Source organism: Ruditapes philippinarum, unplaced genomic scaffold (assembly GCF_026571515.1).
Source record: "Ruditapes philippinarum isolate M1 unplaced genomic scaffold, ASM2657151v2 ctg4769_1_1_1_1, whole genome shotgun sequence".
Lineage (NCBI taxonomy): Eukaryota > Metazoa > Mollusca > Bivalvia > Venerida > Veneridae > Ruditapes > Ruditapes philippinarum.
Window position 1 is genome coordinate 1 of NW_026866029.1, and position 72,089 is coordinate 72,089.

General features: G+C 34.8%; 2 protein-coding genes and 1 pseudogene across 2 annotated transcripts; 2 read left to right on the top strand and 1 right to left on the bottom strand.

Moving 5' to 3' along the window:
* Nucleotides 1-982: 982 nt before the first annotated feature.
* Nucleotides 983-2,723, top strand: LOC132731040 (insoluble matrix shell protein 3-like). The gene is made up of 3 exons (XM_060717139.1): nucleotides 983-1,139; nucleotides 1,642-1,778; nucleotides 2,248-2,723. Exons 1-3 carry the CDS (start codon nucleotides 1,107-1,109, stop codon nucleotides 2,495-2,497), a joined length of 420 nt encoding a protein of 139 aa, XP_060573122.1. The 5' UTR covers nucleotides 983-1,106; the 3' UTR covers nucleotides 2,498-2,723.
* Nucleotides 2,724-8,140: 5,417 nt separating this feature from the next.
* Nucleotides 8,141-16,049, top strand: LOC132731041 (uncharacterized). Its single transcript, XM_060717140.1, has 2 exons — nucleotides 8,141-8,392; nucleotides 9,081-16,049. The coding sequence occupies exons 1-2, from the start codon at nucleotides 8,141-8,143 to the stop codon at nucleotides 16,047-16,049; spliced, it is 7,221 nt and encodes a 2,406-aa protein (XP_060573123.1).
* A 1,085-nt stretch (nucleotides 16,050-17,134) lies between these two features.
* Nucleotides 17,135-50,768, bottom strand: LOC132731039 (putative amine oxidase [copper-containing]; annotated as a pseudogene).
* Nucleotides 50,769-72,089: the final 21,321 nt, after the last annotated feature.

A 72,089-nucleotide genomic window follows, 5' to 3' on the forward strand; every position in this document is an offset into this window, starting at 1 on the left:
AAAAATATTTTTTATCTATCTTGCATGATTTATATGGCATCGTGATATTGATAAAAGCATAAATCTTTTAAGTGTACGTGTTCATAGTGTGTTGTTTTCCTTAAACGTGCGGAGGCATTTTATCTGTTAGGTTCATAAATTGCTTACAAATGCATTTGTGTTGCCTAGTATTTTGTTTTACAGGAATATTAATGTTCTTACTATTTATTTAAATACCAGTCTTACTTTGACGTAAATATCGTGCAGACTGTTACATGTTGTTTAAGATTTTTTGTACGTAAACTGAATGGCTGTGATTTGTTTTGCTGTGCAAAAACAGCAATTTCATCTAATTTATAGTTAGTATTCTGTAATGTAACACAATATTTTTGTTTTATTTTTACACTTCATTTTAGATTTCAAATGTTAAAATTTTATGTTGATAATAAATAATTGATTACCTGTTAAATGTGATTATCTTTACATTTGAAAATTGACCTGTGCATGGATTATCAAACTTTGTTATTATTTCATTCTTTGCACTTTCGTGTACCTACGAGACCATTTTTGAAATATTGTTATCATTATATAGTGGTATATTGCTTCATATTTTATAATTATATAGGTCATGAAAAACTATCAGTTGTTTAGCCTTTACTTAAAATATTCCCACCAACTTCTGCATTAAAGCCATGTGATATTGAGCAGTATTCCTTTGGAGTATGCCGGTTTATAAAGATGACCACACTTATACTATAAACATGCAGTGGTGTGTTTAGCATTAGTGATTGTTAGTCATGCTGAAAGTGTAGTGATACATTGAAAGCTAGTGCGCGTAAACAGACCTTAAATCTGAATTTCAACACAATGATGACGGTTATTAATTGCTACGCTGGAAACAAACCAAACTTCATTTATAATTTACTTTCGTAATACCTAGTAAGATAATGTGAGACTTTAATCAAATCATGGCGTAAATGAACTTTTTCGTGTCGTTAGATTTTTTGGCCTTTTTATTATACAATGAAAAGGTTTACGCATTAAATTGTCACTCTTTGTCTTATATTTATGAAGCCTTTTATATAATATGATGCAAAACAGCGTTTACATCGGAAGCAGCAGGTTGTATGCGTCAACATTTTGGAATTATCTTATATAAGGTAAGACATAGGACATTTAAGTTTTCTATTAAAGAAAAAACAAAATGTTAATCAATATAATAAGTATACCACATTTACGCAACCATGTGTATACAATAAGTAGTGAAGTTGTTCTTTTTTTCCAGTTAGTTCAATATAATAAGAAGTTAAGAACATTTTCAATTTTGCCGTTTACGCGGAGTCGCGTACTGTAAACTTGCCCTTGGTTAATATGTTTTACGGTATAACTTAATTTTATTTCACCGGAACATACACGTTCGTAAGTTGGTACATTTAAAAAAGGCAATTATATCATGCATTTTTTTAAATATACTGGAAAACCTGGTTAGAATTAAAATGCATCATAACAAGAATTATTTCCTTGAAGTGAAGAGAGAATAACCTTATTAATCATCATCATAATTCATATCATTTTTTTATTTATTTAATGTTTGTGTCACATACTTTTGTATAACTATTGGAAGGCACTATGTGATTCACTTCTTTAAATACAATACTTCAGACAAGAGACCTAGATCCTCAGCCATTCAAAATGATCAAGATACTCGTCATGTTAGGAACAGTTATTCCATTTTGTCTTGTAGAAGGGAGAACAGGCTGCTGGGCTGGGCCGCCTGGAAGCCAGGGGAATATCTGCATGTAAGTTGGTTTAAAGAGTTAATTGCAGAAGTATTAAATCGAATGGAAAGCAATTTATTTACGCAAAAAACAATTGCAACGCAATACAAATTCTGAATTCTGTATTATTTATCAGTTCCTTTGTAACAAATATTGAAGCACTGAGAACCAATTATTATTATTATTATTATTATTATTATTATTATTATTATTATTATTATTATTATTGTTATTATATTTATTTAGTTAGTAAAAAATCAATCTGATAAAATCTGCATCTGCACGTACTTGTATGTAGTGGGTGGAGGTATTTTTATAATAAAAGAGTAAGATTAATACTGTGTAAGCCGGTGATAGGGGGCATGAGAGAATTAAACCATTAATATTCCCTTATACGTTTCTATTTTCTTATTGTTGCTGTTGAGAGATATTCTCTACTTCAGAGTTATCTTTCTGTCATTTGCTGTCACTAAATTTATTATATTTTCAGACAAAATACCACTGTGCCGGGACATATATCTAATGACATAAGGTATTCGTTCATTTCGAGGTATACACACATATGCTGTGACGTTTTAGCATGCACTGACTTCCGTGGATGCCGTTTAAAGGCAGTGGGATGTTTCCAGGGCATGGTGTTATCACAACGATTGCCGTGGGAGTTGAGAGATATTCATCCTCTCGTCAGATGTTCTTCGATCAACCAACCTGGCTATTATCAGTTTGAAATACACGCGTAGATTGTCTTACATTTTTGCTAAATTGGCTTTGACTGAATATATACACGGAAAAATGATTAAGTTTGTAAAATTATTTCATGAAAAGTTAAAATTATCTTTATTTGGTATATTTCCATGAACAGTAATTATCGTTAAAACAAGTTAAGTTTATTGTTGAATGTCAAATCCAGATCCTAGTAAAATGGTGTACAAATATATCAATGCATATTGTATTCTCAAATATGCCTTTTTCGTCTGTTTTACTTCTTTTGACAAAGTTTGTCTTTCCAGTTGTACATGTATTTTAGAATACTCAGTAAGGCTTCAAATAAATGATAAAAAATAAAATTAGATCAATAGCGTTGGGCCACGTATACGAAACGCAGACCAACAGCATCCATAAGCAACAGCACCAAAATTGGCACAAAATGAGCAACGCTAACCAAACGGTGCGAGCAGGGATGAGGGGGTAGGGAAAATGACCGAGGGGCGGGGCAAAATTTGAAGAAAAAAAGCCTGGGGAATGGGACTACATTTGACGACTTAAATACGAAGAGGGACACAACAAATGTCACCATACATAACACACATCTAGCAGTAAACAAGACATACATCTTGTGTAACACAAAGGGGGACGTCTGGCAACGGTCAGTTTTAGATCGAAATTTCGTAATATATTTAATAGGCATTGGGCATCAGTAATCCTTTAGGCTATTCTACCCTTTTCTTGGATTGAATATTAAGACCAGAGTGACATTTACTCAGCCAAGGCTTTATAGTGAGGGAACAGGTTAAAATCAAAATAAGTTTACATTTTGCCATAATAACATCGATATTATTTATTCACATTGCGTAAAGATAAAAATAGATAACAAGGAACTTGATATAAATGTTCATCGGAATTTATTTTTAATATTCGATTTATAAAAAAGAATGCAGCAATCGTTTTCTATTTTAGGAAGATTCATATTCTATGATTTCCATTTTTCAATATCAAATGTTGGTCAATCACCATTATAACAGATATATTGGTAATTTAGCTCAACTTACCAATGGAGATATGAGTATTATGTCACTTAAATTATCAACTTTACAGTGCGTTATAAGTTCTGCTGTTTCAGTAAAGAACGTCTTTAGCTTATATGAATCTCTCACGAGTTTATTTCTTACTAAACATCACTTTAGGGGAAAAAATACTGAGCATGATACCAGCAGGGCCCGAACCTGCGATGCCTTGATCAAGTGGAAGACACCATAACAACAAGGCAACTGCTAATTACTGCAACAGTTCGGACAAGAGCAGTTACCTGAATTAATACCGTATTTAATTTGTAAATAGATTTATTTAAACTGTTACGCCCTATATTCTAAATCATATTATAAGCTGAGGGATTGTCGGGAGTTGAGATATCAGGATCTCAGCCACCATTTATCCTAGCGTTATCTAAAAGGCGGCTAAATGGGTTTAAATAAATGGATTCTATGCATCTCTTTGCTACAGCATTTGAGATGGTTTTGTCCCTTGATGTTGCCTTAAGTTTGTAACACCCGAAGATAGCCATAATCATCTGTCCTGTTCGGCGCAATATGACGTACCGAAATTGTGTTGATGCGCCGTAAAAAACCACAGGAGCCTGAAATTATATCAAAAACAAAAAAATAACGATTTAAAAAAATTTCCCATATATATACTATAAAAAACACAAGGAAGGCAACAACATTTCCACACCCACCACTACATTTACCAGGAATATTTATAAAAACGCCTGGGATTTACTTCCGAGCACTTTTAATCAATAAAGCACATTAAAATCTATCAGAAACACTGATTACTCTTATCAACTATCCAACTTTTACGCCAATTGAATGAATTGATCACTGCATTTCTTCCCATCGTCCGGTTCCATTGCCAGTTCTGCGCTAAATTCCGTCATACCGTCATTGACTGGTTTTTTTGTAGATCCCGAAACTCTATCAAAAACGAAAAGAAGGATTTAAATAAAAATCCCATATTATAAATACTATTATAATATATAGGATTTTTATTTAAAGCGTTCTTATTTTTTTTGTTTTGGGAAAGAATTTCGGTACATCTACAAAAACCGGTCAATAACGGTATGACGGAATTTAGCGCAGAACTGGCAATGGAACCGACGATGGGAGAAATGCAGTGATGAAAATTCATTCAATTGGCGTAATAGTTGGAATAGTTGATAAGAGTAATCAGTGTTTCTGAAAGATTTTAATGTGCTTTATTGATTAAAAGTGCTCGAAGTAAATCCCAGGCGTTTTTATAATTATTCCTGGTAAATGTAGCGGTGGGTTTTTTAGCTCACCTGTCACAAAGTGACAGGGTGAGCTTTTGTGATCGCTTTTCGTCCGGCGTCCCGTCCGTCCGTCCGTCCGTCGTCCGTCCGTCGTCCGTCCGTCCGTCCGTAAACTTTTACTTTAAATGACATCTCCTCATAAACCACTAAGCCAATTTCATCCAAACTTCACAGGAATGTTCCTTTGGTGGTCACCTTTAAAAATTGTTCAAAGAATTTAATTCCATGCAGAACTCTGGTTGCCATGGCAACCAAAAGAAAAAACTTTAAATATCTTCTTTTAAAAAACCCAAAGAGCTAGAGCTTAGATATTTGGCATGGAACATCTTCTAGTGAGTGTCTACCAAGTTTGTTCAAATAAAAGCCCTGGGGTCAAAATTGGCCCCGCCCCAGGGGATCATTGATTTTCCCTATATGCATATAGTAAAAACTTAAAAAATCTTCTTTTAAAGAACCCATAGAGCTAGAGCTAAGATATTTAGCATGAAACATCTTCTAATGGGTGTCTACCAAGTTTGTTCAAATAAAAGCCCTGGGGTCAAAATTGGCCCCGCCCCAGGGGGTCATTGATTTTCCCTATATGCATATAGTAAAAACTTAAAAAATCTTCTTTTAAAGAACCCATAGAGCTAGAGCTAAGATATTTAGCATGAAACATGTTCTAATGGGTGTCTACAAAGTTTGTTCAAATAAAAGCCCTGGGGTCAAAATTGGCCCTGCCCCGGGGGTCATTGATTTTCCTTATATGTGTATAGCAAAAACTTAAAAAAATCTTCTATGTAAAAAACCCATATAGCTAGAGTTTAGATATTAAGCATGAAACATCTTCTAGTGAGTGTCTACAAAGTTTGTTCAAATAAAAGCCCTGGGGTCAAAATTGGCCCCGCCCCAGGGGGTCATTGATTTCCCCAATATGCATATAGTAAAATCTTAAAAAATCTTCTTTTAAAGAACCCAAAGAGCTAGAGCTAAGATATTTAGCATGATACATGTTCTAATGGGTGTCTACAAAGTTTGTTCAAATAAAAGCTCTGGGGTCAAAATTGGCCCCACCCCGGGGGTCATTGATTTTCCTTATATGTGTATAGCAAAAACTTAAAAAATCTTCTTTGAAAAAACCCAAATAGCTAGAGTTTAGATATTAAGCATGAAACATCTTCTAGAGAGTGTCTACCAAGTTTGTTCAAATAAAAGCCCTGGGGGTCAAAATTGGCCCCGCCCCAGGGGGTCATTGATTTTCTCTTTATGCATATACATGTGGTAAAAACTTAAAAAATCTTCTTTTAAAGAACCCAAAGAGCTAGAGCTAAGATATTTAGCATGAAACATGTTCTAATGGGTGTCTACAAAGTTTGTTCAAATAAAAGCCCTGGGGTCAAAATTGGCCCCGCCCTGGGGTCATTGATTTTCCTTATATGTGTATGGCAAAAACTTAAAAATCTTCTTTGAAAAAACCCAAATAGCTAGAGTTTAGATATTAAGAATGAAACATCTTCTAGTAAGTGTCTACAAAGTTTGTTCAAATAAAAGCCCTGGGGTTAAAACTGGCCCGCCCCAGAGGTGTCATTGTTTTTAACTATATGCATATAGCAAAAACTTAAAAAATCTTCTTTTAAAAAACCCAATGAGCTAGAGGTTAGATTTTAAGCAGGAAACATCTTTTTGTTGGTGTTTACTTTTTTTAAGTTGTAAATATCCAAAACTTTTTTCTTAAGACAGTACATATGACATCAAAACATGACTAAAATATTTCCGAATCAGACTGAGATGACTTTGAAAGCAGACATGCAATTATGACCGGGTTTAGACTGTTCCTAACCATTGGTAGATGGCAACAACATTTAGTTGATAAGCAAATTAGGCTATCCCAAACATTCATTCCGACGATTTCACTTTGCGTGCATGTACCCCCTACTTAAAATTTTTATGCGTGCATCTAGAATTTTGTGCGTGAATTATGCACTGTAGTGCGTGAATGGGCATGCTGATCCCTTTAGGGGCTGCCATAGCTAAAAATAGTAAATGAAAATTATTCTTGTAAATTTCTAGATAGATATTCACTAAATGATATATATGTTATTTGCTCTCTTTTGTTTCCATATTTGCATATTGATGGGACAGTACAGAGATACTGAGAGGCTTACATATTAGTGCATAATCCAATTAACGAAATGAAAAGAAGTGACCAACCTCACCAAAAATGTGCCATTGATGAAAACCAGTTTTCATAGTTATAAATTTCATTTAAATAATCATAAAATCATTCTTACATGATAAGATAATATTTACTCATTTCATGCTTAGTTGATCAGATTTGATCCTAAAATATTCATCAGTGAGTTAAGAGGGTCTCTTACAATGGAAATGTAACCACCTGGCTGATCAGTGATGCTTGTGCTTATATTGTCTTTGTTACACCATTTACTTTTTGATTCAATTGAAAATGTAAAATAAAAGAAATATTCATTATTTTTGCACATATTTTAGTATTAAATGAGTTTTACAAACATGTATGAAGGTGATTGAAAGAACAATTGTGATAGATATTATTTAAATAAAGTTTAACAGAACATAAATTGTATATCTAAAATAAGTATCTTGTGTGTCTTCTGTACCAGGTAGGTATAATATATTATATTTTTCATAGTATCGTCCCATTGGACACAAACATTTATAGAAGAGACTATTTGAAAGATAACCATAGATAAACAATATTTATTGACAAGACTTTTTGTGAAATAACATTGTGATATATAACAGAGACAACATATTTGTGATTGTGCATTGTGCTTGTGATATGTGATACATTGTGACACTTATAGTGCTAGTGACATTTAATACCTTGTAACATAAGGTTGTGACACTCTAGTGTTTCTGAAATTACAAAGTGCTTCTGCCACATCGTTGTTTCATTGGAAACTGTTAGAACTGCTCCAGTGGTAGCTTTCCAGCATAGGAAAGGTATGTCTTTGCTAAAATTAATGGGTAAACCAGTAGTAATGAGTTTCAAGGCTTAGTTTGCTTGTTCTTAAAAAGAAAAAAAGTCAAGATAAAATTAGCTTTAGACTATTTTATTGATCCTGTTAATTAATTCCAATTTTATTAATATCAGCTTAAATGTGAATTAAAGCAGCTTAAATCGGGATTTTTAAGCAAATGCCAAATTTTGACAATATCTTTGTAAACTCATTCTGTTAACATGAAAATATGGTTTTTGTGCCTGAACTTTTCTTTTTGCAAAACAAAAAATTTCATGACCTAAACATGTTTTTATGTTGTAAAATCTGTAACAAAGAGCTGTATCTCATCCCTTGCTTATTTATCATTTCAGTTAGACATGCCACTCAGTAAAGCATGGAAAAAGGCAAAGGCCAGGAGGGCAATATTGGTAACGAGGGAGCAGACGTTGGCAGAAGATCCTGATGTAGTCCCTGTCATAAGTCCCGTCATTATTCCGGCAGACAGGGCCCCATCAGCACCTGTCATAGGTCCGGTCATCGTGCCGGCAGACATGGTTGCTGGGGCAACTGATGTAGGTCCAGTCAATTTGACGGCATTCAGAGCCCAAAAAGCACCTGATATAAGTCTGGTCAGTGCACGAGCTTTCAGGGCGCTTGCAAGTCCGTCCATCAGTACGGCAAACACAAAACAAAACTCAAACAAAACAAATGCTATATATTCCGAAATGGAACAAATATTATCTCAAAACTCAAATTTGAATCAAAGAATATGCAATACATCTTCTGCAATGGAAAAAGAACAAAGCAAACTTGTGAATAAGTCTTACGAGTCATATTGCACTGGTATGCCCTTCAGCTGCTTGTCGTTAGTATTTGGTTCTTTCAGTCAAGCAAATAATAGATTTTCTATTCAAACTAGAGGTAGTCAATGTACTATTAACTCATTATGTGCTTTAATATATTCAAAATATTCTGATTTGATAACAACAGAAAATATTGATGAGGTCTTAAACATTGGAGACGAGCTGTACAGGAATGTTGTTAATAATTTAAAACAACTTGGTAGATTTAAGCATCGATTGTTAAGTCTTGATGAAATGCCTGATCAAGTGAATGTTTTGCCCGTACTCTGCCTTGTGCCCTGTCCTGTTTTTCTTTGGGGTCCTCCTGGGCTCCTTGCCGCTGGCGCTTGTTGCTGGGTCGGGTGGGGGCTGCGTTCATTGAAGGCCGCCTTTCCTTGTCGATCTTGTTTATCATATTTTGTCCAAAGTTGTACAAATAAGAAAAGGAAACATTGTATCAGGATTGACTATTCAGCATTTCGGAGATACAGACTTGCCAACTTTACATCAAGCCTTGTATGCAACATTTCAAAGAGCAAAGCATGCATTGGTCATGATTGGATCAATTTGTTCTGCGGTGTTTCTTAAAGATGAAGAGTTTTGGCTGTTTGATTCACATTCACATGGAGAATATGGACTGTCAGATGTTGATGGAAAGTCTGTATTGATGTCATTTCATAAACTTGAAAACCTTGTCACATTTATGTATGCTATGTATGAAAGTGCAAATATTGATATAATGAGCCAATATGAAATATTGCCTTTAAACTTTAATGTAGTTCAATGCACTTCACAATACCATAATATGTACATTAACAATCAGCAGAAAATAACTGATATCAGCAAAACTGATGCTGATGATGTTTGGCAAACAGTTTCTTACAAAAAGCAAAAGAAATCCACTAACTTTTCTGTCATGCCAAAAGATGAACAATTATGTGAAGTAGTTAAAAAAACCATTAAGCAACAGTCTATTGACCATAAAGTAAAAGAAAGGACATATAGTTATCCTGCAGTTGGGCTTAAGACAAAAGTAAAAAATGATACAATATTGATTGGGAAGTACTTTAAACACCAATACCAAAAACAGCAACAGAAAAATAAAGAAGGAGAAAGTGATAGAAAAGCCTACATGAGACTGTACATGCAAAAGCGAAGGCAAAGTGATCAATTCAAAGTAAAAGATAAAGAATTCACTTTCAAGTCAAAGCGAAAAGCAAGGTCAGACGAAGCATTCAAACAAAAAGAAATTCAGATACAAAATAAATCCAAACAAAAGGCACGGTCAGATGAAGCATTTAAACAAAAAGAAATACAGGTTCAAAATAAGTCCAAAAAAAAGGCAAGGTCAGATGAAGCATTTAAACAAAAAGAAATACAGGTTCAAAATAAGTCCAAAAAAAAGGCAAGGTCAGATGAAGCATTTAAACAAAAAGAAATACAGGTTCAAAATAAGTCCAAAAAAAAGGCACGGTCAGATCCACTTATTTTAGAGCAAGAGAAAATAGCTAAACAGGAATCTCGAAAATGTCCAGAATACAAGCATAAAGAAATGCAAATACAAAATAAATCCAAACAAAAGGCACGGACAGATGAAGCATTTAAACAAAAAGAAATACAGGTTCAAAATAAGTCCAAAAAAAAGGCACGGTCAGATCCACTTATTTTAGAGCAAGAGAAAATAGCTAAACAGGAATCTCGAAAATGTCCAGAATACAAGCATAAAGAAATGCAAATACAAAATAAATCCAAACAAAAGGCACGGACAGATGAAGCATTTAAACAAAAAGAAATACAGGTTCAAAATAAGTCCAAACGAAAGGCACGGACAGATGAAACATTTAAACAAAAAGAAACTGATGTACAGAATAAATCAAAACGAAAGGCAAGATTAAATCCATATACATTAGAAAAAGAAAGAGTTGCTAAGCAACAGCGGAGATTAGATGAAAGAAACAAAAGCAAAGAAAAAATACTAGATTGTAAAAGAAAATCTGAAAAACGTAAAAATCCATTATTTTCAGAAGCAGAAAAGGTAACTGCAAAACGAAAAAAAAGTGGTAATGATATAGAAGAGTGTATTGCGAAATTTCATCAAAACATACAAGAAGGTCCCATCTATGTTTGTAGTTCATGCCACCAGACGTGGTTTAAGGAATCTGTATCAGAGGTCCTTACTTTTACTTGTAAAGACAAAAATAAGTACATAACTGGTCTAAAGTCAGTAGCTGAAAAAGAATGGATATGTGTTACATGTAAGCATAATATTAAAAAGGGGACATTACCTAAATTGTCAGTTTTGAATGGAATGGAATGGCCAACAAAACCAAAAGAATTGGAACTGTTTCCTCTTGGAGAACGCTTAATAGCATTACGTATTCCATTTATGCAAATTAGAGAACTACCAAGGGGGCGTCAGTTATCTATAAAAGGGAATGTTGTGAATGTTCCAGTTGATATCCAACCAGTTGTTAACACTCTACCAAGACCCATGAATGAAAACATTACTGTAGCTGTGAAATTAAAAAAAAAGATGTCTTTCCAGTCATGTGCATTTTCTGAAAATGTTCGGCCACTTCGAGTACTTATTGCTTTACATTGGTTGATGAACAAAAGCAATCTTTATAAAAATGCAAATATTGACATTGATGAGCAGTGGATAAAGGATGTTACAGAAAACAGTAATGAAGTCATAAATGAATTTTTCGAGTCAAAAGTAACATCTGAAATCATGCCAGAGTGTGACACTGATAACTATGTAGATGCATTGAATAATTCTCGTTGTTCGAGTGATAATGCCTCACATGTATTGCACAAATATTTTGAGGAAAATATTAAGCTATGTAAAACACTTGGCACTGTTGACTTTGAAGACTGTGTTGGTGAAGTTATTGACTGTGCAAAAGTAAAGAATGCTGAAAATAAAAGTTCTCATTCAGCACTAGAAGATTTGTATGACTCTGATTCTGAAGAAGTTACTAATGAAAATGTTGGAAATATTGACACTCTTTTAGATGATGCAGATATTGAAAACAGACATGCTACTTTTACATTTGCACCTGGTGAGGGTCAGCGACCACTTAGTATTTTTCAAGATAAAGATTCAGAGTATCTGTGTTTCCCTAGCATATTTTGCGGTAAAAGGCGAATTGATAATGAACACAGAAAAGTACCAGTTAATTATAGTGACATTGCTAAGTGGGAACTTCGCAGTCAAGATAGACGTGCAGCAAACAGTGTGCCTAACATATTTTTTAAGTTAAAAAAAATACAGATGAAGCAATTAAATGACAAGTCAAATTTAGCTGTTAGAAGAATTCAGACTGGTACAAACAAATTAACTGCTGCCCAGGCAAGAAATGGGGAATGCATGGATACAATTGTAAAGAATGATCAAGGTTACTATTTGTTCAAACAGCTGAGAAACAGTCCAGCTTACTTAGAATCCAGAAAGAAAGATGTTTATGCAATGCTAAGACAGTTAGGTATACCAACTTGGTTTATGTCCTTGTCTTCTGCTGATACCAGATGGACAGATCTTCTTAAAATCCTTGCAAATCTAAATCAAAAAGATAAGTACAGCGATGAACAAATAGAAAACCTAACTTGGGAGCAAAAGATAAAAATGATTCAGTCAGATCCAGTTACTTGTTCAAGGTTTTTTGACCATAGAGTTCAAGAGTTTATAAATACTGTTCTTAAAAGTGATCATAATCCATTAGGTAAAGTGACAGATTATTTTTATAGAGTTGAATTCCAACAACATGGATCTCCGCATATTCATATGATTGTGTGGGTTGAAAATGCTCCAAAATTAAATGTAGACTCAATTGAAGAGATAGCAGCATATGTGGACCAGTACTTAAAATGTTCAATTAACAATGAATTTGTTGGGGCTTTGGTAGACATCCAAATCCACAAACATTCAAGAACGTGTAGAAAAAAACAAGATCAAATATGCCGATTTGGTTATCCATTACCACCTCTGCAAAAAACAATGGTGTTATTTCCTCTTGAAAATGACAAGGATAAATATCTCAAACAGTATGCAAAAATCCAGAAAAGAATGAATGATCAGAAACATGGATACAATATGTCTTTTGAGAAATTTTTGTCAGATATTGCACAGATGAATGAGGATGATTATATCAAATGCATTAGAAGTTCATTAAACTCTCCCAAGGTGTTTTTGAAAAGAAATCCAAGTGAGATACGTGTAAATTTATACAATGATGTAGTATTGAAAGCATGGAAAGCAAATACTGACATACAATTTGTCTTGGATCCATATGCTTGTGCCATGTATATTGTTTCATATATAAGTAAATCCCAACGTGGTATGAGTAATCTTATGTATGCTGCTGCAAAGGAAGCAAGAAATGGCAACCTAGATATAAAAAGGCAAGTAAGACACATTGGAAATGTGTTTTCAAACAGTGTTGAAGTGAGTGCACAGGAAGCAGTCTATCTAGTTTTGCAAATGCCCTTGACCAGAAGTACAAGAGACGTTGTATTTATAAATACTTCTGTACCAAACCAAAGAGTACAATTGTTAAAGTCAAAGTCTGCTCTTGATGAGTTGCCTGCAGACTCAACTGATATCATGTCAGATAACATCATAAAAAGATATTCAAAACGTCCAAAGGCTTTAGATAACTATTGCTTAGCTGATTATGTGTCACAGTTAGAAGTGATTTACCCAGATGATAAGGAAGATATAAGTAATTCAGAGCAAAATGATGATGAAAAACATGATGAAATGTCAGGAGATGAATATTTTGATGATTGCCAAAACATTTGCGTACTGAAAAGTGGTATAAAAATCAGAAGACGCCGTAATTCAAAAATCATAAGGTATGTAAGATTTAATTGTAAAACAGATGAAGAAAACTATTATAGAGAAAAACTACTTCTCTTTTATCCCTGGAGAAATGAAGAGAGAGATTTACTTGGACACTTTGCAACACACAAAGAAAAGTATGAATCAGTCCAAAATGCTGTAAATGAAAAATGTGCATGTTATGAACATCATGTTGATGAGTTAGAATTAGCAAGAAATATGGCTGAAGAAGAATACAATGCATATGATGAAATTGCTCCTGGAACTCAGCAAGAAGAAGCAGAAACTGCTGAAGAAGAACCAGTAGAGTCAGAAACATTTATCTATTTCAATCCAGATAGAGTAAGTGAACAAAGAGAATATGACATTGGCATAGAAATTGGTTGTTCCGTTTCATCTGCACAAATAAGTTCTAATGAAAATATTTTATCAGATGAAGAGTACAGAGCTCTTCTGCGTTCGTTGAACTCAAAACAGAAAGAGTTTTACAATCATGTTGTTCACTGGATAAAAACAAAAGATGCACCTTTATATACATTTCTTTCTGGTGGTGCTGGTGTTGGTAAAAGTGTTGTTATAAGAGCATTGTATCAAACACTATATAGAATGCTTAATTTGAAAGAAGGAGAAAACTCTGATGATGTAAGGGTGCTCTTGTGTGCATATACTGGAAAAGCGGCTTTCAATATAAATGGCTCTACTATTTCGTCCGCATTTAAGCAGAAGTACAAACAGTCTGATCAAACATTAACATGTGACAGCTTGAACACATTCAGATCCAAATATCGAGATTTATCTGTTGTCATAATTGATGAAATTTCAATGGTTAGTAATACTATGATGAGCTTCATAAATCAGAGACTGCAAGAATTAAAAGGCACTCGCAAACCATTTGGAGGTGTAAGCATTATCGCAGTGGGAGATTTATTCCAGTTAAAACCTGTAAATGGTGATTGGATATTTAATGATTTAAGTCGTGATGTTGCATCTTTGTCCATGAACTTATGGAAAGAACTGTTTCTTATATACGAGTTATCAGAAGTAATGAGACAAAAGGATGATTTACCATTTGCAGACTTATTAAACAGGCTCAGAATTAACTCACTGACAACAGAAGATAAAATGGTTCTTAAAGGTTGTGAAGTTGAATCCAGTGCTAAGAATTATCAAGTAAACTCCCCACATCTATTTGCTGAAAACTATTACATGCATATTTTCAATGATACACTGCTAAACAGTTCAAACAATCAAAAAGTGTCCATTCTTTGTCATGATTCTGTTGTTTCACCAAAATTATCAAAGGATAAACAAGAAGAGGCTATCAAAAGATTGCCCACTGATCCAAACAGAACTGCTAATCTTCATTGTTCATTGGATATTGTTATAGGGATGTTGTATGATTTAACTGTCAATACAAATACTGAAGATGGCCTTGCAAATGGTGCGTCATGTGTTGTAAAGTTCATAGAGTATAAACTGAAGGAAACACAACGTCCTAGTATCATATGGGTTCAATTTGTGGATTTGAAAGCTGGTTGTGGAACTAGATTAAAATATAAAAGTCGAGGCTTTTATCATGAACAAATAAATGAAAATTGGACACCAACATTTGATATCACAAGAACCTTTACATATAACAAAAAAACTTTTGAAAGGATCCAGTTTCCATTACAACCTTCTGCTGGGAGATCAGTTCATAGAGCACAAGGAACAACACTTGATAGTGTCGTGATTGACTTATCCCAAAGAAAAACACGAAAAGTTCCTCACCTTCATTACGTTGCATTAAGTAGAGTACGGTCTTTAGAAAAGCTTCAAATTCTCAATTTTAATGAGCAGGCTTTACAAGTTGATGACAAAGTTAAAACAGAAATGGAGAGATTGCTTAAAGATGCTTCTCTAGAATTGTGTTATGTTCCCTTGGAATCTATACATTTATTTTCAAAAATGGATTTTAAAATCGCATTCAACAATTGTAGGTCATTAAACAAGCATTTCATTGATGTGAAACATGATCAAGGATTGTTGTCTTGTGATATTATTGGATTGGCAGAAACTAGATTACATGAAAATGATAATGATACTTCTTATCAGATACAGGGATACCATTTAATACGCAATGACCAGTGTACTGCATCAACATCTGAAAGACCTCCACATGGGTTACTTATTTATGTCAAAGCTGATGTATTAGTAAAATCTGCAGACTGCTTTAGCTCCCAGAATTTTGAATTTGTTCTTCTGAATGTTGCAAGAGAATTAAGTGAAATGCAAGTTGTAGTATTGTATAAATCACCAAAAATGTCAGATTCTGCTTTTCGCACTATGCTGACAGAGAAACTCTTTCCACATTTGGTACCCCATAAGCCTTTAGTTATTCTGGGTGATTTTAATATTGATGTTTTAAATTATCATAGGGGTGTTTTGCAGTATTTGTATGATAAGCTTAACTGTAAATTACATCTTAATGAACCTACAACTGATAATCTATCAGCATTAGACTTGATAATAACAAATATTGATGCCACTGTGGGTACAGTAGAAACTTACTGGTCAGATCACAAAATTATCTACTGTTGTACAGAAAGAATCTCTACACAATAAAATATGATGCTAACCCAAAAAACAGCCATTGCTTTACTTACCAGCTCTTCTTAAAAATGTCACCATTTTACAGATTTCTCTTTCAGATATCTTTGTCACTGTATTCAACCTAACACTGTAATGTCAAGTCTTCGTATAAATAAAAAAAAAAAATGTTGATTTACTTGTAGTCTTTGTCATTGTCTTACACTTGTACACAGTGACATTGGTCACAAAGTATTGTGACATAGATTTTTATGATGTTATTGACGCATTTAACCATTTGTCAACATATTATGTCAACAAAAACTAGTGCAGATTTCAAACTAAGTTAAATAGTTTCAGAAACTAAGTCACCCCATCAGAGCTTTGGGAAACCTTTGTAAAACTGAGATCACTTTTTACCCAGTTTAATTGAAACTAGAATGTTTGCCTTCACAAACTCTAAATACAGGCATTCACCCATGCCTCAGGTGAGCGACCCAGGGCCCAAGGGCCCTCTTGTTATAGTATATATATGGGAATTTTTTTTAAATCGTTATTTTTTTGTTTTTGATATAATTTCAGGCTCCTGTGAAAAAACAAACAAAAAATCGATATACATGTTTCAAATTAGACATTTTGATAACGTTAATAAATTCGCTAAAGTAAAAACGTTGTCAGTACTAAAATTCCTTTTCTGTCATCGAACATTATCTATATTTTTAATTAAATATTTACTCAAATAAACAAAGCACCCTTCCTAGATACTATATCCCAAATATCTTTGTTACAATACACGTCTAATATAAATAATCTGACTAAAACTGTTTTAAGTTTACGTTCTATCTTCTTAGACGTATTATAACCCTCTTGAAGACGAGGTATTGCCTATAAGGGTTGAGGTATCAGAATTGTGACCACTTTAAAACCCTGCGTGATCGTAAGAGGCGACTTACTGGAGTCTAAACATCTCTTAGCTCCAGCATGTGAAATGGTCTTTACCCCTGTTGTTACTTAAAGTTTGTAACACTCGATGGTAACTAAAATCATCTTTATTGTTTCGATGCCATAAATTATGTTGGATGTGCCTTTAAACTAAACAAAACAAAAACAAACAAAAAACATATTTTAAATAATTGATATTACAGACACATTATTATTCTTAGCTATTCCTTACCTTTTCCTTACACACCTCCAGAATATGAATATCATTTATTTACTATTCAAAATGAATCTGAAATACTCAAGAGAACAGAAAAAAATATATTAAGAAAGCATAACCCAATGAAATTGAATTCTTTGTCTATATTGTCTGAAGATATGCAAATATAGTCCTGACTAGTATTGCGATAAACATAGTTATTTCAGAAAACGTTTGTAAATGTTGCAACGTACTGGAAAGTGAAATTCGCCATATAATCTATACTGTGTTTGTGCGGTGTAAAATCCAACAACAACAATAACATTTTTTCCAGAATAAATGCTGCTGCTGAATAACGCCTCCATTTGGCATAGCTTTGTTTGGTATGTCTTGCTATTCAAGGGGTGTATAAAAAATTTGATATCACTTTCGTTTATAAACAACGTTCTGTAACATTTGACAAGTCATAATAAGGGTTATTTCCGTGAATATTCTAGGAAATGCTTTGATAGTCTTGTAACTCCTCATGTTTGCTTTTCATACATTGTACATTTTTTGGTGCACGAAACAGAAATCGCATTTAGGGCAAGTAAATATTATTGAACCAGATATTGGAAACCAATTAGTTAAGATATCCTTTATTTGTACAAAACCCTTTAAATATGCATTATATTGCAACTTTTATATTTTTCTGGTCCCTTGATAAATATAATAGTGTTTGAAATAAAATATTCTGAAACTGCTAAAGGAAGAATGACACGGTAGTTATGTGATGAATCATAATTTGTATTTTACTACAAAACGTGGAGAAGTTTGAACATATTTCAAATGAGAAAAAAAAACAATTTAAAAATAGATATATGACTGTCAATTTAATTAAGTGCAATTTTAACAAGCTTACCTTGGACAGTCATCTGTAGCTATTTTACTCAGATAATTACTGTGTTAATTACGTAGTAGATTGATATTGATATTGATATTAGTGTAAGATAATAGATTTTATTAGTATTTAAAATGTACATTTAGATAAACTTTATATATTATATATTTGGAAAAAAAATAAGATTACGAATGCTATTCGAAAATCAGAGTAGTTTTTGATTTTATTTTGTTTTCAAAATTTGTCTTTCTGGGGACGCAGGTATTCTTTGATTCATCAGGAATTCCATATCGTTCTATATAAACTCCTGAATCTTTCGGCTCTATTCGTACAGCGTTCGGTGAAGCCATAGCTGGGTCTTCAGGAAAGTAGTTATAAGGTTGTAATATGAAGCTAGGTGAGAGGCCCGTTGTAGTTGTAAGTGGCAAATCTTCCTTGTGAGGGATATGATGAACACCTAGTGTCACCCACAGAACAAGATCCTGAAAATAGTATTAAAAGTAGACAATTTCTGCATTAAATATATCTCTTTCATGTGTTACAAAACTATGAAAGAATAAAATATATATAAATATATATTTATTTTATACAGTAAGAGTATTTTAAATTATTCCAGAATATTTGATAAAATATATAAATAATTCATTCTGTACCAGTTACTTCAACCAAATCTTTAACTTGACCTACCCTCAGACACTGTTATCTAATGTACCATATTTTGGACAGTTTAGTGTGCATGATCTTTCCCATGATCGCAGAGTAATAAATGTCATTAACGATAAAAGTATTCAAACGGTCTTATCAGACTTAATGTATAACATTAAATACGCAGTTTAATTTGGAAATAAAATAAGTCACTTGACATTGTTTAGTACAATTTGAAATGATTTATGACAGTTTAAACGCAGTTTTTTCCAACAGTTTCATGGTATATATACAAATAATACCAATAAGTAATATACGCGATAAAGGCATAAATTGTTGAAAATAGATTGGGATCGAAATTAATATTTAAATACTCAAAATATTTAAATATCTGAAATTAATTTTCAGACCTTGCATCATTACAAAACATTGTTCAATCCTTTTTTGGTCAAGTGTCATGCCATAGGCATTAAAACTGTATTTTCAGCATAGAACGTTGTGCTCCTAAAATGTCTCTCAAAATGTGTTGCATTATCAGAAGGGCAGTGTCAAATCGGCAATCGGTAAAATTATAGTGATTTAGTATCTTTAATGAGTCAAAAAACTACTTTAATCATATTTTGCTACTTTACGACACACTTGTATACATTCAACATATCATGTTAAACATCGTACATGCTCAAATATATCATTAAAACATTATAAAAACGCATTATTATTTGATATTTCTAAAGAATTTAAAATACTGAGTCATAATGTGCCTTTAAAAGTGGAGTCAAATAAATAATGAAATAAGGAAATGCGACTGACTGTGGCGGTCTTAATAGTGGATTAGAACGTTTGTCCAAATTGTGCAAGACATGACTATATCATGAAATAAATCGATTTCAACAGTCGGGGGTCTTAATACCAGGATGGTCTTAAAAACGGTTTCTAATATAATAATTGATAATTTGACATAGCATATAGGTGACAGATAAAACAAGTTATCATTCATCACACCCTGAACTGATAATGTCAGGAATATTTTTTTTAAACATGCGCGTATGTAATAAATGAGGAAAAATCATCAACGCCTAAATTGACCAAGAACTAAAGTACAAATTTCAGATCATTCTTTTACATGTACTCCGTTTCCAAGAAATAATCAATTAATTGTGCAAATTGACACTATTTAAAATGAAAAGCGTTGCAAATCGTTACTCAAATCGACTAAGAAATTTAATATAAATCGATTATCAATTTTCTACCGAGTATATTAATATATAATCTATTACATAGCTTTTAGTCATTACTTTTATAAATGAAATTCAAATGTTATAGTTTTAGGCTATTGAACCTCAGTGGAATTATTATTATTATTATTAAAATGAACCTCGTCCGTGATGTTTTCATCATCATCTATATATCCCTGGAAGTTGACAACCTGGTTATCTGTATCAAACATGGAGTACATGGAACTGCTATGAGCTTCTGTGTCTTTCCGTTTAGTCACAGCATGCTGGTTACCTCGCCCCAACTTATGGCTGGTTCCTTATTATGACCTTCTGGAATAATTTGCTTTACCCATACCGTTATGGATAAGTCTGAAATCAAATGAAACGTTGTCAAGTTTATTTTGTATGTTTTGTTTTATCCCATGTAGTAAATAATTGATGTTCATTTGATTTTCAACATTTGGGCCGTGCCCATTGAGAAAACCAACATAAAACATAGTGCAAAAACATCACATTTTTACATGTACTTTATTTTTCTTCAATTTTATGCAAAAACAATATATAAGAAGTTTTTTTTAACTATAAGTTCACAGGTATATACCCTGAAAAAAAGACTTTTTTACGTCATGATATTAAGTAGAACGTAACGTCTAAATAAGGTAAATGAAATGGCGTTAAGATCAAAAGTACTACACAGACTGCAAGATTCTACATTTATTATAATTTGTACACAGTTTGTATACGTTTATCTACCGCGTTCTACACAGAAAATAGGAAAGAAAGAAAGAAAGAAAGAAAGAAAGGGATGGAGGAAGGAAGGAAGAAAGGAAGGAAGTAAAGAAGGAAGAAAGAAAATAAGAAAGAAAGAAGGAAAGAAAGAACGAACGAACGAAAGAAAGAAAGAAAGAAAGAAAGAAAAGAAAGAAAGAAGGAAAGAAAGAAAGAAAGAACGAACGAACGAAAGAAAGAAATATATAAAGAAAGAAAGAATGAAAGAAAGGAAAGAAAGAAAGAAAGAAAGAAAGGAAAGAAAGAAGGAAGGAAGGAAGGAAGGAAGAAAGAAAGACAGAAAGAAAGAACTGCTCTAATGTATCAGTAACTTTAATAGAAGAAGGGAGATGTGGGATAGTATTGTGTACAAATTCTTTATGTGAAAGGAGTTTTGCAGAGAAGTCAATTGTTATTTTGTAAATAAGCATAGAAAAGGAGGTCACTCTTCAGTACATATTGGAAGTATTTGCAGTATGCGATGAAGAGTTGTCTCCCCTTTCATTATGTTATTCTTATCAGAATATCCATAGAGTTTATGTTTTACAATTTGTAATTGAAATGTTGTATATCTTTTGTATGGATGAGACTTTAATAAAGATAAGACCGAACATATCTTTGTAGTCGAAAATCCATCGCCCGGGGATAAACAGACCTCAAACTGTGTTACGGAATCTCTCCAAGCTCTAAAGAGCTGTGATCTTATAGTCAATTGTCTTCTTAACTTGTTACATGTTATGGTTGTTCGCGTACTTAAAGCTGGGATAAAAAAGATAGTTAGTATATGGTGAAAAAAATAACACAATTAATAATTGTAAACAATTTTTAAAGCATTCTGATGAAATATAACGGTTTAAAAACAAATTATTTGCAAATTGTGCGATGTAGAAGATTATGAAAACAGATTATTTTCAATTGCTGTTCTGTACTGATTAATCCATTTTTTATTTTTAAAGCCCGTTAATCGCAAAATCACTGATAAAATGGCCGTTTGTGTTTAAAATATGACGCTACTGTTCTTGCTATTGACAGTAAATGTATCTTTCCTTAATATAATACTGTAATATTTAAATAACAATTATTTCAAATAATTTAAATAAATGAGATGCAGAAATTATGAGTTTTATTGACAAACTGTGTTACTGTTAAACATTTATAAATACTTAGCATTTACATAACTGCATTGCGAATGTCGATCTTTCTATATGAAAAGAAAAATACAAATTTTCTACTTAAAATAATAATTATTCAAAAAATAAGTGAAGCTATCGCAAATACACGAAACGCATGATAGATTCTATATAAGTCACAGTTAACTGCTTAGATGAGAGCGGGCGGGCATAACGTTTCAATTCATAAATTTAATTAAAGATACCTATAAATTTGAAAATGTGTAATATAATGGTTTGATGAAAACGTTTTATTAATACATGTATTTCGGAAATTTCTGTCCTGCGTCAATAATATCACAACGCGCCCTAAATAGACACACACTGACAGTGGTAAGTAAGGAGTGTGTACGCGGTAAATTGATTCAAAAATTATGTATAGTTTAACGTCAGATTTAAATAACATTTTCTCTGTGACGTCATTTTCTGCACTATGTTTCGTGATCACCGCCGTATGAACGCATCTGCGGATGTCTCAGAATTAAACCATTACATGTTTAAATGTTCAATACTGCTTAAGCCGTGCTATGTGAAATTCATTACCATACGGCAAATTAGCTCAGGGTAGTGGAGAATGGGGTGTATGTAAAGTCTTAAGACGTTCGCCTTGGTAAAAAGGGGGTAATATGTTTGGGATGCACATGTTCCGTTTTCGATGTGACAATAAGGAAAACATCTAAATATACCTGTATGCTGAAGGATTCCCGTATGTATCTCTTGTCTTATTGTTATAGAATATGTGATATTTCGGTGTTTCAAAATTAAATTTGTAAGCTGCCTCTTTCTCTGTACGCTTTATAGATTTCTCAAGATATCCTTGGCTGTAAGTAGAGTTGATTTTTCTTGAAAATTCATTTGGCTTAGTCTCTGTTTTAATATCTATAGTTTCGTATCTATTGCTTTGTCCTTTTACGTCTAGATCGACTTTAAAATGAAACATGTGTGTATGAAAGCTCGCAACAATATTGTCATGTAACTGGAATCCATAGATTTTCTCCATCTTTGAGAACGCGTTAGTCAAAGCATAGCCTGTAGACATGCTCTTCACTTCGACGACGCCATTTTGGTAAAACCGGAAGTCGAGTACATAGTCATAATTAACCACTGTAACGATTGTCCTGAGAACTAAAAACACATTCACCATTCCTTCGTAGAATTTACCTTCGGATTCATAGTAAGAATGGTGCCTTCTCAGTGGTTCTCCTGTATTTAATTCAAATAAGCAGAAGACATTCTTTGTTACATCAGCAGGGTCGGAAGTTTCTGTAATATGTTTCGTGTCATAATATGTAGCGTAATTTGGACAATCTACACCAGGAATGAGCCCCTGTGCAGATGGTCCTATAAGTTCAGCGGAATCCATATAGTCGGAAAACCGTTGCTGCGGGCTGTGTCCAGAATAGAATACAGAAACCTCTGGAGACCTAGTTCATAAATAATTCGTTCGTTTTCAAATCTAATGTCATATGCCTGTGGCCCATAAGATGTGGATAAACGAAAATCAAATGACCACTGCATATAGTTCACATGTCTTCCTTGAACTGTATATCGTTGACCGTCAGGTTGAACAAAAACAGGGCTGCGTTTATTTTTAGCTGTTTCAGGAATTTTCCCTCTCCTATGAAGAGTAGAGAAAAGTTTTTTGTCAACCGTAGGAAATGCTTGTGGATCACATTTCACACTTTTGTTTCTAAATAGCGAAGACAGGTCATTCATTGATTTGTACTGTTTACCCTTAAACCAAACGATTTCAATGTCAACGCCAGTGTCTTTGATATCTGCCAATACGGTAAAGGCAACAGGGTGGAGAGTATAATATTCCACAGCATATGTCAGCCAATACCAAGTTTTTCTCTTTTGCTCGCCACTCGACGCTGGGGAAAAAGATGATGCGTAATAAAATCCAATACACTTATTTCCACAGTCTTTTAATTTGGCTCCAAAACATGTTTGAATTAGATCCCCAAGTCGTTCGTGAACTTGATCAGTTATTGATTGTGTAACTGAACCATAGTCAGCTTCCGTCATTGGTCTGTAGAAATACGGCAAAGATGCGTTGATTCCTGGTAACGGCCAATGTTTTGTCGGGGTCGGGAGAGGTCCAACTACGAGCTCATTGATTTCTTTATTCGGACCTTTTCCATGGATTACAATGACCTTAGCCTCTCTAGGTGGCCGTTCCCCTTTGTTATCCAGATGAGCAATAACAGATGTCTTGTTAGGGAGATGAAGCTCAGCAACAAACACGTAATTTGCGTTGCTCTTATTTCCTGACGGGAGCACTAAATCCAGACCTGATGGTTCATATAAATATTTCTTTAGTCTTTAATCTCAGTGTTCCGTTAGGTCATCGAAAACTCCTGGTACTTCAAGATCGTGTTCCTCTTTGAATATGTCATCTACTGAACAAGGAACTATTCCATTATCCTCGTCACCTTCCTTTCGTAAAGCCACAAGCAAGCCAATTAGCAGACCAAACGCATGTCAATCCAAGAATTACTATTGTTATTATTAAAATACGAATGACAGACTCTCCTTTCTTGCCTTTACCAGCACCCATAATTTATTAGTGTTTCAATTTGCTACTTGGATGTCAAGCAACAAATGAAAGTCATTTTATGAAACTTATGCAACGAATTACAGAATTAATCAGAATCAAATCAAACTTTTATCCTTGGGACACATACAAAATAAATCCTTGAGTTTGTCTGCAAAATGCAAGCTTTACCCCCCCCCTCGACGGATTTAAACTTCTTTGAATCAGGCGCGATTTGCCGTTTTACTTCATGGGTTGTTAGGTTTATAAATTTCTTATCTTCGAATAGAATTACGTTTGGTATTACAATATATTTAAACTTCTTATTTATACCAAAAGATCATCGTTAAGGCAACGCCATTTTTAATATTTTTTTTAATCGTAACATATGTGTTGTAAATTCACTTCATAATAAATCGGGAAGGCTTTTTGTTGTTTTATTTTGTGTTTGTTTTGGGTTTTTTTTTCTTGACATTTATGATGAAATTGATAAATAAAATGTACACTGCAAGTCAGAAAATTCACTATACATGTGGAAGAAATGAATAAAATGTAAAAGAAACATGTTTGCTCTCGTGGTGTGTGGTTATATTTGCTGTAACAGTTATATAATAAAATAACATTTTTAATAAGTTATTTTTTCTGAAAATAAAGATAGTATTAATTGTGTTGATGACCTTCACGATGACCATAATATGATGACCTTCATAAGCATCTGCATAAAATACTTCTTGAAGTTTATTAGAGATTGGACATCTATATAAAATATATTATCCGCTACATACTACGTCATTCAAGTTTAAAAAAATGTTTAACATAAGATAAGTTATTCGCACTCTTATATCACGGCAAATTTCAATTATCTTTAACCGCCTCCGTGGTCGAGGAGTTAGAGTCGAGGACTTCTAATCCAGTTACCTCTCTGGCGTGGGTTCGATCCCAGGGAGATGCTTTGGTAGTTTAGCACGAAGGAAGGTAGTCTAGTACTGGTGTAACTCTCCAGGAACGATGGTTAGGAAACTACCGGCCTATATGGCTGAAATACTGTTGGGAAAGACGTAAAATGAAACAAACAAACAAACCCTTTATCTCATCTATGTAAACAAGCTTTATTCTTTAAGAAAAATTATCTAGGAGTTGGTTAGCCGTGCATCTGGATTATGTTGTAGAGCGTTAAAATTGCTACCAATTGTAATACATGCGCTTGTTACTGCACACGCTCTTTGTTTTTTATTTGCTAATTTTTACAATTATTTCTCGTGTATAACAAACTAGCCCAGATATGCATCTCGATACTTGTACTTATAAATGGCTAAATGACTGTATTGTATGGATTATTTAGTGCATGTGTATACTTCAGTGCATTTATGTGAGAAGTTAACTTTTTTAAAAGGCGAAGTAGAAAAAAATTATACTTTCTCAGGGAATTTTCTTAAATTGTGCATGATAAATGATTCATGGCTGAAACAAATTTGTGAAAATAAAATTGGGTCACCATCCATTTGTTTGGTTATCTGCCCTTGAAAGTGAACTTTTGATAACCTAAATTAAAACATATCGATACTTTATTTTCTCACAAATCAGTCGTTTGTTATACACTTAGAGTCATTATGCAAAGTTTCAAATAATAATAAATATTTTTCTTTGCTTCAGTGATTAAAATACTCTTTAATCGAATTAAGCAATTTTAGAATAGAATATTAACAAATGTTATACATGCACCATGGCAGAGAATAAATAATAGAACAAACAGCATCATCATCATTGAATGTCCAATGTTTTACTTACAAGATCACATCCCAACTGCAGCCAGCCAATTTTTCATTACGCTCTAAGTCAAACATACTAAACATTTTCAACCATGTGTGCACGCATCGCATAATTGTTTCCGTTTTCCTCTCCGTTAATAAGCACATGCTCGCGCAGCTTTTTATGCATGGATGCGACCTAAATTGATGTGAAGAACATTTTTTTCAACATGTTTAATGATTCATCATATATTTGGTTCATAAAATAGGCTGTTGTCTGACATCATTTTTACAGCAAAGAACACAGTCTACATATATATAAAAGACCATTACATTTCATTCTATTTATTATGCCTTGAATAAAATGTTTATCATACACCCGTGCCGATTTTGCTACTCCGCAAATACGTGCATATATTTTGACGTGACGTCATTAGCGTTATACAAACATAGCGTAAAGGCGCCCAATAATTTTAATGTTAGCGTTATACTATTGAAAAATGACTCTTATTTCACTTAAAACGGTCTTTAATTTAGGTATTGATAAATAGAATTTTAAATTCGTGTAAGTTCATTACTGAATTTATTGAACTCGTTGAATAAAATAATATTATGCTCGCCAGAGGCTCGCATAATATAATTTTATTCAACTCGTGCAATAAATTCAGTATTGAACTTACACTCATTTAATATCCTCTATATAATCTATTATCTTTGTGTTTATTTTTTTCTTTGTTGTTGATGGTGTTGTTGTTTTGTATGATTTTTGTTGGTTTTTTTTTGTATGTTGTTTTATTTATTCATATTTTTTTCTGGGTGGTAATGGAAACTTGAATAGAGGGAGAAAAGACCAAGTTTAAGAGCTTATCTTGTTGAACCTTATTTATTTAGTGTAGTTTCATGTTAGAAATTATATCGGTTTCAGTGGTGTTTATGGGCTATTTAACACTGGTTTCGAGTATTGATACGTAGGAATTGACCACAAAAGATGTAGACCTGAATTGTCAATTTTTACGAATCCACCGACAAAAGCAGTGTTAAATAGATGCTAAACACCACTTACAACGATGTCATTTCGATTCTTACAAAGCAAAATAAGGGAGGATGTGGCGCCGTTATATGTCTCAACGCCGCTAAATGTCACACTTGCCGCTAAATGTCGCATCATTGCCGCTTAATGTCGCATCCGCCGCTCAATGTCGCAAAATCATTTGCGGTTAAATGTCGCAATGTTAACGTTAAATGTTGCACGAATTCCCCTTACCGTCGCAACACTACCTTAAAATGTCGCAAGATGTAAATTCATGTTTAAATCATGCTTAAAGTAATAGATATACCATTGCTTCGTCTCGTGAGGTTAAGGCATAAGAAAGGTCACGTGATTATGGTATAATTTACGCAAACCCAGAAATCGTCAACGCACCAATGGCGTATCTGTTTTAACCTATAGCTCCGCCCAGAAACACTTACTCCTTCGATCTTCAAAACTGAAAATTATACCATAGTCTGGGTATGGTATAATTTACGGTTATTGGAAATTATACTTGGAAGAATTTTACATAAGAAGCGCTGAAGAGCTATAGGTTTAAGTAGTATTATATTACTTTTTAACATTCTCATAGTTATTTTTTGTAATTGCCATTATACAAAAAGTATCTTTGTTTTACTTGTTTTCTTTTATGAGCCTAAATATCGAGGTTTTGAGCTGCTTTATAATGTAATCTTTACCCTAGAATAGATACAATTGATATTGAATTCTCAATAGAATAGTATTTTTCTTTTGTCTCCCATTTTCATTTGTAACCCTGATTGACAACAGATTAAAGGTATTATGATATTGTCGCTCTCAGAATTTGGTTTAAGTTATTTCATTTATTTTCTCAGAAACTACCGAATTTACTTTAACCGTGGTTTACTTGTTCACTATGATCGTATGATGCAATATCAATGGGCAGATAATTTTAGTTATATTTTGCAAAGTTATGCCCCTTATTTCTCTACGATGCTTTCGATCTGATTAACCTTTTGGTTACGGCTAATTTCAAACATATTCACTAAAAACTTAAAATAATTATTTCATATAAAAGTAAAATACTGTTTTAAAGGACAAATGATCGTGAAAGGTATATTTGCTAAATTATTTCCCATTTTATATTTTCCCAGAAACCATCACAAATATTCACTTCAAACTTGAAATATTGATTGAATATCAAGGCAAAAATGTCATTCTATCAGAAACGGCAAATATGTAAAAAAAAACACGCACAGTATGAAATGCACGGTGAATACGAAAATCGAAAAAAAAAATATCATGTAATACTCCTTGATCACATGTCCGTGAAGTACGCGGGCTAACGGGCTAGCAGTCTAGCGGGCTTACAGTATGAACTGAGCGGGCTAGCTGTCTAAGGGGCTAACAGTGGGAACTGGGCGGGCTAGCAGCCTAGCGGGCTAACAGTGTGAACTGGGCGGGCTAGCAGTCTAGCGGGCTAACAGTGTGAACTGGGCGGGCTGGCGGGCCAGCGGGCTAAAATCTAAAACTTTATTGATTGAACATAAAAATGTTATGATACATTACCTGGCAGTGTGAAGTGGGCGGGCTAGCAGTGTAGCGGGCTAGCAGTGTGAACTGGGCGGGCTGGCGGGCCAGCGGGCTAAATTCTAAAACTTTATTGATTGAACATAAAAACGTTATGATACATTACCTGGCATTGTGAAGTGGGCGGGCTAGCAGTGTAGCGGGCTAGCAGTGTGAACTGGGCGGGCTGGCGGGCCAGCTGGCTAAAATCTAAAACTTTATTGATTGAACATAAAAACGTTATGATACATTAACTGGCAGTGTGAAGTGGGTGGGCTAGCAGTGTAGCGGGCTAGCAGTGTGAACTGGGCGGGCTGGTGGGCCAGCGGGCTAAAATCTAAAACTTTATTGATTGAACATAAAAATGTTATGATACATTACCTGGCAGTGTGAAGTGGGCGGGCTAACAGTGTAGCGGGCTAACAGTGTGAACTGGGCGGACTGGCGGGCCAGCGGGCTGAAATCTAAAACTTTATTGATTGAACATAAAAACGTTATGATACATTACCTAGCAGTGTGAAGTGGGCGGGCTAGCAGTGTAGCGGGCTAGCAGTGTGAACTGGGCGGGCTGGCGGGCCAGCGGGCTAAAATCTAATACTTTATTGATTGAACATAAAAACGTTATGATACATTACCTGGCAGTGTGAAATGGGCGGGCTAACAGTGTAGCGGGCTAGCAGTGTGAACTGGGCGGGCTGGCGGGCCAGCGGGCTAAAATCTAAAACTTTATTGATTGACCATAAAAACGTTATGATACATTACCTAGCAGTGTCAAGTGGGCGGGCTAGCAGTGTAGCGGGCTAGCAGTGTGAACTGGGCGGGCTGGCGGGCCAGCGGGCTAAAATCTAAAACTTTATTGATTGAACATAAAAACGTTATTATACATTACCGGCAGTGTCAAGTGGACGGGCTAACAGTGTAGCGGGCTAGCAGTGTGAACTGGGCGGGCTTGCGGGCCAGCGGGCTAAAATCTAAAACTTTATTGATTTAACATTAAAACCTCATGATACATTTCCTAGCAGTGTGAATTGGACGGGCTGACAGTGTAGCGGGCTAGCAGTGTGAACTGGGCGGGCTGGCGGCTCAACGGGCTAAAATCTAAAACTTTATTGATTGAACATAAAAATGTTATGATACATTACCTGGCAGTGTGAAGTGGGCGGGCTAGCAGTGTAGCGGGCTAGCAGTGTGAACTGGGCGGGCTGGCGGGCCAGCGGGCTAAAATCTAATACTTTATTGATTGAACATTAAAACCTCATGATACATTTCCTAGCAGTGTGAATTGGACGGGCTGACAGTGTAGCGGGCTAGCAGTGTGAACTGGGCGGGCTGGCGGGCCAGCGGGCTAAAATCTAAAACTTTGTTGATTGAACATAAAAATGTTATGATACATTACCTGGCAGTGTGAAGTGGGCGGGCTAACAGTGTAGCGGGCTAGCAGTGTGAACTGGGCGGGCTGGCGGGCCAGCGGGCTAAAATCTAAAACTTTATTGATTGAACATAAAAACGTTATGATACATTACCTGGCAGTGTGAAGTGGGCGAGCTAGCAGTGTAGCGGGCTAGCAGTGTGAACTGGGCGGGCTGGCGGGCCAGCGGGCTAAAATCTTAAACTTTATTGATTGAACATAAAAACGATGTGGTACATTACCTGGCAGTGTGAAGTGGGCGGGCTAGCAGTGTAGCGGGCTAGCAGTGTGAACTGGGCGGGCTGGCGGGCCAACGGGCTTAAATCTAAAACTTTATTGATTGAACATAAAAACGTTATGATACATTACCTGGCAGCCTGAAGTGGACGGGCTAACAGTGTAGCGGGCTAGCAGTGTGAACTGAGCGGGCTGGCGGGCCAGCGGACTGAAATCTAAAACTTTATTGATTGAACATAAAAACGTTATGATACATTACCTGGCAGTGTGAAGTGGGCGGGCTAGCAGTGTAGCGGGCTAGCAGTGTGAACTGGGCGGGCTGGCGGGCAACCGGGCTAAAATCCAAAACTTTATTGATTGAACATAAAAATGTTATGATACATTACCTGGCAGCGTGAAGTGGGCGGGCTAGCAGTGTAGCGGGCTAGCAGTGTGAACTGGGCGGGCTGGCGGGCCAGCGGGCTAAAATCTAAAACTTTATTGATTGAACATAAAAATGTTATGATACATTACCTGGCAGTGTGAAGTGGGTACTCAAGATCACTTTACGGTCTAAACTTGGTCACGCTTCCTTAAAATCTAGGTTACTATGTCAACTTTTAGAAATGTCATTTCCGCGCCATAACTCCAGTTTTGCAAAAGGGGATATAAATCAGTGATATATACTGTGCATAACAAGTGAATGATTTTTGGGACTTCGGTATGTAGGGGGTTCCCTTCAGAAAGAAAATCAAATAACACTTACAATTCGCTCCTACATAAACATGAGTTATTGTATGGAAATGACTTTTCAAAGGTTTGACTTGGTGATCTTGATTTTAACCAAACTGTGAACAGCTGTTCATGTAGTTAATTCTTTTTTTTGCTATTGTATGCAATATTACAAAATAAAGCAGTTATATAATTTATCGTACCAAAAATGTTCCTTTAATAAAATCCGTAATTTTGAAACTAGAAGGCCAAGTATTTTTTATTGTGTTGAAATGTTTATTTCAGGACGATATGCCAGATCTCCGAAAGCAAGTGGGCGCTCGAAGTAATGGAGAAAACCTTTTATAAGTGGAAACTAATCACAAATATATGAAAAGGGAACGAACGCGACACAATATGATAATATTGCAGGCTCGGTTTAATGAGCCTGTTCATTGGCAGTAATGGAAATGCATATTACTGCCCACGCCGTTTAGCTTCGGGTTGTAGCGCAACTCAATATTTACCAACTACTGTGATACTACTTGTGTCAGAAAGAGTTTCACATTTACACATTACTTGTAATTAGATTAAGTTACATTAAGCTGATCCGAATAAAACATATTAAACATTACTGAAAAAAACATTTGAATCTAATCTGTAGGTGACGTCGATTTGAAGTTTGTATTTTTGGTTCAAGAGCATGCATATTATGTCGTCTAAATTGCTTTGTTGATATGGGCAATTTATAAGAGGAACATATTGGAATAAGTTTTAACCTTATTTGACATTGATTTTTGTAAGTCTAGTTTGTATATGGATTTTTTATGACTCAACGAAGTGGGAGGCATATAGAGTTACACTCGTCCATAAGTACGTCCGTCCTTCCGTCCGTCATTTTTGTTCGGAGCATATCTCAAAAAGTTTTAAGGTATCAACTTGAAACTTCATAGGTGGATAGATCATAATGAGGAGGAGTGCAGTGCACAAGAATGATAACTACACCCTGCATATTTTTTGAGTTATTGCCCTTTGTTATTTTTCAAACTTAGTTTTTGTCCAGAGCATAACTCAAAAAGCCTTTGAGATATTAACATGAAACTTCATGGGTGGATAGATCTCACTCAGTAGGTGTACAGTGCCCAAGAATGATAACTCTACTTTTCATAATTTTGAGTCATTGCCCTTTGTCATTTTTCATACTTTATTTTTCACCTGAGTGGAGCATAACTCAAAGTCTTTGAGATGTCAACATGAAACTTCATAGGTGGATAGATCTTATTGATGAGGAATGCTGTGCAAAAAGAATGATAACTCTACCCTTTATAATTTTTGAGTTATTGCCCTTTGTTATTTTTCATTATAGTGGTATAAACTTGAAACTTCATAGGTGGATAGATCTAATAGACGATGAGTGCAGCACACAAGTATGATAACTGTATCTGCATTAATTTTTTGAGTTATTGTCCTTTGTTATTTTCAGCCATCAGTATTCACATAGGTTTCAAATCTGTAATCACTTCATCCATCAGTTTTCATTACCAAAAGACCTCTTTAAATTGAATTATTTTGCTCTACTACATATACATTCTTACAATGAGCAAACATATTTGGGCGGGAGATGGCCATGCTAACATGGCTCTTGTTAAGAAAAATATTTTTTTTCCTGCGACCATTTTCATCACAGTTATGGACCTTTGATAAGTTCAGTAATAAAATCTTGTGGCATCAGCTCTTCATTAACTCCCTTACCGATTTCTTTTAAACTCATACAGAGGATCAAGCAGGATTTATAGATGATTGTAAAGAATTTTTTTTTTTCCTGCAGCCATTTTTAACAGACTTATAGCCTTTTGTTATTGCCACTCATAACATTTTTATGCCATAACATTTTGTGGCATCAACTTCACATTTTCTACTTGGCTGATTTCTAATAAACTTGCACAGATGACTAGACATTATGTTGTACATTGTTGTAAAGGATTTTTTCTTGCAAGCATTTTCTCCAGAGTCAATACCTTTTCTTTATGTTAGTCATAAAATTTTATAGCACTTTACTCCTCATGTACTAGTCATGATCACCACTTGTTCTTAATACCTGATGCAAAATTTGTTACACATGTTGTTGCAGCAGTGGAGCATCAGTGTCCTGAGGACACAGTCTAGTTTTAAATAATTTTTTGGGAACCATCTTTCGTTCTTTCGTTTAAACTTTATTGAATATAAATTAGAATTTGAATAGTTTTCTTGAAACGACATCATAAGTTAAGCAATTGTATCTTTTTACGTTGTACTGTGTAAATTTGAGTTTTATTATTGAACTACAAATTTCGTTAGCACTTAATCCGGATATTGTCATTTTGTTTCAATTTTTTGTTTGTTTCCAAACTGTAATGATAATGTAATTTTGAATGACACTATTAACATCATTTTCAAAACTTCTCTGCATAATTTTATTGGACAATTTAACTGTATAACATAATGTTTTACTTTTAAAAACTTATTTTTTAACCTTATATTTTCGGTATTATCTGTAATTGATAAATATCATCGTTTACCTATAGGTTGAAAATAATTGATTTTGTAGCACATATGCATGTGTTATAGTTTTTAACCTTTATGGGCAAGTAATTTCTTATTTTAACTAATGTCTATTCGAGTGTCATCCAGAAAATGATTGACAGTTGTTCTAATGCTATTATTATCAGAAATTAGGGATGTCTTTGCTTCTAATAAATACATTTGAGTTTATGTGTCTCTCTCATAATGTTGTAGATCATTGCATTACAAATTTTCATTCAATGTATATTTATCTATATGCATTGGCAAATTTGATCAAGTTATCTTGATTTGACTGTATTATTGATTCTTGTTTAAATTATGTTGTTTTTTTTTTTCTCGAAATCTTAAAATCATTTTAAGGCACACACCTAAGAACAACAAAGAATTACCATAGAATCAAAACGCTAAGTTACTGTCATTATATAAATGGACCAAATTGCAATATGTTTGACAAAAATTTATTCAACAAATTTGTCATTCATTTTTATATTTTTGAAAATTATTTAACGTTTTATCATGTATTGATTTTCATGTTTGTTCATTCGTTTGAACTAATGTATTATGCACATCCACGATACATAAACTTTGTTAACTTGTGTATGTATTCAGAAATATTTTTATGTTGCATGTTGTCAGTAAGAATGCATAAGTTCGTGAAAAATTTCGAAATTTTCGAAAGGTTTATTAACCACAAATACTGTTCCTTGACATTTTCTTAATATTTTTTTGAAAAATAACTTTTGCATAATATTTGAGATTGTTATAAGTATAGGTTATTGTTTATTTTTTTAATTTTATGGAACTTATTGCAAGCCACGCGAAGCGCAGCATAAGTTCTATCAAATTGAAAATATAATACGATAACAAACTCGCATTTTCTTGTATTTTCTTGTCAACGCCCGTATTGAAAAAATGAAAATCAGAATTTTGATCACAGAGAAGCAACTGTTGCCATCGGCGCAGAAAGTTTTTATTAATAAAAAGACGACAAAAACTCTTATAGTTGATATTTTATTTTTAATAAAATTTTGATATTTTAATGACGTTTTCGGGAGTTTTCATATAAGCATATAGGCAAAATTAAAACTGTTAAATAGAATTTTTTTAAACTTGGCATGTTGTTAAAATATGATAACAGAAACATTTTAAGCAAAAAAGAATTTGGGGTCACCGTTCTCGTTTTTGAGTTATATCAATAGGCGCCAACAATAGCCGGTTGATCAGGTTCCACAATGTTCGGTGCCTGGACACTAGAATCATACTCAGTGGTTGGGCAGTAAACAGTGTAGATTCTTGGCAGACGGCGCGAATGCGCACCGACTGATGTGGATCTTCGATGTTCGCAAAGGCTGAGTATACTCGGTCAAAGCACTTAAATTAAGTGTTAATGTCCGTAGTTTTGTTTCAGCCTGCCGGGATAAGGAGTTTTAAAAATGTCTAGATTTTGCTATTAAAACAAAAGATGCCAGCTCTATAACCATCCCTGGTTGGTTGAGACCATGGTTTAAATTGAATACGGAATTTTTGACAGGAGTGACCCCAGAAAAATCTCTGCCCCTGGACTGAGAGTCCGGTATATTAACCAGTTTGCCACAAGTTGGCTCGAGTACAAAGGTTTTGGTTTTAATCCTTTTGTAAGTCCATAACTGTGCCTGTTTCTTTGCCATGATGAAAAAACGCCGACTTCAGTTAATGAATCATGAACACGCCAGCCCTCCCACTTCACACTTCTTAGAAATGTATCATGAGGTTTTCATATTATCACACTTCTAAAAAATATTAAAGTTTAGCCCGCTGGCCCACCAGCCCGCCCAGTTCACACTGTTAGTCCGCTACACTGCTAGCCCGCCCACTTCACACTGCCAGGTAATGTATCATAACGTTTTTATGTTGAATCAATAAAGTTTTAGATTTTAGCCCGTTGGCCGCCCAGCCGCCCAGTTCACACTGCAAGCCCGCTACACTGTCAGCCCGTCCAATTCACACTGCTAGGAAATGTATCATGAGGTGTTAATGTTCAATCAATAAAGTTTTAGATTTTAGCCCGCCAGCCCGCCCAGTTCACACTGCTAGCCCGCTATACTGCTAGCCCGCCCACTTCACACTGCCAGGTAATGTATCATAACGTTTTTATGTTCAATCAATAAAGTTTATGATTTTAGCCCGCTGGCCCGCCAGCCCGCCCAGTTCACACTGCTAGCCCATTACACTGTTAGCCCGCCCACTTCACACTGCCAGGTAATGTATCATAACATTTTTATGTTCAATCAATAATGTTTTAGATTTTAGCCCGCTGGCCCGCCAGCCCGCCCAGTTCACACTGCTAGCCCGCTACACTGTCAGCCCGTCCAATTCACACTGCTAGGAAATGTATCTTAAGGTTTTAATGTTGAATCAATAAAGTTTTAGATTTTAGCCCGCTGGCCCGCCAGCCCGCCTAGTTCACACTGCTAGCCCGCTACACTGTTAGCGCGCCCACTTCACACTGCCAGGTAATGTATCATAACATTTTTATGTTCAATCAATAAAGTTTTAGATTTTAGCCCGCTGGCCCGCCAGCCCGCCCAGTTCACACTGCTAGCCCGCTACACTGCTAACCCGCCAACTTCACACTGCCAGGTAATGTATCATAACGTTTTTATGTTCAATCAATAAAGTTTTAGATTTTAGCCCCGCTGGCCCGCCAGCGCGCCCAGTTCACACTGCTAAGCCCGCTACACTGCTAGCCCGTCCACTTCACACTGCTAGGTAATATATCATAACATTTTTATGTTCAATCAATAAAGTTTTAGATTTTAGCCCGCTGGCCCGCCAGCCCGCCCAGTTCACACTGCTAGCTCGCTACACTGTTAGCCCGTCAACTTCACACTGCCAGGTAATGTATCATAACATTTTTATGTTCATTAATAAAGTTTTAGATTTTTAGCCCGCTGGCCCGCCAGCCCGCCCAGTTCACACTGGTAGCCCGCTATACTGCTAGCCCGCCCACTTCACACTGCCAGGTAATATCTATCATAAGGTTTTTATGTTCAATCAATAAAGTTTTAGATTTTAGCCCGCTGACCCGCCAGCCCGCCCAGTTCACACTGCTAGTCCGCTACATTGTTAGCCCGCCTACTTTACACTGCCAGGTAATGTATCATAACATTTTTATGTTCAATCAATAATGTTTTAGATTTTAGCCCGCTGGCCCGCCAGTCCGCCCAGTTCACACTGCTAGCCCGCTACACTGTCAGCCCTCCAATTCACACTGCTAGGAAATGTATCATAAGGTTTTAATGTTGAATCAATAAAGTTTTAGATTTTTAGCCCGCTGGCCCGCCAGCCCGCCCAGTTAACACTGCTAGCCCGCTACACTGTTAGCCTGCCCACTTCACACTGCCAGGTAATGTATCATAACATTTTTATGTTCAATCAATAAAGTTTTAGATTTTATCCCGCTGGCCTGCCAGCCCGCCCAGTTCACACTGCTAGCCCGCTACACTGCTATCCCGCCAACCTCACACTGCCAGGTAATGTATCATAACGTTTTTATGTTCAATCAATAAAGTTTTAGATTTTAGCCCGCTGGCCCGCCAGCCCGCCCAGTTCACACTGCTATCCCGCTACACTGTTAGCCTGCCCACTTCACACTGTCAGGTAATGTATCATAACATTTTATGTTCAATCAATAAAGTTTTAGATTTTAGCCCGCTGGCCGCCAGCCCGCCCAGTTCACACTGCTAGCCCGCTACACTGCTATCCCGCCAACTTCACACTGCCAGGTAATGTATCATAACGTTTTTATGTTCAATCCATAAAGTTTTAGATTTTAGCCCGCTGGCCCGCCAGCCCGCCCAGTTCACACTACTAGCCCGCTACACTGCTAGCCCGCCCACTTCACACTGCTAGGTAATATATCATAAAATTTTTATGTTCAATCAATAAAGTTTTAGATTTTAGCCCGCTGGCCCGCCAGCCCGCCCAGTTCACACTGCTAGCTCGCTACACTATTAGTCCGCCCACTTCACACTGCCAGGTAATGTATCATAACATTTTTATGTTCATTAATAAAGTTTTAGATTTTATCCCGCTGGCCCGCCAGCCCGCCCAGTTCACACTGCTAGCCCGCTACACTGCTAGCCGCCAACTCACACTGCCAGGTAATGTATCATAACGTTTTTATGTTCAATCAATAAAGTTTTAGATTTTAGCCCGCTGGCCCGCCAGCCCGCCCAGTTCACACTGCTAGCCCGTTACACTGCTAGCCCGCCCACTTCACACTGCTAGGTAATATAGCATAACATTTTTATGTTCAATCAATAAAGTTTTAGATTTTAGCCCGCTGGCCTGCTGGCCCGCCAACCCGCCCAGTTCACACTGCTAGCTCGCTACACTGTTAGCCCGCCCACTTCACACTGCCAGGTAATGTATCTTAACATTTTTATGTTCATTAATAAAGTTTTAGATTTTAGCCCGCTGGCCCGCCAGCCCGCCCAGTTCACACTGCTAGCCCGCTACACTGCTAGCCCGCCCACTTCACACTGCCAGGTAATGTATCATAACATTTTTATGTTCAATCAATAAAGTTTTAGAGTTTAGCCCGCTGACCCGCTGGCCCGCCAGCCCGCCTAGTTCACACTGCTAGCTCGCTACACTGTTAGCCCGCCCACTTCACACTGCCAGGTAATGTATCATAACATTTTTATGTTCATTAATTAAGTTTTAGATTTTAGCCCGCTGGCCCGCCAGCCCGCCCAGTTCACACTGCTAGCCCGCTACACTGCTAGCCCGCCCACTTCACACTGCCAGGTAATGTATCATAACGTTTTTATGTTCAATCAATAAAGTTTTAGATTTTAGCCCGCTGGCCCGCCAGCCCGCCCAGTTCACACTGCTAGCCCGCTAGACTGCTAGCCCGCCCAGTTCACACTGTTAGCCCGCTAGGCTGCTAGCCCGCCCAGTTCACACTGTGAGCCCGCTAGACTGCTAGCCCGCTCAGTTCATACTGTTATCCCGCTAGACTGCTAGCCCGTTAGCCCGCGTACTTCACGGACATCTTGAATGTATCAAGTCACAGGTTTGCCTATCCGCGGTCGGGTGTTAAATATGAGCGAATTTCACGATTAGCACATATTATATGCACCGGTAGTTTTGTAGTTAGAAAACGTACACAAGATTTAGTACATTTTACCATTTGTCAAACACTATTTACGCTTTGACATTGTGGTAAGTGATATTTTACTCGCCAGGTCGCTTTATACTATGAAAGATTCTCAGTAAATATCATATAATTAGAATACAAATAATTGGTAAAGCTCATATTGGCCTTGCTATTTGGCTGAGGAAAGCTAGCCGTATTGACCAGAGAATGTAGGCTTTTTATATCATTACTTTGCTGTTATGAAAATCGTAATCTGTAACGCTTCATTATAAACATTTCAATGAAATTAAACCGGACATTTTTTGAAAAACACAAGGCATACATTATACATGTGTAACGATGATATTGGTTAGGTATCTGTAACCACTTTTATGGTACTAGTTATTTTGTCACGAGTTAGATTTAAATTTTTGTTATTTCTTATCATGTCCAAAAGCGCATGCCCAGTATGTCAAAGTGAAGTTCAAATACCATAAATTCAAAACATACGCACAATATTTTAAGAAAATTTAAAGAACTTTATTGTTCAAAACAAAACATGGAACAGATGTGTAACGAAAACATCTTTTTTAATTTATTGAAACAATAATATGAATGAGCACTGCCTTTCTGGCGTTAAAATTGAAATAAAAACACGCATACGAGTAGCAAATTAATAAAAGCATAAACTGTGTGTGAACTTCATTCTGCAAATAAAAATCTATTTTAGCATTTGTGACCATGACTCATTGATCCCTTCCTCAATCGAAAAAAAAAAGAATACCATGTCTATTTGGCGACCTTGACCCAACTGAACCCCCTCACTCCATCCAAAGGAGAAGACTTCAATTTTATGTTTCTACCAAATATAAAAGAAAATTTCTCAATAAATAATGTCAATACACCTTGTAAAAATGTATATTTTTTGATATTGGTGACTTTGACTTTAACCCACATGACCACTAACTAAACCCAAAGGAAGAGGACCTCCCTTGGCATGTTTGTATTAAACATGAAATACATTAACTTAACAATAAAGTCTTAAAAGCAAAAACTTTACAAAAAAATCACACCAGTGGCATTGCCCTTAGAGACCCTTACTACATAAAAAATACAGGGCCATTAAAGGTATCCATATACCAAATATTGAAGATATCATAAATAAATTAAATCTAGATAAATCCAACTTACCGGAATAGGTTAACCATACAAGGTCCTATTTTCAAAGTGAAAATGGAATATAACTTGGGGGAAAATGGCTTGCACAGTTATATAACTTGGCAATATTATGAACTTTCTCTAAATAAGTAAGTGTGGAAAATATGAAGCCATAAGTATGTATAGACAGTACTTAAATAAATCCAACTTGCAGGTTTAGGTTAACGATATGCATTCTCAAACTGCTTAAAAGGGCAATAACTTGGTACAAATTTAAGCAATAATTATGTAACTTGCCAGGTTCGAGTATATTGTATTGATTAGCTAATATGTAAATTTTGAAGCCATTTGAACGAGTAGATTTTAAGAAAAATCCAACTTGCCGTTTTATTATAATTTAGATTGTTCCTTTTTTTATAACATGACACCAATTTTAGGCTGACAGGTTCCTAGACTGCCAGCTTTAGTCTGATAGACTGCAATGTTCAGCGTCCTAAAGGTTGACTGATTGATTTATTTGTGTATATATATATATATATATATATATATATTTATCCCATTACAAAACAAATTAAGACAATTTATCACAGATATATCTATCACATTGTTTTTAACATAGTAATTTAATTGAAAAAATAATAACTTTACATTCATAATTAAATCAAAGATCTTGTTGACTTCAAGACAATATATACAACACAGGATAACCCATGAAAGTTCAATATAAAGTAAAGAACTTATTTCCAATGGGGTCCTTTGATGGTAAAGAATATATTTTCTTGAGAACTGGCATTCAGGTCCATACTTAGAGATGATATACTGGACTGATGTTAAATTTCTAAGATCAAATAATATTAATTTCTATTGCACATTATGTTGATTACATATATCGTAAAGGCGTTTTTTCATAATCATGCATGTGTATGTGATTTTGCATGACCTTTCATAGTGATTTTACTGTATTTTACATTGTTTCCATATTTCTAATATAAGTCACTAACTTTAAGCTACTAGTCTGCCGACTTTAGGCTGTTAGATTGCTAACCTCAGGTTGCAAACCTGACATCGATAAGCTGTTAAGATGTTAGGCGGCCTACTCAGGATACTAGGCTGCCGACGTTAGGCTTCTATGGCGTTAGGCAAACTCCTTAGGCCCAGGTCTTCAATAATTAAGGCTTCCTCTTCCGACTGCGAAACAATTTGGCTCTTCAGTTAACTAGGGCATCAGACTGCCACCTCAGGCGATATATAACCCTTCTGTCGCTAAGGTATAAAATATTAAACAAAAATACTAATAAGAAAACAATATTCACTATTTTTTTCAAGACTTATTTCTTGAAGATTTCAACAATTTAAACTTTTTAGACTGGATTGTATTATGTTTACATTACTTTACTTCTGCTGCCACAAATGACGGCCATCACTAATTCAAAGGCTCCAAAAATGTCCTTTGAAATTAGAAAAGTTCAGAAAATACTTACGACTGCATTTACAATGAAAATGAATTACCATGTCAGTTTAAAATGACGTCCTTCTGGTGCCTTTATGAATGAGTTGAATTCATAGGATGACGTCCTTACAGCTATCCTAACCAGTGTTAATTGGTAGTTTAACAAAGTTGTTTTTCTTTTCTTTTTTGTGTGTATAGAGGAGTATTAGAATTATACATACGTGCATACAAATAAATCATAGAGTAAAAGACCATAACACCCGTGGTTAGTCAAAATCATCTTTCCTGTTTCGACACCAAATGATCTAAATTGTGTTGGTGCACTGTTAAACCAAGTAAAACAAACAAACAAACAAAAAGTCCATAAAAACAAGTACTGCTTATTTTGAAAATGTTTGTTGCTATCAAGGAGGATAACTCCACAGTTATATTTAACAGCGGTGTATATGCACTGCAAATTAATATCCCTTATTATCCGCTTTTTCAACCGGTATTTTGAACAAAAAACGAGTCATGTAAAGCAATCAGAATAGATTTGAATTTAGTTAATTTTGCAAAGAAGATGTCCTTACTTCTAGTTTTAATATTCCAAAAACCTTGACACAAGTCTTCCCTTTCTTGTCAGTATTTCGCGTTGAATGCGATTTTGATTCTGAATACTGGCTACACCCGGCGTTGAGATGTTACAGAAATTGAGAAATTGTCGATTAAACTGAAAGTTTCAGACAAATGGAACTTAGTTCATTGTAGAACCTGTTTAAAAAATATATTTTCGCCAGTGATATCCATTTGATTGCTTAACACGACTCGTTTTGTTCAAAATACTGGTTGAAAAAGACTTCGCGGTATCAGAATTTTGAGGATGCGCGCGCATAGTATGACCTCCTTGTCTAATCATCGTACAAATTTAGGTGAAACAATGCAGGAGACTCATCTATAATGCTGCAATAGAAACGGCATAAAATATTTTCTCGTCCTAAGTTTTCGTTCCGCGAAGAGGGGCAGCCCATTTCTTATATGTGAGAATAAAGATTGAAAAGGGATTGCAACGTTCACGACACATAGCACCCACAATATCCAAAATTATCGCCACTTAATTGTGTACCAAAAAGGGGAGGAGCAGAAACCAATTATAAATCAAAAGGGAGGACAAGTTACGTGAAATGTGTAGGGGAAAGATGAAAATTAGGAAATAGTGAAAGGGCAAAAAAGGAAATGGAAGAAATACTTACCGACAAGGTGCAAAATAATTGGATCAAAATTTAGTTTTATACTCGTTCAAACTTGCTTCTATAACTTGGTCAATCATAGTTATTTTTGGCAAGAGCAATACGCAAGTCACAAAATAGATAAATACAAAACTTGTGTTAATAAAATTCTGAAAATCCTTCTTGATAATGTTTTAAAACCATGCTTTGAAGAATCTTTCAAAATTTAGAGTTCGTTAGCCTAGATACAATTCGTTTACTTTGCTCACCTGAGTAAATGGATGAAATGCACAAATTGCATTATAAAGACATTGGTAGAAACATCAATTTTACAATATCTAGTGTAAATATCTATTCTTTTGTTGAATTTATCGTTTCAATTTGAGCATTTTTATAAAGGACTTCATAATGATTACCCCTGAATAGTTTTATGAAATACTAATAACAAAAAGTGCTTGAAGGAATGTCATTTGAAATATTTTTATCCTACATTTAGCACTTGCGGCTTCTTTAACAGATCGGTACAAATGTAATTATTTTTTATATATGCACATCTAAGGCTCATACCTGAATAGTTTCTTCAACCTAGCAACAGTAAAAAAAAATATCGTTAAGTCTGTTTTTCTCTTTTCAACGCTCTCTGACGGCCATCGTGTTCAACAGAACAGTAAATTTTTGCAAGGACAAACCAAGGATCATTCCCGTATTGTTTCATTATAATTGTTGTAGGTGTTTAGGAGATGTCGTTTAAGTAAAACTGTTCACGACGGGCGAAAGACGTTGGACGACAGGCACAGGCATCACAATAGCTCACCTTATCCAAAATAAGAGCAATATATGGCTTGGTTTTTAATGGGTTATTCGGTGTATACCTACCGACTCATTGTTTTGAAACACATTTCTCTATTTTGAACTGCAGATTAACATAAACAAAAAAATGCCAGCTCGCTGACAAAACAATGCAATTTCGTAACGATTTGTGCGTGCGTGTGTGTGTCACAATACCACTTTGTTTAAATGTTTATCATTTATGACAAATTATTATTCATTCGGCTTTGATTACTGCCGTTAATAAGCCTGTAATATGTTTAAAATCCATGATTAAAACCTTATTATAGACATGTTTGTCCTTTTGTTCTTCTAAAGAAATATAACTGGTGCAATTTCATCAAGATTTTACAGGAAATTAATGATCAACACAATGTTAAGCTGTAAACGGGGTTTTTGTGTGTGTGTGTGTTGATACTCCTCTTTAACCAATAATGCAATTTCAATGAATCTTTACATGATTGATAGGTTACTCAAGTACTTGTGCATTTAACGTGGCTTTTTTTCTCGACTGAATGTTTTTTTGTCTAAAGAAACGAAAGTCGTTTTGCCCTGTTGATGATTTTTGTGTCTCCTACAAAATAGATGCAACACGCAATTGGCTATCATCCGGCGTCACGTGTAATCACTGAGATTTGATCGCTCTTGTTAGATTTTAATAAGTCTAGATTAAAAATTCGAGTAAATCAAATACATGGCTACTGTTCAATATTATCTTTACGAGGCTGGTGGGTCAATAGAAGGTTATGTAAGCGATATTTAAATTTTAGCATTTAATAGTATTCAAAGAAATATGAAAAAATCACTATAGCAAATTAAAGAATAACCTAGCTTACATATGATATGAACACACAAAGGTTTAAAGGATCACATTTAGTTGTTTTACATGTATAGGTAAAGTAAATGTAAACTATATTATAAATAATAATTATACGTTTTAGGTTAGTGATCTGAAACCGTATTTGCTTTATTGGGTTTTAAAGTTGTTCTTATATTTTACAAAGTCTGTAAAGTACAATGCCTTGTTAATGCAACTGTAAGCACTTGCTTTTGATAACTTTCAAGTTGATATATGCGTTACGAAATCAATATTTTTTATTTTGCGAGCATTGTGTAAAATCAATTTTCGAGAGGACAGGCGGACATAAAACGGACCACAAACAAATTTGAAAGCTAATCATTGAGCAATTTTTTGAGAAATTGAATTTTTATCTATTTTATACATTTTTAGTTTCTTTAATAATAATTCATGATTGATTAAGTCAAATGCTTTTGTAAGGTCAAGAAATATTGTCCCTATAAGTTTCTCTTCATTTATTGCTTTAATCCAGTTGTCAAAATAACTGGGCATTAACTGTGCAGACTTGCCTGGCTCTAAAGTTTTGGTTGATTAGATCTTAATTTTCATCTTGATATCCCTAAATATTTGTCATGGATCAGAACTGTTCACTTATTAGGGGAGATAGTGTGTATGCAGCCAAACTGCTCAGTAGGTAGAGCCAATGTACGGTTTTTCCAATGGTCCCAGGTTCGAGTCACAATCAGGCTGCACATTTTCCTCACCCTGTGACATTTGGCCCCCAACAAGAGACTTCGAGTACATGTAGCTCAGAGATTAATTTACATTGCTCTGCAACATGCGAAATTAGAGGACGAATTTCAATATAGCCGAAAAGTATGTCATGGTTCAGAACTGTTCACTTTTTAGGGGAGAATATGTGCCTGCCGCTGGATAGTTCAGTCGGTTAAGCCATGGAACAGTATTGCAAGGGTCTCAGGTTTGAGTCCCAGTCAGGCTGCTTTTTTTTTTCAGCCTGTGACATATTGATAATGGATAGTTCTTAATAGACAATTTAAGAAATTCAGCAGATAAAGGGTGAAATAGACGTTTGATAGAATTGCTATGCAGTAGTTCAGTGAAAACACTAACTAAAAGTCAAGGGGGCCAGAAAGTTGAATAAGGGGCATATCTTGGTCAATATCTATGATAGAGTTATGTTATCTTGCCAAAATGGGCATGTTTGTTTGTTTCATTTTACACCTTTTCCCAACAGTATTTCAGTCATAGAGGCGGGTAGTTTCCTTACCATCGTTCCAGGAGAGTTACACCAGTACTAGACTACCTTCCTCCGTGCTAAACTACCAAAGCAAAATGGGCATGTTGGTCACTAACAAGTATTCAAAGTCTCAAAGTAAAATACCTCAAGGATATAGCAAATAAGCGAGGTGGTACCAAATGTGTAATCCAGACCCAACGCCAGGGTTCCACCCTCTCCATTTTACAAAGACCTTCTACTATTCATCTGTTACATTTATTGTCAATATAATTCTCGATACAAATGTTTTTTTAAACAATTTTGAAAATAGTTAAATATCTTTAAATCATTAAAACTTTTCTCCGCAGGAAACCATTTTAACTTGGTGTATATGGAACATTTTAATCAAGATTCGCACTATTTTCGCCAAACTGTACATTAACTATACTCCTGACTGTACCTACATTTTTGAAGAAACACAAGTTTTAAGAAACACACAAATTAATTCAAAGTCCCTAGAAGCATTCAACAGCAAGAGATATTTTGCAGAATCTTTAACAACCGAGTCACCCAATGCATCAAATTATGTAGAAAAATTTACACATGTACAATTACAGGGTTTGCGAAATTATTGTAACAACTAAATCTTAATTCTGGTTTATTTTATATACAGAATTTATTTTAGTTTGATTGTGTAGGAAGCTATAAGCTTATAGACAAACTTTCGAATCCATTCCTAGAATCAACCAGTACTGAGCAATGAGTGTAAAATTTTTTGTTCAAGGAAACGACTTGCCCCTGAAGGGGTTTGAACCCATGCAGCTAGTGATCATTAGATTACTAGTCTGACCCGTTAACCACACAGCCATGCCGCCACTATCTGCAAAGGCAGGTTACATTTGAAGTTTTTAGCTTCTTAACATGTTAAAATTTCAAATTCAAACGTAAACTAAAAATGTGTCCATAGGACACGGGTGCCCCCACACTCCACTGATTTGTCAATCTTATGACTTTAGGTCAAATATTTTTCGGGCTACATGTGCCACAAGTTAAAAACTAATAATATTTTACTCAGTGAAGGGCAACAACTTTACAAATATTGAATAAATTCACAAGCGAACCCCGAGGTGCATAAGTACACATGCTGACCAACATTCTTGTAAACTTTCAGGCCTACAAGTCAAATACTTTTTGAGCTATGCATGAACAAGTTGAAAATTGCAAATTTATAATAAGTCAAGGGCAGTAACTCTAACAAAACTGAAAAAATCAACATGCAAATCCCCGGTGCATAGCTTCACAGTGATGTTGATCATTATTCCTGTAAAGTTGGTTGATTCTAACTCAAGCACTGGAGGAACAAATAACACAACATAATGAAATAGTTTTTACTAAGTAAAGGGCAATAACTCCACAAACACTAGATAAATCCACAAGCGAACCCCAAGGTGCATAAGTACACATGCTGAATAACATTCTTGTTAACTTTCAGGCCTACAAATCAAATACTTTTTGAGCTATGCATGAACAAGTTGAAAATTGCAAATTTATAATAAGTCAAGGGCAGTAACTCTAACAAAACTGAAAAAATCAACATGCAAATCTCAGGTGCATAGCTTCACAGTGATGTTGATCATTATTCCTGTAAAGTTGGTTGATTCTAATATATCTCAAGCACTGGAGGAACAAATAACACAACAAAATGAAATAGTTTTTACTAAGTAAAGGGCAATAACTCTACAAATACTGGATTAATCCACAAACGAACCCCAAGGTGCATAAGTACATATGCTGACCTACATTCTTGTAATTTTTCAGGCCTGCAGGTCAAATACTTTTTCAGCTATGCATGGACAAGCTAAAAATTGTAATTTTTACTAAGTCATAGGCAATAACTTTAAAAACGCTAAATATACCCACTCGAAAATACACAGGTGCACAACTTCACATGCTGAGCAATATTCCTGTAAGGTTTCATGACTCTAGTTCAAATACTTTTTGAGGTATGTGTGACACAAGTTGAAAATTGCAAATTTTTACTAAGTCAAGGGCAATTTCTCTAACAAAACAGAATAAATCCACAAGCAAATTTCAGGTGCACAACTTCGCGTGGACAACTTCACATGCTGAGCAATATCCCTGTAAGGTTTCATGACTCTATGTCAAAGACTTTTTGAGCTATGTGCGACACAAAAAGAGAATGGATGAAGGATGGATGGATGGACGAATAGGTGGACAGGGGTAAATCTAAATGCTTCCCCTCCCCCTAAAATGGGCGCAAAAAAAAGTTCATAAAATTTTAAGAGAATCACATGCAGTAAACTCTTAAACTCACTTAACAGTTCAGCAACTGGATAAAGTCTCTGAATTAAACATGAAGTATGTCTGTTTTGCCTCATGTCCAACTTGCAAGATATTCTTGGTTATTATACCATTGGCTCTCTCAAAATTTAATAATTGTCTTTTGTAGCCACTTTGTAACCCACCTGAAAATAAAAAAAAAAATATTTTGCTATTAATGTTTACACAGTACATGTATAATGTGAATGTGTTTACAAATTTAATTGTAAGTTGACAATTTTGAAATTCATCATTACAGGAAAACCTAAAATTGACAATAAAGTTGTTTAAATGAACATACAAGAAAGTAAATTAACAGTTTAAATTAACATTCTTATGTCTAAATAGGCTACTTACATGACTGTAAAGCATTAATTTTGCTAAGAATTAAATTCAAATTATTGTTGGTCAATTGTACTTACTACTACATGTACATGAAAATAACTTCGCATTACCTGTGCAGACTGGCCTGGCTCTAAATTTTTGGTTGATTAAATTTTGATTTTCATCTTGGTATCCCTAAATATTTGTCATGGATCAGAACTGTTCACTAATTAGGGGAGATAGTGTGTAAGCAGCCGGACAGCTCAGTCTGTAGAGTCCCGGTATGGTTTTCCAAGGGTCCTGCTGCACATTTCCCTCACCCTATGACATTTGGCCCTCAATGTGGGACTGTGCGTACATATTGCTAAGAGATTAATTTACATTGCTCTGTAACTCTGGAAGTATGTCATGGTTCAGAACTGTTCACTATTTAGGGAAGAATATGTGTCAGTGGCTGGATAGTTCAGTCGGTAAAGCAGTGGAACAGTATTGCAAGGGTCCCGGGTTGGAATCCAAGTCAGGCTGCACTTTTTTCACCCTGTAACATATTGATAATGGATAGTTCTTAAAATGAAATCAGGAATAGACAATTTAAGAAATTCAGCATATGAAGGGTGAAATAAATGTATGATAGAATTTATGCAGTAGTTCAGTGATAACACTGTCTTTAGTACTAAAAGTCCAGGGGTCCAGAAAAAAAAATTCTCAGTTGAGTAAAAGAGTAAGAGTAAAAGTTGAGTAAGGGGCATATTTTGTCAACACCTATGACAGAGTTATGTTGTCTTGCCAAAATGGGCATGTTGGTCACTAAAAAGTATTCAAAGTCTCAAAGTAATATACCTCAAAGGGTATAGGAAATAAGTGAGGTGGTACCAAATGTGTAATCCAGACCCAACACCAGGGTGAGCTAAAGATAGCTCTTCCTTCATATAAATAAATAGTAAAGATAACAAGAGATGTCAGGGGACACAGCATGCTAGACTGGACATAGTAAAGTAAGACAAAACTATAACAAGAGCCAGTCAAACCAGGTAATGCTCTCCCTATAGGTTTTGGACACAAAGAAGTAGTTTCTTGTAGTTTCAGAGTAATAGCACGGACAAAGTTCACAGTGTAAAAAAGAACAAAGGGAAATAACTCCAAAATAAGGCAAGGCAGAATTTTCGGTCTTATGCATTGCACTTCTTCTTCATTACATCTACAGTAGAACTTCTATGAATCAACTTCGATTAGTCGATTTTCAGGATGTGTCAAGTAAAATGAAAGTCCAGATTTTTCCTCCTATATATTCCTTATAAAAACCTATTATATGAGTCGAAATTTTAACATGTTAAGAAGCTAATAATGGTAATTGGTGCAACTTCAAATGAAAGTAGTTTTTATTGTTTACTTTTAAATACCACTACAGCAGTTTGAATAGTAACAATTAAAGCACTTTATCACACATTTAAACACAAACAAAGGCTGTTAGAACACAAGGCTATGTAATTAACACCTGTCAATACAACGTTGATTTGAAATTATCTTCGCAGCTAGAAAAGGTGTGAATTTTCGCAGTGAAGACCTCGAAACTTAAGGGCGGTTTTAAATTCAGCACCAAACCATGCCCTATTTTGTAGTCTATGGTTTTTGTTATGTTTACTATACAATAGAGATTCACTACAACGATAAAGACAATGACAACAACAACTTTTCTGTAATCTTCCATATCATGATATCTATTAGGATTACACCATTATATCAATATCAAATATTATCGTCATGTCATATACCATCAATCATCTATCTCTTTTTCTCTTACCATCACGCTGCATCATATATAATCCTCATCATCATCGATATATCATCATCATCGTCGTCCTCCAACCGCACCTCCTCCTACTCATTATCATTATCATCAACTGACAACCTTCTCAAATTCATCAAATAAAATATTTACATCATTACAATGTTCATACAGTGAGTCTAACCTGTCAAACAGACCTGAATTCTTAGCATCACCAAGAGTAGATGAATATACAGATTTACCATTATCATTAAGATTATATGCTGTAGTAGGTATAATTTTCAAAATTTCTACCAAAGTTAATGTTAGAGTGAATTATCAAACACAAAGGGAAATGAATTGTGTACTTTCAATCACATCTAAAACTTTAAAGTCTACAGTTAAATCATAAATATTTTTTGATGCCAAACAATAGTCTACAACACTGCATCCATTCTGGTTAGCAAATGTAAAGTCTTACTTACTGTCTTTATAGAGATAGACATTTCTACAAAATACAAGCCTAACTTACTGTATTTAAAGGCAGACATTAAGACAAAATACAGGTCTGACTTACTGTCTTTAGAGGCTGACATTTAGACAAAATACAGGTCTGACCTAGTGTCTTTACAGGCAAACATTTAGACAAAATACAAGTCTAACTGTCTTTTGGGGCAGACATTTAAACAAAATACAGGTCTGACTTACTGTCTTAAGTAGCAGACAATTAGACAAAGTACATGTTTGACTTACTGTCTTAGAGGCAGACATTTAAACAAAATATCAGTTGACTTACTGTCTTTAAAGGCAGACATTTAGACAAGATACTGGTCTGACTTACTGTCTTTAGAGGCAGACATTTAGACAAAAACAGATGGACTTACTATCTTTAGAGGCAAACATTCTGACAAAATACAGGTCTGACAGACTGTCTTTAGAGATAGACATTTAGACAAAAAACAGGTCTGACTTACTGTCCAACGTAGCAGACAATTAGACAAAATACATGTTTGACTTACTGTCTTTAGAGGCAGATATTCTGACAAAATATAGGTCTGATTTACTAACTTGGAGACAAATATTTAGACAAATACATGTCTGACTCACTGTCTTTAGAGGCAGACATTTTGACAAAATACAGGACTGACTTACTGTCTTTAGAGACAAATAATTAGACAAAATACAGGTCTACTTTCTGTGGAGGCAGACATTTAGACAAAATACAAGTCTGATTAACTCACTTGGAGACAAATATTAAGACAAATACATGTCTGACTGTCTTTAGATAAAATGCAGATCTGACTTTACTCTTTTTTAGAGGCAGACATTAAGACAAAATACACGTCTAAACTACTGTCTTTAGAGGCAGACATTGAGACAAAATACAGGTCTCATTTACTCTTTTAGGGACAGACATTTAGACAAAATACAGGTCTCATTTACTCTTTTAGGGACAGACATTTAGACAAAATACAGGTCTGATTTACTGTCTTTAGAGGCAGACATTTAGACAAAATACAGGTCTGAATTACTGTCTTTAGAGGCAGCTCTACATTAAGACAAAATACAGGTCTGACTTACTGTCTTTAGAGGCTGACATTTTGACAAAATACAGGTCTGACTTACTTTCTTTTGAGGCAGACATTTAGACAAAATACAGGTCTGACTTACTCTCTTTAGAGGCAGACATTCAGACAAAATAAAGGTCTGACTTACTCTCTTTAGAGGCAGATATTTAGACAAAATACAGGTCTGACTTACTCTCTTTACAGGCAGACATTTAGACAAAATAAAGGTCTGACTTACTCTCTTTAGAGGCAGACATTTAGACAAAATACAGGTCTGACTTACTCTCATTAGAGGCAGACATTTAGACAAAATACTGGTCTGACTTACTCTCTTTAGAGGCATACATTTAGACAAAATACAGGTCTGACTTACTCTCTTTAGAGGCAGATATTTAGACAAAATACAGGTCTGACTTACTGATTTACTGTTGAAAAAAAAGGTCTAAAATGATTCGATCAAAGAACACAAATGGTTGAAAAAGTTTTAACTGATTTAAACAAAGGTTACAGATATATTAATCCAATGTCATAAACAGTTGAAACAAAATTTCATAAATGGTTGACATACAGGTCACATATGGTTGACATAGAGGTCACATATGGTTGGAAAAAGGTCATATATGGTTGAAGCAATTTAAGTCAATAAATGCTGAAATTGGAACAAATGGTATAAAGTTAACACTCACTTTTTACTGACCATAAAAAACAACATTTATTTACAGAAAAATAAATAAATCTCAATGACAAAATTGTGGTTGTAATTTGTGTAGCTCTCATATTTTGGCAAATGTTTCAAAGCAGATTTGAAAATTCTCAATGTGACCAATGACATTAAACAATAAGAATAATTTCAGGTACAAATGCATTTCTGCTGTAATTAATTGCACTACTATTTTTCTTCATAATAATGCTTCTCTCTCCTTGACAATTCTATGTTTAATTACATGTACTTTTAATTAACATTTACTGTAAGGATGCACTTAAACTTGAAAGAATTTTAATAAAGCATTTTTTTTTTTAATTTCCTAATTAAGATAAAATACATAAAGAAATAATTTGAATGTAAACATTTGATTATTATAAAAATATTTATATGTAAACTCTAACTTTATGCACTGTATCGTTTGGCACATAGCTTTACATTTTAATGTAGGACGTTCAAGTCATGTGACCTCATTATTATATATAAAATTAATGATAATATGTTTCTGTATCAAAAATAAATACAAGACTTGCATAATTGAAAACAATTTTTTTCACAAATTAATAAAATTAAGCTGCATATATTAATTAATAACTTTTTCATTTATATTTTTAGATATAATTTAATGAAATAGAAGTACTCTTAATAAAAACTATGAATAAATAAATTACCTAATCATTTTAAACTCACAGCTGCAGGTGCAGTGGTGCTAAATATAAATATATCAAAATAAAAATATTCTTATACTTTAAAGGAATGCTATCATTTTTAAGATTTTGATTTAAAACCCATTGGATACAAAGTACTTTTTGAAAGAAAAAAAAATCATATCTACATTGATAAAATGTTGCCATAATGCCCATCTTGATTTTAAGCCACCTTTCCTGAATACATGTATTCGGTCGCCATATCATTAACTTTCTGTTAACTGACTACTGTTTTATTCCAAATTATTTCCATTGTGGTGTAGTCTCTTTGTTAGACTAGAATCATAAGACATTAAATTGTGAGGTGATAGTAATTTTGAAGCTGTCTATCAAGCATCATCTTTGACCTTAAACTTGTAAAGTTAGATCACCTTGACCTTAAACCTATAATGTTGATCACCTTTACCTTCAACCTGTAAAGTTAATCATCTTTACCTTGAATTGTAAAGTTGATCACCTTTACCTTGAATTGTAAAGTTGGATCACCTTGACCTTAAACCTGTAAAGTTGATCACCTTTACCTTGAATTGTAAAGTTGGATCACCTTGACCTTACAACCTATATAGTTGGATCATCTTTACCTTGAATTGTAAAGTTGGATCACCTTGACCTTAAACCTATAAAGTTGGATCACCTTGACCTTAAACCTAAAGTTGGATCACCTTGACCTTAAACATATAAAGTTGGATCATCTTGACCTTAAACCTATAAAGTTGGATAACCTTGACCTTAAACCTGTAAAGTTGGATCACCTTGACCTTAAACCTATAAAGTTGGATAACCTTGACCTTAAACCTATTAAGTTGATCACCTTTACCTTGAACTTCTAAAGTTGGATCAACTTGACTGTAAACTTGTAAGTTCGATCAACTTGACCTTAAAATTGTAAGTTGGCTCGACCTGACCCTAAACTGGCACAGTTTGGCTTTTAGGCTGACTTTTTAGTATCACATTGACCTTTTCATCATTTTGATGACTTGGGACATTTGACAAAAATTTGACCTTGAAATGTGACCTTGCACTGGCAAATGAGGTTAACATTTGACCAATTTTCACGAAAATACTAAACAGGGTATAGGAGATATGGAGCCCAGGAAAATGTTATATAGATACAGACATTCACACAGACAGATGATATGATAGACAGACATAGATTCCTATAATCCACTCCCATCATGATAAATGGGGGATTTATGAGAGATGAAATTTACCCCTTTGCAATAGGGTATTAGTCAAACACTTGACTTTGTATCTAAATGAAGGTTAAAGATATACATGTCACCAGGCATGTCCAAGAAGAGAATTTTTGAAGCCAACTGGTGAAAATTTACTTCTTAGGAAAACACATACAGGCATACCACAGAGTATTTAAACCAAACAAAGTAAATTTTGAATCCAAAGTCATATGTATACAAAAACACAACACCAACGTGTAAGAAATTTTTAATCTTTTTGTTGATCTATATAATATCAATAGAAAAACAGCCAATATAGAAATAAAAATAAGGCAATGTTAAGTTGTACATGTACTAAAGAATGCTCTTAAAGTGAAATGATGAAAATGAAAAATTTACCACTTTGCCTGTAGATACATGTACTAACAAAAATAGAAAAATTGAATTTTGAATTATAAACAGATACGTATTGTGGTATATGCCACTAGTGAAATATTTGGAGGTCAATATACAAAAATGTAATAAAAAATCCAAAAATATTTATTATAAAAAAAACATTTTATTACTATTAGCAAGTCAAATATATTAGGCAGCCCAATAAGAGCTTTAATAAGTTTACAATTCAATGTGTGTTGAGGTTATTTACCCTTGCCACTTGAAAGATTCACATGGGCAAGCACAAACATCATTTATATACTTCTTATTTAATTGGGGATCATATTATAACAAGTTCTTTGAAAGTTATATATCAAGCTGTGTGTTTATGTGTGTTCCATAATTCTAAACCCAGCAATGTCACAAATATATATACCTACATTTATTGGGTTACGAATATGATGGGATAACATCCCATACTAAGATTGAAAAAGAATTTGATAGTGTTTAAAATAGATGTTTTATTTAGACATTTAAGGTATGCTGGATTGAGAGAGCCTTTTACTGGTGTTTTTCCCAAAAAATATAGATGGACAGAGATGCTTCATAAAACGAAAAATTCTGTTCAGGAAAATTGATATTACAAAAACGTACAGCAAAAATAAATTTAGCTAACAAAAATATTTGTTTGTTCAGTTCATAAAATGGTTAAGAAATTTAATTTTTTCTATAATTATATACTTTTAAAAATCTTCCCAAAAATTGGCTATCAGTAATATATCTTTGTTACCCCTAATGTGATGAGAAATTCTTTCTTTATGAAGAAATTCTCATACTTAAGTGTACTGAAGATAGCCTGTGCTCTTTATATGTTGGGGCTTGAGTACACTTTGTAGTTTTATAATACTTGAATAAGAAGAATTTAGGGGCTATTTCAAAACATATATAGAGACTTATTCGACATTAAGGGTAACATGTAGCCTTTTTTCCTTTCCCAATTTCACTTTTTAAATCACATTAAGTAACTAAGAGTGTGGCGTCTTTGGAGTTTCAAATAGTGTTGTTAAAGTGGCCAACACTCATTAAAATATTTAAGTTTAAGTAAATATAATGCCTTAATTCTTTAAACAATTAACATCCAGTAATAAAACAATATATACAACAGTTCTTCATCTGTAAAAGTGTTGTTCAATTATAAGATGGCCCTTTTAGGATGACTTTTTATACATCAATATATTGTTTTTGCAACAAGCAGAAAAATGTTATGATGAAGATTAACACAATAAAACATTTTTTCTAAATACTGCATATATTTAAAATCTAGTTCTTACAGTTTAAGATTGACACACATAAACAGGTAACTAACCCAAACACACAAATAATTGTTAGAATACAGTGTTGTTCTGAAATTTGAGATATCATATGATTAAAGAAAAGGCCCATTAATATACCAGTGGCCATATCACTCACCTGAGTATATGCAAAGGAGATAAAACAAGTCCCCAAAGTAAAGGTCATTGAGCTTCATCAAACTATTTAAATCTGTTTTCTTACAATATGAAGCTTTTTGAGCTGCAGTGTGTGGTCAATTTGATCCAATGATCATCAATGAAATTTAAAAGACACCAGCAGGTAAAAAAAAAATTCTGAATATGAAAATATCTAGACCTTTGGCAGAGATCATGTTTTAAAATCTATTTTTAGTCCTTAATTAGGTGGCTAATGTTCATCAAATCATGACCTGTGATTATAGACATGTATCTATGGTAAAGTATTACTTGTGGATAGTTTAGTCAAAAAAATTCAATGGTCTGTTTGAAAAAATGTGGAAAAAAAATTGACAACATAAGTTTACAGACATCAGCGTATCACAAAAAAACTCACTTTGGAGCACTTTATGCTTGACCAGGTGAGCTAAAAAACCTAAAAAAATTGGTAAGTTGAGCCAGAAAACCTAAGAAAATATATCATAAATATTGATAGAGGCTATGCCCTTTAATTCAGTGCATGCTCTTAGAGTTCCATAATAAATACTTCTATCTTCAGTTCAACCTGATAAGAAAACAGAAACTATGCATATTAAGGTGACCAAAATATAGTCTTTTTTTACCAATATTTTTTTTAAATATTAGGCAGTTTTGCATACTTTATAATATGGTGTTACAGTTATTAAAATTTGAAACTGTCATTTGGATTGAAGAAAAATACTAAAAACTATCATTAAAAACTCATTACAAATATTCTTATTACATATTTGTATTGTCTAGATATGAGAATATTATCTGATCATAAACAGTGTTACACTTTGTATTGGTCATTAGGTTTGTATAGCACAAAGAAATTTACAATGATTGTATATTTCTAAATTGCTAAACTAGGATAACTACATGTACCTTTTTCTAAAGCGCATTAACTGCAAACCACTGGGATAAAATTGAAATCACCCTCTTGTAACTTATGCCAGAATCATGGCCTATTATATCTTTTTTTACCAGAAGACTAAATTTACACCAGTTTGCTTAAATTTTAATGTAAACTATATGCCTATGTTTAGTTTGAATTTTCAATGAAAAAATTCAAGCTATTGTTACAATCATGCCCTTTTCATAACATTGGTTGACTTTAATCAAAGTTTTTATCTCATAATAGGCCTCGGACCTTTGACACCGTATTAGACATTAACAATCAATTGAGTTTTTCAATTTTGCTCAATTTTTACAGTAAAGGCTATAACTTTATAGTTTATACAAATTTATTTTAGTTTGATTGTGTTTGAAGCTATAAGCTTATTGAAACACTCTTGAATCTGTTTCGGGAAATTTACAACCAGTACTAAGCAATGAATGCAAAGTTTCTTGCTCAAGAAAACAATTGCTTGCCCCTGAAAGGGTTTGATCCAAAACATTTTACTAGTTAACCACTGAGCCACGCAGCCACTCTATAACTTTATTAGTTATAAATGGATATTCTTCAAACATCAGAGCCACAACAACTTTTGAGACAAATCTAAAAGAAAACCTGACTGACCTTGAGCATCAAGGTCAAATCATTACGTTTCCAGTGGTTATCTTCAGTAGAAGTATTTTCAGGATTTATGTTGAATGCAAAACTGAAACCTTAAAAAGTTCCCAAGTTCACAAAAGGCCATAATTCAGACAAAATCCAAGTCAGATGTGTTCGCCTTTGAAAAAGAAAATTTCAGCCTAAGCACCAGCTTCTGTTTGTGGTTAAGTCTATTGTTATTCAAATAAAAGGTCAGAGTAAGGTCAGGGGAATAATAATCATAGGATGGAGGTCAGAGGTCAGATGTCAAAGAAATAGGTCAATATAATATGCCTCTTGCTGACTAACAGAACAAACAATAAAGCTCTCTACTTGCATTTAACAGATATGACTGTCAATGTTTTCTCCAAAAATCAAGTTTGAAGATTAATTGAGGAGATAATAATTTACTTTTCTGCCAAAATTTTGTTATAAATGATATCAAAAGAGTGAAGGACAAAGGTAGAGGCCACAAACAAGTACATATTAAAAGGTTGAAGGACAAAGATATAGGCCACAAACAAGTGCATATTAAAAGGTTGAAGGACAAAGGTAGAGGCCACAAACAAGTACATATTAAAAGGATGAATGACAAAGGTAGAGGCCACAAACAAGTACATATTAAAAGGTTGAAGGACAAAGGTAGAGGCCACAAACAAGTGCATATTAAAAGGTTGAATGACAAAGGTAGAGGCCACAAACAAGTACATGTTAAAAGATTGAAGGACAAAGGTAGAGGCCACAAACAAGTGCATATTAAAAGGTTGAAGGACAAAGGTAGATGCCACAAACAAGTACATATTAAAAGGTTGTAGGACAAAGGTAGAGGCCACAAACAAGTACATATTAAAAAGTTGAATGACAAAGGTAAAGGCCACAAACAAGTGCATATTAAAAGGTTGAAGGACAAAGGAACAGGCCACAAACAAGTGCATATTAAAAGGTTGAAGGACAAAGGTAGATGCCACAAACAAGTACATATTAAAAGGTTGTAGGACAAAGGTAGAGGCCACAAACAAGAACATATTAAAAAGTTGAATGACAAAGGTAAAGGTCACAAACAAGTGCAGATTAAAAGGTTGAAGGACAAAGGTACAGGCCACAAACAAGTGCATATTAAAAGGTTGAAGGGCAAAGGTAGAGGCCACAAACAAGTACATACCCGGTATTAAAAGGTTGAATGACAAAGGTAAATGGCCACAAACAAGTGCATATTAAAAGGTTGAAGGACAAAGGTACAGGCCACAAACAAGTGCATATTAAAAGGTTGAAGGACAAAGGTACAGGCCACAAACACGTACATATTTAAAGATTGTAGGACAAAGGTAGAGGCCACAAACAAGTACATATTAAAAGGTTGACAGACAAAAATAAAGGCCACAAACAAGTGCATATTAAAAGGTTGAAGGACAAAGGTAGAGGCCACAAACAAGTGCATATTAAAAGGTTGAAGGACAAAGGTAGAGGCCACAAACAAGTACATATTAAAAGGTTGAATGACAAAGGTAGAGGCCACAAACAAGTGCATATTAAAAGGTTGAAGGACAAAGGTAGACGCTACAAACAAGTGCATATTAAAAGGTTGAAGGACAAAGGAAGACACCACAAACAAGTACATATTAAAAGGTTGAAGGACAAAGGTAGAGGCCATAAACAAATGCATATTAAAAGGTTGAAGGACAAAGGAAGGCCCCACAAACAAGTACATATTAAAAGGTTGAAAGACAATGGTAGACGCCAAAAACAAGTACATATTAAAAGGTTGAAGGACAAAGGTACAGGCCACAAACAAGTACATATTAAAAGGTTGAAGGACAAAGGTACAGGCCACAAACAAGTTATATTAAAAGGTTGAAGGACAAAGGTAGAGGCCACAAGCAAGTACATGTTAAAAGGTTGAAGGGCAAAGGTAGAGGCCACAATCAAATATATATTAAAAGGTTGAAGGACAAAGGTAGAGGCCACAAACAAGTACATATTAAAAGGTTGAAGGACAAAGGTACAGGCCACAAACAAGTACATATTAAAAGGTTGAAGGACAAAGGTACAGGCCACAAACAAGTGCATATTAAAAGGTTGAAGGACAAAGGTAGAGGCAACAAACAAGGGCATATTAAAAGAGTGAAGGACAAAGGTAGAGGCGGCCACAAACAAGTACATATTAAAAGGTTGAAGGACAAAGGTAGAGGCAACAAACAAGTGCATATTAAAAGAGTGAAGGACAAAGGTAGAGGCAACAAACAAGTACATATTAAAAGGTTGAAGGACAAAGGTAGAGGCCACAAAGTTGAAACAAATGCAAAGTACCTTTCAAATCAAAAAATGTAACACACATGATTGTACTAGTTTTTTCATCCCATTCCTTTTATTGCAAGATTTGTAAGTGTTGGTAAAAAAAGTCCATGTTTTATTATCATTTTTCATATCCTATATTCTGTAACTGACAGGTCATATTTGAAAGATCAAGAATTCTAGATTAAATTCTTGAAAATGCAAATACAGGAGCAAAAACGATTAACACTATGGACAAATACAAAATCCTCCTGAAAATGTAAATGAAGGAACAATATTATTGGAACAAAATTCATTAATGCACTAGTCTAAATAAAGGACAAAGTCATGTAAGTCTAAAAGAAGGACATTATAGATTAATGCTACGGCCACAAGGATTTAAGTAATTAAAGTGTATAATTATTATAAAGGGGTAGAATACTAACAGTTGGGAAAAACTTAAAGTCATGAAAATGTGTAATAGAAGGGGCAAAAATGATTAATGCTATTGACAAATACATAGGTCATGAACGTGTAGAAGATAATCAGTAGATTTCTTACATCAAGTATTGACTGGAATTTTTCAAGTAATGATGAAAAAAGATAAAGACCTGTTATCTTATTGAATATAAGGGAGCTTTATAGTAAGTCAGCTAGGTGTCACTGTATGTAACTTTTTATTGGAGTAACAGATGGCTCAAGTCCAGTAAAACATGGGAGAAATGTAACAAAATTAGCACAAACACTAAGTCTTGGACAAAAGATAGTTTGCCCATGTCTTCATATGGACACCCCTGACACCAAAACACCATGGTGAGTAGGGCAGCTCTCCATATACTTCCAATAGTCATAATAAAAATTGCTAATTAATAACAAACCAAAGCAGAATGTTGTAAATACTAATGTGTGCATAACACTCACTGTATTTTTGAATGGAAACAACAAACTTTTGTGAATCCAAGGGTATGAAACTGTGAAATATTTCTATAAAATTCATTAGCAATAAAAGTATATTGTGTTCAGAAACTCATGGCTCATTCTCATAAGAACTGTTACAGAGAATTTCTTGGTTATTTAACACACATGAATAGTGTACCTAAAACAGAATAAAATGTCACTGGAACAAATATTATGCTGCTGTTTTTAGTGGGATTTCAAATGAATTTGTGCATCTACCATTCACACTTAAGGAAATTATGAAATTAACATATTTTTTCATACAGGTTTTTGGAAGTATTTTTTTTATTAGAATACAAACAATAATTTTTGCAGCAGATATTCTTGGCAATATTGACCTGAGACTGATTATTGGGAGGTTTTTTATTAGTTTCCATAATCATTACTACATTTGTCTTTACCCATTTATTTTTTGAAAGTATTAGTTCTTTTGCATAATTAAATACCCGATGGCCTAGTGGTAAAGAAGGATGGCATTGCAATTGTGAAGTTGGAGGTTTGATTCCTGGATAAACTTTTTTTCTACATTTCTTTCACTTTTATTTTTCCAGCAGGGAAAAGGTTAAAATGAATTGGTCTATAATGAAAGATCTTTAATACCATAAATAACTAGAACTGCCACTGTCATGGCGTGAATACCCCCGCATACCACTTTGTCAGAATCATCAGTGGCCATTTTGAGCTCAAGGACAACCTCCCTGCCAAATCTGAGGTTACTAAGCCAGTGCATTGCTAAGTTATGTATTCTACATGCTTCAAATGTGAAAATGTCAAAATCAATACACTGCTGACAGGCATTATAAGCAATTGAGGGGAAAAGCTTTTTTTGTCAAGGTCCCTGTGACCTTGACCTTTGACCCAGTGACCTCAAAATCAAATGGGGTCACCTTATGGTCATGATCAACCTCCATATCAAATACGAAGACTGTGGGTCAAAGGAATCTTAAGTTAATGGGCGGATAAACTTTTTGAAGTCAAAGTCCATGTGACCTTGACCTTTGACCCAGTGACCTTAAAATCAATAGGGGCACCCTACTAATCATGACTAACCTCCATGCCAAATATGAAGACTGTGGGTCAAAGGAATCTTAAGTAATTCGGCAGACAAGCTTTGTTAGTCAAGGCCCCTGTGACCTTGACCTTTGACCTCAAAATCAATAGGGGTCATCTACTTATCATGACTAGCCTCCATGCAACATATGAATACTATGGGTCAAAGGTTTCTTAAGTTATTGGGCGGACAAAATTTTTGAAGTCAAAGTCCCTGTGACCTTGACCTTTGACCCAGTGACCTCAAAATCAAAAGGGGTCATCAACTAATCATGACTAACCTCCATGCCAAATATGAAGACTGTGGGTCAAAGGAATCTTAAGTTATTGGGCGGACAAGCTTTTTATAGTCAAGGCCCCTGTGACCTTTGACCTGGTGATCTCAAAATCAAAAGGGGTCATCTACTAATCATGACTAGCCTTCATGCCAAATATGAAGACTGTGGGTCAAAGGAATCTTAAATTATTGGGCGGACAAGCTTTTTGACGTCAAGGCCCCTTTGACCTTGACCTTTGACCTGGTGACCCCAAAATTAATAGGGGTCATCTACTAATCATGACTAGCCTCCATGCCAAATATGAAAACTGTGGGTTAAAAGAATCTTAAGTTGTTGGGCGGACAAGCTTTTCGAAGGAGGCCCCTGTGACCTTGACCTTTGACCTGGTGACCTCAAAATCAATAGGGTTCATCTACTTATCATGACTAGCCACCATGCCAAACATGAAGACTGTGGGTCAAAGGAATCTGAAGTTATTGGGCGGACAAGCATTTTGAAGTCAATGCCCCTGTGACCTTGACCTTTGACCTGGTGACCTCAAAATCAATAGGGGTCATCTACTGATCATGACTAACCTCCATGCCAAATATGAAGACTGGGGATCAAAGGAATCTTAAGTTATTGGGTGGACAAGCTTTTTATAGTCAAGGCCCCTGTGACCTGGACCTGGTGACCTCAAAATCAATAGGGGTTGTTAGAAACGTATTGATTTCTAAGTACTTCAGATTTGTGAACGTTGTTAATGGCGTCAATATGTTACGCTACTTTACGCGACGTAAGATGTTTACGTCGACGTCATCATTTTGTTTTGTTTTGTTATTGAGAATCTCGTCAGTTTAAATCTGGAACTTGATGTATTGAGACAAGTCAAAATCGGTATGTTTAATTTTTAACAAAATAATGCAATTGTTTTAAAAGATAATTTACAGTAAGATTTAAATTTAAAGGTACAAAATTTCTAATTAGATTTATTGTGTAATTCATATATAGTTTATTGATGATGTGAATGTTTTTATGTTTATTATTTATTGCGAAGTACAAATTGTAAATGAATATTTTCAGAGAATCGCTTATCAACGCTTATCAACGCTTATTGACGTTTATCAAGGAAATAAAAGTTAAAGGCGCATACTCGTTTAGATTTATATTTGAAGTAGAACCCAAGTTCCCGAACAATTCTCGATTACTTCAATATGGAGGAAGTATCTACCGAAAATGGAACAGATCCTACGCATGAGGATTTTGGTAGTGTTAAACGTTCACGTTCTTCGCAACTCGGAAAATTGACCCGATTATACAAAGACTTAGAACTGAAAATGATATCACATGAGAGAACGCAGATGAGGTACAAATATTGTATGACACGTTGTGTGAGCGCTTTGAATCATTTAAATCAACACATTTGTTATGCTTAGACTTATGCTCAGACCCGGATGTACGGAAAACGCTTGAATTGAATTACGAACATTGTAGTCAAAAACTTCTTTGAGTGCCAGGAAAGATTTTCACAGTGGAAAACTGTGCAGAAAATACCTGATGATGATGTTTTTATCTACAGTTAGCAGTGCAAATTCCGTGTCATCACAGGCAAAGTTGAAAAGTGCGAAAGCAAAACGTTTGATTGCGGAATTAAAATTAAAATCATTGGAGAAAAAACATGGACTCGAATTAGCGCGAAAGGAACTCGAATTTAAACAGCAATTACTTGATCAACAGGTCGTTCTTGAAGAAGCGCAGATAGAAGAATCCGTATGGCAAGACAATTGTGTTAACGCGGATGAATCTTCAAAGCAGACGATATTAATCAATGAGTCTCCTAGTGAACAAAATTCAAATAAACGTCATACAGGCAAAGATGGGATTTTTCAAATCCAGAACTGATACATCAGCATGTTTATTATCCGATGATGGAATTAATAATAATCATCACAGAATGTTGGGCGGTACAAGCGGATTTGATGCAGACGACATTGTTGAACGCACTAACTCCCGTGCTGCACGTGATATGAGTAATACTGAATCGTACAAATTGTCAAATCGCACGCTAAACGCAGTATCTGGTAACGAATCATGTACAAGAAATTCGAAGTTAGTGAATCCGGTATTGATACAGCATTTCAAAAACTTGCTTTCGCGCTGCACGAGGGATTCAATTTACCAAAACCGGAACTATTAACTTTCAGTGGAAAGCCAACGAATATTGCAAGTTTATAAAGAACTTTGAAACTAATATAGAAAATAGAGTTTCTGATGACAGCCAACGGTTGAGCTATTTAATACAATACTGTTACGGAGAAGCAAAAATTTGTATCGAAGACTATGTGTTGTTAGAACCAAGTGAAGGATACAAACGCGCACGCGAAATCTTATACTCTCGTTATGGAAGACCGCACGTGATCACGAGGACATACATTGAAAAAACTTGTAGAAGGTCCCAGTTATCAGCATCTGACATTAAAGGTATTTCTAATTTAGCCATGGAAATGCAAAAATGTGAAATCACGTTATCACAACTAGGTTTTCTCTTGTGAAATAGATAACTCTCAAAATTTGAGACGTATAGTGAAGCGGTTACCAATGCATTTGAGAGTGAAATGGGTTGAGATCGCACACGTGATTAATGAGTCTGGTAGAGAACCAAAGTTTTCCGATTTAGCGAGATTTGTAGATGAAAAGTCGCGAGTTGCTAATTCCATGTACGGTATAGACATTGTTAAGGAGAACAGAACATTAAAAGTGGAACACAGAAGACGACTTCCGGTCGATTTATATGCTGAAAAACCATCAAAAGATATACAACACTGACTACTCAGAGTAATACGGAAATGAAGAAGTACGAGCGAAAATGTAGATGTTGCCATGGTAACTGTACAGACTTATGTTCATGTGTGAAATTTAAGTCTATGAATTTAAACGAACGGAACGACGTAGTTAAAAAGAACAAACTGTGCTTTAATTGTTTGAAAGGAAATCATTCCTTTAATAACTGTAGAAAACCAAAGTTATGTACCGTGCCGGATTGTAGAATTAAACACAATATTCTACTACATAGTTGAACTGGACCACGTAACGAGGCCTCAGTCACACAATCCTCGGTGAATTGCGCAGCTGTTAAGAGTTCATTTGTGAAGAACTGTTTGGGTGTTGTGCCTGTGATTGTAAGAGGCGAAAACGGGATTCAGTGTCATACATACGCGCTGTTAGACGATGGGGCTGATAAAACACTATGTGACGAGAGACTGTTACAGAAGTTAAATGTTGATTGTAAGCAAATTACGTTCCAAATATCAACCGTGAACTCATCTAGCAGCACGAGTTATGGATATGAAGCGAACCTTACAGTTATGGCTGTAAACGGAACCGGAAGTGAGGAAGTCTCCCTCCGTAAGGTATGGTCGGTGAAGAAGCTACCGATATCTGCAAAATCAGCGGCAATGCATTTAGACTACAAAACTTTTCCATACTTATCTGACATTGAAATTCCCCAAATTCCCAATACTGATGTAATGCTTCTTATTGGCACAGATTTCCCAGCAGCCCATATCCCCTTAGAAGTACGGTCAGGAGACAGTGACCAACCATATGAAGTGCGTTCCCGCCTAGGATGGGCGATTCGTGGCCCCTTGAAAGACGATACAGCTCCCAGTGCAGTAAATATCCACTTTGAACAGTCCAGAGACATATTATTACAGGAACAATTAGAAAAGATGTGGAATACTGATTTCAACGACAGATTGAACGAGAAAAATTCTATGTCCTTAGAAGACAAAAGTGCAATGAAAATAATGGAATCTTCTCTTATTCATAAAGACGGACACTACATGATGGGGTTACCATGGAAAAACGAAAACGGACAATTGCCTAACAACATTCCACTCGCTCAAGTGCGTCTTCAACAACTAAGAAACAAACTGTCACGTGACCCAGGATTACAATAAAATGTACACAACTACCATGAACGAATATATAGAGAAAGGTTTTGCGACTGAATTACCGGAATTGGAGGACGAAAATTATCACAAACGTATCTGGTACTTACCACATCATCCAGTTACTAATGTAAACAAACCAGGGAAAGTTCGCATTGTGTTTGATTGCGCTGCGAAATATAAAGGCGTTTCATTGAATAGCCAACTGCTTCAAGGACCTGACCTAATGAACAGTCTTATGGGCGTAGTAATTCGTTTTAGAAAACGGAAAATAGCCCTTGCCGCGGATATAGAATCCATGTTTCATCTAGTGCGCGTTACGGATGAAGATCGCAATGTTTTACGTTTTCTATGTAGGCCTGGTGGGGACTTAAATAAGAAACCAAAGTGTTACCGCATGAATGTACACTTGTTTGGAGCGACATCATCACCAAGTTGTGCGGCGTATGCCTTAAAGAGAACTGCAGTTGACAATGCCAAAATATTTGAACCGGAAGTGGTTACTACAGTCCAGAGAAATTTTTATGTTGACGACTGTTTGAAGTCTGTGGAATCAGAACAAAAGGCAATAAAGTTAGCAACTGATCTTCAGTCAATTATGAAGTTAGGCGGATTTCGACTAACTAAATGGCTAAGTAACAGCAGAGAAGTTTTTGAATGCTATCCAGAATCCGAACGCGCGCCTTCTGTTGTAAATTTGAGTCTCGATGATGCCTTACCTTGTGACCGCGCCTTAGGAGTACTTTGGAATGTAAATGAAGATAAAATTTGTTTTAAAGTAAAATTGGAAAGAAGCCTTTCACGAGACGTGGAATTCTTTCCGTCGTAAGTTCTATATACGACCACTTGGACTTGTGTCACCTGTTACACTCCAGGCAAGGGTATAGTACAAAGTTTGTGCAGATTGAAGATTGGCTGGGACGACCAGATACCACACAACATCAGTAATGAGTGGCAATCATGGTTATCTACCTTATCTAGCTTAGAAAAAGCTATCTGTGAATCGCTGGTACAGACCAAAGGGATTGGGGACCGTCGAAATACCCAGTTACATATATTCAGTGATGGCTCGGAACGAGGCTATGGTGCATGTGCTTACTTGCGTTTTGTTTGTGATGTACATGACAACGTACATTGTTCCCTGGTGATAGGAAAATCTCATCTAGCACCAATAAAGCAGGATGTCTATTTCACCGACTGGAGTTTATCTGGCGCTGGTAGTAGGTGTAGATTATTTGCAATGTTATCTGAAGAATTAGATATGATTTTTTGACCAAGTACCTTTTGGACAGACTCCATGATTGTTCTTGGATATATAAATAACGTGTCCAAGCGGTTCAAGACGTTTGTTGGGAATAGACTCAGCATAATTCATGAAACAACTTCCCCAGACCAGTGGCGCCATGTGCACACAAGTTCGAATCCCGCAGACATAGCTTCCAGAGGAATAAGTGCATACGATACTGAAAAACTTCATTTATGGTTAAATGGACCAACTGTTAGAAACGTATTGATTTCTAAGTACTTCAGATTTGTGAACGTCGTAAAGTAGCGTAACATATTGACGCCATTAACAACGTTCACAAATCTGAAGTACTTAGAAATCAATACGTTTCTAACAGGGGTCATCTACTAATCATGACTAGCCTCCATGCCAAATATGAAAACTGTGGGTCAAAGGAATCTTAAGTTATTGGGCGGACAAGCTTTTTGAAGTCAAGGCCCCTTTGACCTTGACCTTTGACCTGGTGACATCAAAATCAATAGGGGTCATCTACTAACCATGACTAGCCTCCAAGCCAAATATGAAGACTTTGGGTCAAAGGAATCTTAAGTTATTGGGGACAAAGCTTTTTTAAGTCAAGGCCCCTGTGATCTTGACCTTTGACCTGGTTACCTCAAAATCAATAGGGGTCATCTACTAATCATGACTAACCTCCATGCCAAATATGAAGACTCTGGGTCAAAGGAATCTTAAGTTATTGGGCGGACAAGAAAAAACCGAAGGACAGCCGGACGGCCGGACAGCTAGACGGCCGGACAGACAAGCTGATTCCAATATACCCCCTTACAACTTTGTTGTGCGAAGGTATAATTATGTTGATACTGACAGACCTTGTGTTACTTATTTATGATGCACTTGGTTATTGAAAGGTTGCTTATAATTATGGAGGGTGATTTATGCCAAAATTACATCTTGCTTTCTTACGTTACATCGTGCTTTCTAACTTGTACATCGTGCTTTCTAACTTGTACATTATGCATTCTGACATATACATCTTGCATTCTGACTTTTACATGTTGCTTTCTTACATGCACATTATGCTTTCTGTTGTGTGCGACTTCTAGTTGGGTGGTTCCAATATTCCTACTTGAATAATGTTGAATCACCCTTAGGATATGTTGCCTGCTTTTTAAATTTGTCTTTTGACGTCTTATCTGTGATATGCAGGCTTCATAACCTCTGATCCCCTTTCGAAATTCCATTTTATTTAGTTCCGCCCATTGTTTTCTCGTTTAGGGCACACGCTTTTTATCACTTGGGGACCATACGCCGCTTTTCATGGAATGGCACGGAAGTGTCACATTGAAGGTTCCATGATAACGCCGTATGAAACACATCTGCGGATGTTTCTAAATTCAAAATTTTTACTACTTCATGTTTAAATGTTGAAATTCTGCTTAAGCCGGTGCTAGGGGGCGTGGACGATAACTTGCACTTTCCAGTACCGTCCATGAACAGGCTCAATCAAACCGAGCCTGCAACATTTTCAATTTTGTCGTGTGGGCTTTCTTTAGGGATTCTGTATTTATCTATTTTTTGCTTAATTTTATGTTGATGTCGTTATTTAACGATCAATTATTATTCATTTGTTGATCTGGTATATTATTCAATAAATTAACCTGCAACTGTTTGTATTTGGGTCTATTTACTCACGCTTGAATGACGAATGTCATAAGGTAGAATGCGCATAGCCGAAAGCCGAATGCAGCAAGCATAATACAACGCGACATCTGGTGTAATAATATGTGACACCCAAATTATGCTAACAGGTGGCGCTACAGTTATATTCTCGGTAAAGTCCGTATTGCGGTTCGGATTCAGTTTACCAAGTTACGTCCTTTGTTTTAAAATTTCCATTTGCACTCATGGAGAAACTATACAAAACGATTTAACCAATTTTTATATTTATTACTGAAACTCTGTAGGTCAAATTATATTTCCAGCTGACAATGACAAGTTGCACATTTCCAAATCAATGGTTTTAGAATTTTTTTTTTTTTTTTCAATCAACAAAATAATTATAAAATAGAACAGTTGTTCAACATTGTTCAAAGTGCTTGGGCCATAAAAAAAACTTCTTATTAAAATTTTCATACTCTTGAAAAGTTCTTAAATTTGACATGGCTTATTTCCAATACCTGTGACCATCCACAACATTTTTAATGTGTTTTATTAATTAGGACATTTCTTGCCTATTTTCAAACTAATTTTGTACACACGTTAGATTTTTTAAATTCAACTTGTCAAAAACATGTCTTTTTTCACTAAGTTGAAATTATTCACTAAGATGCTTTATGAATACGGCCCAGGTTCTTGTTCACAGTGTCAGCTTAAAACTGAAGAAATTTCTGCCAAAATCAGCTGATTCTGAGAGAAAAAAAAATGTCAAAACTGTCTAGTCTGTCAGACTAGACAGTTTTGCCTTTTTTCTTTTGCAGCGGCACGGGCTACCTCTCTTCATTTGAATTTTTATATCACAGGTACCCTCTCATTTTTTAACACATACGTACCCACAAGGCACGACATATGCTTTTATTTGCGTTAATCGTTAAGTATGTAATATTTACATAAAAGTAAGAAATATTACATATCTATTTAACGATTAACGCAAATAAAAGCATATGTTGTGCCATGAGGGTACGCTGCAAAACCGAAAGTAGGGTGTTTTTATTAATTTTACATTTATTTTTGACAATATACTGGCATTTGTCCGAAGATGATATGATAATGAACATATTAAATATGTATGATGCATATATAATCAAGCCCACGGTTCATTGCAGCTCGAAAAGTATGTCGAGGTGATGGGCGAGGCAAGACATGTCGATTTTTTGTAGCTTATTGTGAAGTTGCAGTACATGAAAAAAGGGCACATGACAAATCAGCACATAAATAAAACATTTTAGTGGTCCCGTGGAATATATCTTTTTGTACGTGTCAAACCCCCTTTCCTTTTACATTGAAATTTTACTTGATTGTTATCATCGCTGTTTGTTTTTTAGCAGAGAATGACTTGTGCATGTGTAAAGTGGGTACCGTTTGAGCAGATTTCGCAAGAGGGTACCGATATAGATATGCCCGTGTGTAGCTTTAGGACGAATGATTTCATAATATTAATTGATGAGTACATAAAAAACAAAATGTACAAAAATGGTCCAAGAAATGGTTATAAAATGAATATTGCATGTTTGGCTGAAGATGCCTTTTTAGTAGTTTTCCTTTAATTATAGCGTTCATGATATTGGAAATGTATAGCAGATCTACTCATTTAAAACAAAAAAGTTTTATACTTAAGGCACTAGTATTTGCAATACCAACACCACTGAGAATGTAGAAAAAAAATGTTTATTAATATCTTCTATGACAAACAATTCATTTGATTTTATAACCATTTTCTTGGGACATTTTTTGTACATTTTGTTTTTATGTACTCATCAATTAATATTATGAAATCATTCGTCCTAAAGCTAAACTCTCACAGATTGACAGACTAGACAGTTTTGCCTTTTTTTCTCCAGAATCAGCTGATTTTGGCAGCAGTTCCTTCAGTTTTAAGCTGACACTGTGATCAAGAACCTGGGGCCGTATTCATAAAGCATTTTAGTGAATAATTTCAACTTAGTGAAAAAAGACATTTTTTTGACAAGTTGAATTTAAAAAATCTAACGTGTGTACAAAATTAGAAGAACTTTGAACAATGTTGAACAACTGTTCTATTTTATAATTATTTTGTTGATGAATAAAAATAAATTCTTAAAACATTGATTTGGAAAGGTGCAACTTGTCATTGTCAGCTGGAAATTAAATTTGACTACAGAGTTTCATTATAAAATAAATTGAGTTAAATGTTTTGTATATATTCTCCATGATGCAATGGGAAATTTAAAACAAAGGACGTAACTTGTAAACTGATCCGAATGCGACGGTTTACCAAGATTATGTAGCGCCACCTGTGCATAATTTGGGTTGTCCATATTTTACACGCGATGTCGTTGATTATGCTGTGCTGATTCGCTTTCGGCTATGCGCATTCTACCTTATGCATTCGCCATTCAAGCTGAGTAATGGCCCAAATACAAAAGTTTGCAGTTAATTTTATGAATTAATATGCAGATAAAAATAATAAATATTGATGTTAAATACGACATGAACATAATTAAGCAATTGCCACACAGAAGATATTGCATGTAAAGAAATGTTTAAAGTCAGAAGCAAGATTAGCGATGCATAAATTACAATAAAAAGACGATTCTTGAAAGCACGATTGGTAGAAGAAGACCCGTATTTGGGCATCTTATCTAATTTCAAATTGATTGTATCATAGAAATGTTAAAACGAATAATTGATAATATGCATTTGAGCATAAACTTTAACCATACTTGTGTGTAAATTTTTTGTACTATATAAATTATGTATTTCAAAGCAATGCAAAGATGTTATTAGTCATGTATTTTTATTCAAGCGTTTGATGAATATATTTCTTTTGTAATAAAGGTCCCATGCTGTTCTGCTGGAAAGTTTTTTATGAAGTTAGGAAACAACACATTTTTCAGTTTAGTAAATATTTTAAAAGATGGCTTACTACCGTTTGTTCGCAATGCGTTCCCAATATCATATATATTTAAGCCTTCCCCGTTCCCGTTTCCTCTTCACGGTTCAGGTTCGACTCCTTAAATATTCAAAAGCAAATATCTTAATTTTTAGTTCAATAACATGTATAAAAAATCAAACACAATCTTGCTAAGTGATTGTCAATTTTTTATCATAACAGGTATAAGTAAAATCGATAATGTATACATAATAATGTTGAATCATTATAATTATAGAGGGCATTCAAGTTTCTTCTATAAATACAGGATTTATTTTCATTGAGCGGTATAAAAATAAATACTTCATGAGTAGCAGTCACACCCACAAGTAAAATATGAT

What these genes read in the sequence shown, in the direction of transcription:
- LOC132731041 (XM_060717140.1), top strand. Translation starts at nt 8,141, where the DNA reads ATGCCACTCAGTAAAGCATGGAAAAAGGCAAAGGCCAGGAGGGCAATA. An exon ending in AAGCACCTGATATAAGTCTG is followed by an intron (nt 8,393 to 9,080) that starts GTCAGTGCACGA and finishes TTGACTATTCAG; the next exon opens with CATTTCGGAGATACAGACTT.
- LOC132731040 (XM_060717139.1), top strand. Translation starts at nt 1,107, where the DNA reads ATGCGTCAACATTTTGGAATTATCTTATATAAG. An exon ending in TTGGAATTATCTTATATAAG is followed by an intron (nt 1,140 to 1,641) that starts GTAAGACATAGG and finishes ACAATACTTCAG; the next exon opens with ACAAGAGACCTAGATCCTCA. An exon ending in AGCCAGGGGAATATCTGCAT is followed by an intron (nt 1,779 to 2,247) that starts GTAAGTTGGTTT and finishes TTATATTTTCAG; the next exon opens with ACAAAATACCACTGTGCCGG.